Source organism: Cottoperca gobio, unplaced genomic scaffold (genome assembly GCF_900634415.1).
Source record: "Cottoperca gobio unplaced genomic scaffold, fCotGob3.1 fCotGob3_242arrow_ctg1, whole genome shotgun sequence".
Taxonomy (NCBI): Eukaryota; Metazoa; Chordata; class Actinopteri; order Perciformes; family Bovichtidae; genus Cottoperca; species Cottoperca gobio.
In genome coordinates this window covers 98176-170264 of record NW_021166867.1, presented here as the reverse complement: position 1 = coordinate 170264, position 72089 = coordinate 98176, and the positions used below count along the sequence as shown (strand labels likewise).

Below are 72089 nucleotides of genomic sequence, written 5' to 3'. Positions count from 1 at the left end.
CCACTGATAAAGTTTACGTCAGAATCATGAATCGTGGCTGCGCCTGCTGCCCTGGTCCTGCTGGACACCGGGAAGCCTTTTTGACATTTTCCTGGATTCATTCAAACTTTCTCTTTTTTCAACACAACATCATTTCTGTCAAATGTTGTATTTGTACTATGTTGTTTATCCTGTACACACAACATCTATTGCACGTCTGTCCGTCCTGGGAGAGGGATCCCTCCTCTGTCTCTCCCTGAGGTTTCTTACATTTTTCTTTTAGGAAGTTTTTCCTTGTGCGATGCGAGGGTCTAAGGACAGAGGGTGTCGTATCCTGTACAGTCTGTAAAGCACACTGAGACAAATGTATAATTTGTGATATTGGGCTATATAAATACATTTGATTTGATTAGTTATGTGTTTAAGGTGGACTACACCTTTATTGTCTCTCAGGGTGAAGTTGAGTTTCCCAGCAGTCTCAGTGGTCAGAGAGAACAAGAAGTAATGTCCGTCCTCAGGTTCGTCCCGATCCACAGCGCTCAGAGTCTCAATGATCTGAGAGGTCAAAGGTCAAACACAGGAAGCAAAAGGTTTAGGAAGACATTTGAAACCTGCTGCAAAAAAGAAAATCCATCAGTCAGACTTCAGAGAGATTCATTTTTTTTGTTAAATTGCCATCCAGTGGTCATGTCGGTAAATATTATAAATCTATCAACACATCTGTCATCACTGATCATGGTCATGTGACATCAGAGTAAGCTTGTAACAGACGAGCCAGACCATAGATCTGAGAGCATTGCATGATCGGTAATGATTTTGTCCAAATGTTCTCGAGGTTTGACTGTGAGACTTGAAAATCCGGGATGGACAAAGTTTTCACTTTGTGTCCACGAGCAGCAGAAGAAATGCTTGATGGGAAACGATGTGGCAGTCGATGAGCTGAGCGCTCATTGAGAGTTTTTACTTCCTGCTGTTGATGAAACTCTATTATAGATAATATTTTATCTACAAGAATTTAGGTAGTTACACATTTAATGAGTACATTTCGGACATAACAAATTTAACGTATTTGTGATATTTTTTTCTGTAAAAGTAATTCAGACTGACGTGTGACCTCAGACTGACGTGTGACCTCGGACTGACGTGTGACAGACGGATCCTGGTCATGTGACGTCAGACTGGATCAGATTAGTTGTGATGGGACATTTGGATGAAAAAAACTGAATCGGATTAAAACAGATTACAGAGATGATCTGACACCTTCAGTATAAATAACTCCCATTTTATTTTTCTGAAGCTCTTAGGCAGTCCAACATCAACACTAACTGCACTTTACGTTTATAAATGTAAGTATAACAGTACATTACTGATAAAGTACATTGGTGAGAGTTTGTTCACAGCTCTGCTCCTGAGGCTCCAACCTGGACATGTGCAATAAATAAATACATTAATTAAAAAACATCCACAGCAGAGGTTACGAGAGGTTACGAGAGTTGAAACACTGTGTTCGTACAATTAATTATAAAAGATTCACATGATTTCAAAAATCCAATTTTATTTTCAAAATATTTTCATCAGGACTTCTCTAATAAAACTCTGCTTTGTTCCACAAATGTTTCCATCTTTCTCACATTAGTTAGAATAATAATAAAATATCCTTCAGATATGTGTCATCGTAGATTTATTAAAACAATTTTTTTGTGTTTAGAGAAGGAAGAGGTTTCACTTTATTTAGAAAACTAAAATTGAAAAAGCAGCATTTGCTGTTTTGTGTCTTTTTACAAAGTGATGAACTAAAATTTAAAATCGTATGCTGTAAAATTAAACTGTTTTTAAAAAAGCTGTATTTCCTATGTTTTATTTATGGACGTTTTATTTTTTCATGTGTGGGAGAAGTTCGGAGAAGCAATGGAGAAGGACTTTTGGTCGGCACCAAGGTGCTTCTAGAAAAGCGTCCGGCACCTCAGGAGGGGGAAGCGGGGAACCATCCAAGCTGTGTACAGCAAGGGTGGGACCCTGCTGACTTTGACTGAGAAGGTTATCGGGCGGTGGAAGGAGCACTTTGAGGAACTCCTGAATCCGACTAACTATGGTAGACGCAGAGCTGGAAGCTGATGGGGGATCATCGTCAATTTCCCTGATGGAAGTCACTGAGGTAGTCAAACAACTCCACAGTGGCAAAGCCACAGGGGTTGATGAGATCCATCCAGAAATGCTGAAGGCTTTGGGTGTTGAGGGGCTGTCTTGGTTGACACGCCTCGTCAACATTGCGTGGAAGTCTGGGACAGTGCCTAGGAGGTGGCAGACCGGGGTGGTGGTTCCCCTATTCAAAATGGGGGACCAAAGAGTGTGTGCCAACTACAAGGGTATCACACTTCTCAGCCTCCCTAGTAAAGTCTACTTCAAGGTGCTGGAAAGGAGGGTTCGGCCGATAGTCGAACCTCTGATTGAAGAGGAACAATGCAGATTCCGTCCTGGTCGTGGAACAACAGACCAACTCTTCACTCTCGCAAGGATCCTGGAGGGGGCCTGGGACTATGCCCATCCGGTCTATATGTGTTTTTTGGAGCTGGAGAAGGCGTATGACCGGGTCCCCCGGGTGATACTGTGGGAGGTGTTGCAGGAGTATGGGGTGAAGGGGTCACTTCTGAGGGCCATCCAATCCCTGTACGCCCAAAGCGAGAGTTTTGTCCGGATACCTGGCAGTAAGTCAGACTTGTTCCCAGTGGATGTTTGCCTCCGCCAGGGCTGAGTATTATCATCAATCCTGTTTGTGATTTTTATGGACAGGATATCGAGGCGTAGCCGTGGAGGAGAGGGGCAGCAGTTTGGTGACCTGAGGATCTCATCGCTGCTCTTTGCAGATGATGTGGTCCTGATGGCTTCATCGGTCTGTGACCTTCAGCAGTCACTGGATCGGTTCGCAGCCGAGTGTGAAGCGGTTGGGATCAGCACCACAAAATCTGAGGCCATGGCTCTCCGCTGGAAACCGGTGGATTGCCTACTCCGGGTAGGGAATGAGCCCTTACCCCAAGTGAAGGAGTTCAAGTACCTCGGGGTCTTGTTCCCGAGTGAGGGGACGATGGAGCGAGAGATTGGCCGGAGAATCGGAGCAGTGGGGGCAGTATTGCAGTCACTTTACTGCACCGTTGTGACGAAAAGAGAGCTGAGCCAGAACGCAAAGCTCTCGATCTACCGGTCGATCTTCGTTCCTACCCTCACATGATCAGGTCATGAAGGCTGGGTCATGACCGAAAGAACGAGATTGCGGGTACTAGCGGCCAAAATGGGTTTTCTCAGGTAGGTGGCTGGTGTCTCCCTTAGAGATAGGGTGAGAAGCTCAACCATCCGGGAGAGACTCGGAGTAGAGCCGCTTACTCCTTTGCGTTGAAAGGAGCCTGTTGAGGTGGTTCGGGCATCTAGTAAGGATGCCACCTGGGCGCCTCCCTAGGGAGGTGTTCCAGGCACGTCCAGCTGGGAGGAGACCCCAGGGAAACCCAGGACTCAAAGTTTGGGGTTCCTTACGGGAGCTGCTGCCCCTGTGACCCAACCGCGGATTAGCGGTAGACGATGGATGGATGGATATTTTTTCATGAGAAAATCTTTTTTTCCTTTGTTGTTAAGAGTAAATTAATGCTGATTTAAAGTCACATGATTAACTGACAAAGTGAGGAAAAGAGACTTAGATGCAAAACATAAAAAAATAATAAGATAAAGATAGATATTAATTTACTTGAGTTGTAAACATTGTTATATTACATTACATTACAGTTCATTTAGCTGACGCTTTTGTCCAAAGCGACTTACAAAAAGTGCAAACAATCATGAGGATACAACTCCGAACAGCAAGAATCTTGCAAGTACATTATATAGTATATAAACAATAATAATAATTTTACCTGTCCAGGATCGGAGTTCTCACAGACAAATGTTTTGTACTCGATGGCGAAGCTCGGAGCATTGTCGTTAACGTCAGTCAAAGAGACGAGAACCACAGCTTTCCCCACCTGAGACCGCTCCACTGACACACACACACACACGCACAGAGTTTTCGAGCTAATCTGCTGTGATTCCCTTTGCAGGCTTTTATTCTGAAAGTCAGTGCTCCTCCTTTCAACATTTAGATTTCTAAAGCTGTTCATTAAACATACAACAAGTGAATCCGACACAGAGGTCATAGAGCCAGTTACGGTCCTAAAAGAACAGTATAAAAGTCTAATAAGATCAAAGAATAAACACAATAATGGGAGAGTTAGGTAAAACACAAAAGGGAGAAATAATAATAATATCAATAATAATAATATCAACAATAATAATATCAATAATAATAATATAATAATAACAATCATATGAATAATATCAACAATAATATTAATAATAATAATTTACTGATATGAACATCTCAGGTAAGAGGCGGATTCATAAAATAATGAGGGTAGCTGTGAAGAGGGCGTAGTCAACAGAAAGTAGTATATACATTGTATATGTATATATATATATATATATATGTATATATATATACATATACTAAATATCTATATATATATATGTGCCTGGCGGAGAATGGTGCCGGATTTATAATATTTAGCGGTCTATAAGTACCTTAATGTTGCTTTAGCTCAAAGTGAGACTGGATGTGACTTACAGCTCTCTGTGGCGAGGACGGTGAGGTTGTGCAGAGCGACGAGCTCTCTGTCCAGAGGACCGGCTGTTGTGATCACACCTGTTCTGCTGTGAATGTTAAAGTAACGCTCCACATCTGACTTCCTGTCGATAGAGTACCTGCAGACACACAGTTCTAAAAGATTTAACAAACTGCTGTTGACTTATTTTAGGGGATGCAGCAGAGGGCCACTCGCTGAGGTAAGGTCTCAGCCTTGGGTACATAGATCGCCCGCTCGACCAGGTACCAAAGTGTTAATGTTTCATACCTGACAGGGCTGTTCGTGGTGTCGGGGTCATGAGCTGAAACTGATCCCACGTCTGTTCCCACTGCAACTGCCTCGGAGATCACCATCCGAATGACGGAGGACGAGAAGACTGGAGGCTCATCTACGTCCTCCACCAGCAGACGAACCGTCACCACGTCGCTGAACGGACTCAGCGTCAGGAAACGAGTTTCCACATAACGATTGGACGCCTCGACGCGCAGCATGAAGCTCGACTTGGTCTCAAAATCCAGAGTCTGGAGGGAGGAAAGGGGAAAAAATATATCTGGTTGATTTTTATTTCAAGATTCAAGATATGTATGTGCATATCATATATGTATGTTATATGCACAGATAACAGACAGTTATACTGTACAATGAAAAACTTACTTTACTAATCCTCCAACAGCAACATTTTTTAATTAGAACTAAAAGCAAGAGATATACACAATATACAATATAAAAATAAATAAAGGAGGTAAAATGTATTGCACATAGGTTCACAGTACAGTGTTAGTACTGTGAAATATTGCACAAATAAGGCAGATGACAAAGTGCACCATGCATAGTTCAAGTTGTGTTGAGTTCACAGTTCAATCAGTTGGGGTGGGGGTGGGGGGAGCATTTTCACAAGCCTGATGGCCTGCGGGTAGAAACTGTTTGTTAGTCTCGTAGTCCTGGAGTTCAGACTCCTGTAGCGCCTGCCCGATGGAGGAGAGTGAAGAGTCTGTGCTGGGGGTGGGTACTGTCCCTGATAATGTTTTGGGCTCTCCTGGTGACCCTGGTGGTGTAAATGTCCTGTAGTGAGGGGAAGGCTGCTCCTGCGATGTACTGTGCAGTTTTTATCACACGCTGGAATGCCTTCCTGTCCCGGGCAGTGCAGTTTCCATACCAGACCGTGATGGCACTGGTAAGGACGCTCTCTTGCAGGCTCATTATCTCGACATACATCATGTGGAGATAAAACAGTCTCATATTTAGTTCAGGAAGTCTGATTTAAAAGGACACGATTTAGATTTATGTTCTCAAGATTCTTTATCAAACCGAGTATAAAGGATTTGGCTTTGGTATTGTGAATGACATGAATCTAAAACAAACTGCAGATATATTTGTCAGCAGCTGTTCAGCAAAAGAGGACTCTCCACTGGGACCGTCAGAAAAAACTAAAATAATCCAGAGAACTGCTGGAGCACAGTGCAGACTAATTCAATGATCAAACAGGCAAATCAGGCAAACAGAAAAAATGACAAACACCCAAAACAACAATATTAATCCCTAGAAAGAAGTACACATTTATGTAATCTCCAGTAAGACTCTGGTGACCAATAACTTCTGCAATCTGCTCAATACCTGTTACAAGATAACCAGAATCTTCTGCAAAAACCCAAATCCTCTTTAAGATAACCAGAACTTCCTGCAAGAAAACCAGAATCTTCTTCAAGAAAACCAGAATCTTCTGAACCATCACCTTCAGCACGGTTACAAGTCCTTCCTGTGTGTTTGGATCTGTGATAATCTTGAAGGTTCCCAGTCCATCTCCGTCCAGGATCCTGTAGTCCACCTCAGCATTTGGACCAACATCCAGATCCAGAGCTTTAATCTTAGCGACCACTGCTGAAACCAGAACTGACTCCGGCACACTGAACTGGTAGCTCTCTGTGAGGACACACAGACACAAGAGCGAAAAAGTTACGAGTTATAATATATAATTATATGAATTATAATGACTAATTAGTGGGCAGTTCTACAGATGATGCATGTTTACATCACTGTGGTGCTCGCAGGCTTGTGAATGGAGGACACTGCTACTTATTCTGACGTTCTTATGTTTAACCAAAGATTAAGCCGTAAAACAAGACTTCTTAAAAACAATAACTGTGAGCTGTGAATGGAGATGAACCTTGTGTGTGTGTAATGTGTCAACGGTGACTGACCTTCACATATGACATCTTAGAAACAGAGGTCAGACTCACTGCGGGGGAAGCGAGGCGGGTTGTCGTTGACGTCCATCAGCATCACCGTGACAGAGGTGGTTCCTGACAAACCTCCCATCTGACCAATCATGTCTTTGGCCTGGACCACCAGCAGGTAACTGTCCCGCACCTCCCGGTCCATGTCCGGCAGAGCCGTCCGCACCACACCTGCAGGACCGGTGAGTCTCAGCTTCAATGAATAATAGAATAATATATATATATATATATATATAGATCCAGTGATTTTATACATCCGTCCATAAAGGTCCACAGTTCACAGCAAATCTCAGACTGAAGCTCTCTGTGTTCTCTGCTCAGAGTTAATATATATAATATAATATATATATATACTATAACAGGGGTCTTCAACGTTCTTCTGGTCAAGGACCCCCAAACTGGTGTAGTGTGTGAAGGGACCCCTCTCCTTTCCTCCACTTTGTCTCTGACTGGAGGTGTGTGTCGCCGCCCTTCACGAAGTACAGCGGAGGAGGGAATGTGAATGCGCAAAGCAATAAAAAACAATTGTAAGAAAAAAACAACAACTTACATTCATGTTTTATTTTTAATTGCTTTATCTACAAAATAATTTGTGACACCCCTGCAGTACATCCGCGGACCCCCTAGCGAATAAAAGGACAGGTTTAAACATCCAGTTGTTTCTGAGGTCATTTTATAATTACAATTTAATTTGATGTGGTTATATATAGTATTAACCTCTCTGGGAACCATCACCTTATCGTGGTGGAGAGGTTTGTGTGTCCCTATGAACCTGAGAGCTGTGTTGTCTGGAGCCTAGTGCTCCTGGTAATTGGTCTCAGATGAGGGGCCAGACTAAGAATGGTTCAAAAACGACTTCATGAAAAAAAGGGTAAGGAAAGGAGAGACCCTGCCCGGAGGAAGCCCGGGGCCCCCGTCTGGAGCCAGGCCCAGAGGGACGGCCTGACAGCGAGCGCCTGGTGGCCGGGTTTGCCACGGAGCCCGGTCGGGCACAGCCCGAAGAAGCTACATGGTGCCTCCCATCCATCCTGTGGGCCCACCACTCATGGGAAAAACCGCTGGGGTCGGGTGCGCTGTCACACGGGTGGCACGACGGACCAGACCCGGGCAGCAGAGGCTGGCTCTGGGGACGTGGAACGTCACCTCTCTGTGGGGGAAGGAGCCGGAACTAGTGCGGGAGGTGGATCGCTACCAGTTGAATCTGGTGGGGCTTACCTCCACGCACAGTCTTGGCTCTGGAACCGTACTTCTGGATAGGGGTTGGACTCCATTATTCTCCAGAGTTGCCCAAGGTGTGAGGCATCGGGCCGGGGTGGGGATACTCACTAGCCCCCGGCTGAGCGCCGCTACATTGGAGTTTACCTCGGTGGACGAGAGGGTCGCCTCCCTACGCCTTCGGGTTATGGGGGGGAAAACTCTGACTGTTGTTTGTGCCTATGCCCCAAACCGCAGTTCGGAGTATTTGGCTTTCTTGGAGACCCTGAATGGAGCCCTGCAGGGGGCTCCAGTAGGGGACTCCGTAGTCTTGCTGGGAGACTTCAACGCACACGTGGGAAACGATGGAGACACCTGGAGAGGCGTTTGTTGTTGGACTTCTGTGCTAGTCATGGAATGGCCATAACAAACACCATGTTCGAACATAAGGATGCTCATAAGTGCACGTGGTACCAGAGCACCCTAGGCCAAAGGTCAATGATCGATTTTGTAATCGTATCATCTGATCTGACGCCGCATGTTTTGGACACTCGGGTGAAGAGAGGGGCGGAGCTGTCGACTGATCACCATCTGGTGGCGAGTTGGATCAAGGGGTGGAGGAAGACTCTGGACAGACCTGGTAAACCCAAACGGGTAGTGTGGGGGAACTGGGAATGTCTGGAGGAAGCCCCTGTCCTGGGGATCTTCAACTCACACCTCCGGCGGAGCTTTTCAGACATCCCTGTGGAGGTTGGGGGCATTGAACCTGAGTGGGCGATGTTCAAAACCTCTATTGCTGAAGCTGCTGGTGATGAGCTGTGGTCTCAAGGTCTTAGGTGCCTCAAGGGGCGGTAACCCTCGAACACCGTGGTGGACCCCGGTGGTCAGGGAAGCCGTCCGACTGAAGAAGGAGTCCTTCTGGGTTATGTTATCCGGGAAGACTCCGGAAACAGTTGCAGGGTATCGAAGGACTAGAAGGGCGGCAGCTTCTGCCGTGTCAGAGGCAAAGCAGCGGGTGTGGGAGAAGTTCGGAGAAGCTATGGAGAAGGACTTTCGGTCGGCACCAAGGTGCTTCTGGAAAAGCGTCCGGCACCTCAGGAGGGGGAAGCGAGGAACCATCCAAGCTGTGTACAGCAAGGGTGGGACCCTGCTGACTTCGACTGAGAAGGTTATCGGCCGGTGGAAGGAGCACTTTGAGGAACTCCTGAATCCGACTAACACCCCCTCTATGGTAGAAGCAGAGCTGGAAGCTGATGGGGGATCATTGTCAATTTCCCTGATGGAAGTCACTGAGGTAGTCAAACAACTCCACAGTGGCAAAGCCGCAGGGGTTGATGAGATCCGTCCAGAAATGCTGAAGGCTTTGGGTGTTGAGGGGCTGTCTTGGTTGACACGCCTCATCAACATTGCGTGGAAGTCTGGGACAGTGCCTAGGGGTTGGCAGACCGGGGTGGTGGTTCCCCTATTTAAAAAGGGGGACCAGAGAGTGTGTGCCAACTACAGGGGTATCACACTTCTCATCCTCCCTGGTAAAGTCTACTCCAAGGTACTGGAAAGGAGGGTTCGGCCGGTAGTCGAACCTCTGATTGAAGAGGAACAATGCGGATTCCGTCCTGGTCGTGGAACAACGGACCAACTCTTTACTCTCGCAAGGATCCTGGAGGGGGCCTGGGAGTACGCCCATCCGGTCTACATGTGTTTTGTGGATCTGGAGAAGGCGTATGACCGGGTCCCCCGGGTGATACTGTGGGAAGTGCTGCGAGAATATGGGGTGAGGGGGTCACTTTTGAGGGCTATCCAATCCCTGTACGCCCAAAGCGAGAGTTGTGTCCGGATACTCGGCAGTAAGTCGGACTTGTTTCTAGTGAATGTTGGCCTCCGCCAGGGCTGCGCTTTATCACCAATCCTGTTCGTGATTTTCATGGATAGGATATCGAGGCGTAGTCGTGGAGGAGAGGGGTTGCAGTTCGGTGGCCTGAGGATCTCATCGCTGCTCTTTGCAGATGATGTGGTCCTTATGGCATCATCGGTCTGTGACCTTGAACAGTCACTGGATCGGTTCGCAGCCGAGTGTGAAGCGGTTGGGATGAGGATCAGCACCTCAAAATCTGAGGCCATGGCTCTCAGCAGGAAACCGGTGGATTGCCTACTCCGGGTAGGGAATGAGCCATTACCCCAAGTGAAGGAGTTCAAGTACCTCAGGGTCTTGTTCACGAGTGAGGGGACGATGGAGCGAGAGATTGGCCGGAGAATCGGAGCAGCGGGGGCGGTATTACAGTCACTTTACTGCACCGTTGTGACGAAAAGAGAGCTGAGCCGGAAGGCAAAGCTCTCAATATACCGGTCGATCTTCGTTCCTACCCTCACCTATGGTCATGAAGGCTGGGTCATGACCAAAAGAACGAGATCACGGGTACAAGCAGCCGAAATGGGTTTTCTCAGACGGGTGGCTGGTGTCTCCCTTAGAGATAGGGTGAGAAGCTCAGCCATCCGTGAGAGACTCGGAGTAGAGCCGCTGCTCCTTTACGTTGAAAGGAGCCAGTTGAGGTGGTTCGGGCGCCTCCCTAGGGAGGTGTTCCAGGCACGTCCAGCTGGGAGGAGACCCCGGGGAAGACCCAGGACTCGGTGGAGAGATTATATCTCCTCACTGGCCTGGGAACGCCTCAGGATCCCCCAGTTGGAGCTGGAGGATGTGGCCGGAGAAGGGAAGATTGGGGTTCCTTACTGGAGCTGCTGCCCCCGCGACCCGATCCTGGATAAGCGGTGGACGATGGATGGATGGATGGATATATAGTATTATAAATACCCTCTTCTTTTGTAGGGTTTCATTTACACAACACACACGTTTCAGTTTATATCTCAAGCCTCTCAGTGGGAAGAAAAGGTTCCCAGCTTTACTTTCAAGTCATTTCCTTCAATGATTCATATTCACACGTCTCTGTGCTCACCTGTCTTTGGCTCCACAGAGAAGTACGGCTGACCCTGCAGGATGCTGTAAACCAGCCGGGCAGAGTTTCCATAAGTGGGATCATCAGCGTCTGTGGCCACAACCGTCACCACCGACGTCCCTGCACAGAAACACTGAAGAGCTCAGACTGACCTAAGATAGTTTTACACAAAACATTATTTAACTCCATGACTTTCACAATAAGAGTCCATTTCCATTTCAGTCCAAACTGTGATTTTCACAATAAGAGAGTTTGAACTCTGATTTTCACAATAAGAGAGAGTTTGAACTCTGATTTTCACAATAAGAGCCAGAACTCCAGCTTTCCTACTGTCCCTCTTTGTTAGGAATTAAACTCATTAAACTGTAAAAATCAAAAAAATTTAAGGAAACAACATTTTGTCTAATTTTGAGTTAGAAGAAATTTTGGATTTGAGTTCACAGAATATTTACTTTGTTAATTTACTCACATCTGTTTGTTTTCATTCGGACGAAAATAAGCTTTTCTGGAGAATCTTAACCTTAATGCAAATAAACTGACATTGTTTCTAAATAGCATAATTAAAGCTAAAGTGGTTAATGTATTTTAGAAACATATTTTGTAATATTTGTTGAAATACTCTTTACATCCCGACAGCAATCAATAAATCAAATGCTCTGACAACAAAAAAGAAAAACATCTGTGGCTGTTTATAAGTATGATTGGCAAAATGTAAGATTAGATAAGATAGAACATTATTTATCCATTGGGAAGTTGTTGTGCAGCAGTTGCAGTACAAAGTAGGAAATATTGCAAATATAAAATATCAATAACAGTGCAAACACAGTCTGCAGGTGTTCAGACACACCTACAGGACACCTCTCCGCCACCCTGGCCATGTATGGCCCATCCAGGAACTTGGGCTCATTGTCATTGATGTCCTGGACTTTGATGACGAACTGGGACTCGGGTTCGACCAGCAGGTTGGTGTTTTGGTCTCGAGCCTGCGCCCTCAGGGTGTAGTACGCCTGCTGTTCCCGGTTCAGCCTCTTAGTGGCGTGAATATCTCCTGTGTTCTCATCGATGCTAAAGATGGACGTCGCTCCTTCTCCATTAAGGACGTACCTCACCTGTCCATCACCTTTATCCATGTTAGAGTGGAGCTGCAAGGAGACAACCAGGTAAACCATGGGCTCCAAACATACGGCCCGAGGGCCAGAAACGGCCCGCCAAGGGGTCCAATACTGGATGACTTTGCAAAAGAAATTGCAGAGAAGTCTTTTTTTTTTTAGATTAGATTCAACTTTATTGTTATTGTGCAGAGTATAGGTACAAACCAATTAAATGCAGTTAGTATCCAACCAGGTATGCAAATTATGTGCTATATTAAATACAGAAAGTGCATTGAATGGTGCTATAAACTACTCTAAATATATAACATAGTGCAAATGCAGGTTGTATGTGCAAACAGTAATGGTATGACCATGTATGTACAGTAACAACATTGAACAGTATAAAAGGTATAGTATGTGCAGATAAGAATAGTACAAATAACAAATCCGTAAATACGATAACAGTGCAGGTGAGTGCAATGATGCTAATGAAGTGATGGAGAAGAGTTCAGCTTCAGTCACTGCCTCAGAGAAGAAGCTCTTCCTGGTGGTGCGAGAGCAGAGGCTTCTGTGATGCCTACCGGATGGGAGGAGGGTGAACAGTCTGTTGTTGGGGTGGTAGGCATCCGTGATGATGTTCCTGGATTTGTCCAGACAGCGTTTGAGAAATATGTTCTTAATGGTGAGTAACTGAGTGCCGGTGATCCGTTGGGCGGTTTTCACCACCCATTGGATTGATTTCCGGTCTGAAGCGGAGCAGTTGCCGTACCACACTGTGATGCAGTTCAAGAGTATGCGCTCGATGGTACAGCAGTAGAAGTCCACCAGGATCCTGGGACCAAGGTGAGCTTTGTTAAGGCCCCGTAGGAAGTAGAGACGCTGTTGCACTCTTTTGACCAGGGTGGCGGAGTTCAGAGATCAGGGGAGGTCATCAGAGATGTGAATGCCAAGGAACTTGAAGCTGGACACACGCTCCACTGCAGCTTCGTTGATGCAGATGGGGGAGTGTTCATGGCTCAAGTTGTTATAGTCAAGTTGTTATCAGCACACCACGTGGCTAGGTGCTTTACCTCATCCCTGTAAGCCAGTCTTTCTCAAAGAGTGGTCCGCGAGTATATTGGTAAAATGTAATGTTTTAAATTAATTTATAATAATAATTAATTTTATTTATAGAGCGCTTTTAAAAAGGTACTCAAAGATGCTTATAAGTTCAAACTGTTTCTCAAACTGTTTAATAATGACTAGTATAGAGTGTAGCATAGATGTAGCCTAGTTACGCAGCTATGTGTAGATCTTAGATCGTAAAACGAACCTACGCAGCTGCGTAGCTAAGTAGGTTTGTTTTATGTTCTTACGTCATAAATGATCTGCGCGGTCAATTTGAGCGGTCAACTAACAAGATGGATCGATGGCTAAAGACAGGGTCAGTTAAAAGAAAATTAAATTAACAATCTGAAGCGACAGGCAAGGGGCATCGTCCTGATGCAGCTGCTTCAGCAGCTTCAAGTGCTTCAGCCGCAGCAACAAGTCATTTTGTGTGCGTTACTGAGTCCCAGGAGAGTCCCTGGTTCGCCGTGTAACCACCACCCAGCTGAAAGCTGTGAAACTCGGCTTGAACGTGGAAAGTCCAGCGCTAAAGTGAAAAGAAAATAGCACAGCGACTACATTGGATTTTTTTGGACTGGAGATGAAGAGGATCCTAATCCACGCTATGAAACCTGCCAAGCTCAAGCGACATTTTGAGAGCGAACACAAAGATTACTTTGGGAAACCTTTAAGTGTTTTTGAGAGAAAACGTGATGAACTCAAGAAACAAATGACGAAGTGGCATCACAGTGTTTTCACCGGGAGAAAATGCGAAGGCTACAGAGGCATCATACAGGGTATCCCTTCTCATCGCAAAAACAGATAACCCTATCGAACCTCATTCGATAGGTGAGAATTTAGTCAAACCAGCTGCCAAGATCATGACATATTTATTGTTTGGGGAGAAAGCAAGCGACGAAATTAACAGGGTCCCCCTCTCCAATGACACTGTCCAGCAGCGAATAACAGCCATGGCTGAAAATGTAAAAGCTCAGCTGATCACACGTTTACGCCAAAGCCAGTTTTTCACAATGCAACTTGACGAGTCGACTGATATCGGGAATGAGGCAAATCTGCTGTGTTTTGTAAGGTACATTTATGCTACATTTAATAATTAACTTGTGTTTATTGTTAAATGCTTGTTAAACTTGGACCTGCAACCATAGTGTTACTGTATTTTATTTTTGAAAATCCACAGCGGAAGTTTGTGTCGTACCAAATGTGGTGCATTTTGTGTATTTTGCTGAGGGTAAGTTCACTCTGACACTCAGTAATAAACTCAGTAATAAATGTAGTCTACGTTTCATTTGATGTGTACAATCTATCAGCATTTACCACTGTTGGAAAAATATACTTAAATAAGCCCACAAAGTCAGGATCAAAATCAAAATAAGAATTTTAATCAATATTTTTGCAAGAAAGAGCAGAGTTATACATAAAAAAAGATGTACAAACTCACACACGTAAGCTTGTAAGACTGCCGTGTGCTGCTCAGAGGAGTGAATCCTCTGCTGCAGTATTTACACTACATTCAAAAGTCAGCAGGTAGTTCCGGTCAGTCCCTCTTTTGTTTACACAACATGATGGTTTGCAGGAGAGACAGATGGTCTTCTTATCTGGAGTTAAATCGCATATGAACGAAATGCTTGTAGAATCCGTAGTTGTATTTGTATTGTTGATCTAATGTGTGAACGAGCGACATAGAGAAGGTCACATAAAGCTCATTATTAGGCTGTCATTTGTAATATATTGTTGGAGTGGTAAGCAGGCATATTGTTTTTGGATATTTGGGGAGTTAGGTGGTCCGTGAGTGTTTTTTTATTGGTTAAGTGGTCCTTGGTCTGAAAAAGTTTGAGAAACACTGCTGTAGGTTGTCTCGTCATCACCTCTGATCAGACCCACCATCGTGGTCAGCACGCAGCCTTGTGGCACACCGGTGTTCTCGGGTAATAGTGGAAGAGAAGAGGTCGTCTAACTTCATAGACTGGGGTCTGTTAGACAAAAAGTCCAGAGTTCAGTTGCAGAGCGATGTGGTGATACCAAGCTGATGAAGTATGGAGATCAGTTTGGAGGGTATCACAGTGTTGAATGCTGAACTGAAGTCTATGAACAGCATTCTGACGTAAGAGTTGGGATTGTCCAGGTGGGTCAGGGCAGAGTGGAGTACCGTGGAGATGGCGTCCTCTGTTGACCTGTAGCAGCGGTTGGCAAACTGGTGAGGGTCCAGTGTAAAAGGTAGACAGGATTTTATATTTGAGAGAACCAGTCTCTCAAAGCACTTGGTGATGATGGGGGTGAGTGCGACAGGACGGAAGTCATTAAGAGCTGTAGCGGTGGAGTGCTTCGGGACTGGCACGATGGTGGTGGTCTAAAAAGTGGTGGGAACAACTGCCTGGGCCAGGAACAGGTTGAAAATGTCCACAATGACCCCGGCCAGCTGCTCTGCACAGGTTCTGAGCACGCATCCAGGCATTCCATCAGGGCCAGCTGAAGTGCTCTTCGATCCTCTTTTTGTAGCAGTATTTTCACCAGGTTGGACCTGGCTGAGCTGTAGGCCTCCCGGTCTCTTGCTTTGAGCAGAAGGCGAACCTCTCTGTTTATGGTTTATGGGCTTCTGGTTGGGGAATGTTTTTATTTTTTTGTGTGATGTCACAATGTCCACACACCTGTTAATGTGATCCAGGACATAGTTGGTGAAAATGTCAACGTTTGTCAGAAAGTCCGTAGTGGCCTGAACAGAAAACACCGACTAATCTGTTTGTTGGAATTGGTGCTGTAGAGATGAGTCAGCACCCTCAGACCAGATCTTGATGATCCTCGTTGTGGGTTTCACATGTAAGGTGACCTGTCCTGTCAGCTGGACTGACTCTCCATTAGAGAGATATTTTGGTGTCAGAAGTTAATTCAGTTCATCTGCTCTGAATCATGATTCAAAGAGTCAACATGGGGACGAGTGTCAGAGAGAGAGAAAGTAATATTAAAGATATACAATAAAATCAGGAGAGACGCAATAACATGCCTTGTTGTCACTGATTACAGCTGTTTAGTTTTTTGGAAGTGAAGTCTTTATGTGTAACATTACCTGAGTTCCATTGATTACTACGATCATTGATCCTTTCTGTTCCATATAAACTGTTTTAGGAAACATATCTGAACAAAAAGTGACTGAAGAAAAGTTCTCAAAGTCCAGGACTCTGAAATGTGATTAATCTGTCGGTAGAATTAACAAAGATTTTCATACCTTCCCGACATACAGGGGCTCGTTTCCAATGTACTCCTCCAGGACGAAGAACTGGTTCCACACCCAGCTCCTCCTCCACCTCTGATGGAAGTGGACACCTCCTCTTTGTCCTCCATCACCTCCTCCTCCTCGTCCTCCATCACCTCCTCCTCCTCGTTCTCCATCACTTACTCCTTGTCCTCCATCACCTCGTCCTCCTGACACCTGACGAAGGAGGATGGAGTTCAGGGTCATCGCCTCACAGGCGGGCCCCTCCAGCAGTAGCAGGATGAACACACTGAGCATGCTCAGAAACCAGAGACAATTCATCTCCGATTAGACAGATGCCGACAAGGAGACCGAAAAATAGTTCCACTTAACAGATAGGAGAGTCCAGATGAATGAAAGATGATGACAGGAGGAGTTGAACCTTTAGGAGAAATAGAAAAAAAATTGAAACACGAAAGAATTTGGGTTCAGATGTATTTTCTCACATCACCTTCCTACAGCGCTAACTACAACATATTATATAATTTGATAATAAGTATAATGATCTCTAATTAACATTAAATCTGGTGCTCAAGAATACATTTTAGGGATCCTGAATCTTTGATTAACCTAATTTTATTTAGGTTGAGAAACTTAAATAACATTTAAATAGTAAATCATAATTCTAAATGACTTACGCTAAAGCTTTACCCGGGTGAAGAAAACTTATTGTCAGGATCTTGGTTTTCTGTTTCCTGTTTTATTTTGAAATGTTCACTCCCCCTTGTGTCATGTCATGTTTTTCCCTCCCCCTGTGATTGTTGATTTGATCCTCCTGTGTCCATTCACCCTGCCCTTGTGTTTTTGCCCTTCTTCCCCAGCTGTGTCTCGTTCCCTGCGTCTGTGTGTATATATCCTGGTCTGTCTGATTGGCCCTTGTCGTTTGTTATCCATGTTACACTCTTGTTAGTCGATGCTGCCTGGTGTGTTTTGGTCTGCAGCTCCTCGTGTTCCCTCGTGTCCTCTCGGTTTGTGTTTTTTCACTTTACTTGTTACCTTGTTTTGTATTTGATTAGCTTTTAAGAAATAAAGCTCTCTTTTTGTTAAAAACCTTGTCTTCCGCTCTGCATTTGGGTCCTCACCTTTTCCACCGTGTGATACTTATTTTATACTCACAATAATGCACTGAAGTGGAATGTTTCGGTTTGTTATCAGTTTTATCAGAGTGCCGATCCCCCTCAGGTCTATACACTGTGTGTACGTCACAGCCACACAGTGACAATGGATGGTAACAGGTTCACTTTCATTCATAAAACAGTGTTTACAGACGTAAAAATTCGCTTTATTCATTTTAGTGAAGCTGAAGCAAAATGACCACAATATACCAAATCGGGGAGAGTTGGCAGGTCAAAAGACGCACAGGAGGATTCTATCAACTTGTAGTAAAACGGCACCCAGTTAGTAGCTCCAGCCTCTTATCAGCAGCTGAAGGGTTAATGGCAAGAAAAGTCCACGTTGCTCAAAGGTAATGTAATAAAAGAGGTAAACCCGAGAACAGATGAGGGGAAAGCAGATGAAGCCAGGTCCAACCACTAAAATCTGGTGCTGGTTGACGAGGATGTCCAGCGAGCCGCATTGCACAACCTCTGAGGGTTCGCCCCGAAACCGCATGAAGTGGCTATTCTCCTCGTAGATTGGGGATCTGCTCCCACATGCACATCAGCGAGGGGAAATCAGATTCACTATCCAACGGGCTGCTTTGAAAAAGGTTATTGGTTCTGTCTGAGATGCGGGAGGAATTGGTCAGTCTAAAAAGTTCGCTCAGCTCGCAGACTAAGAGCTCTGACAACCACCTGGAGGTCGCATTAGGAAGGCTGACTCTGCCTCAGCGAGAGGATGAGCTCATGGGGTCAAAAAACATTTGTCATGAACAGTAAAGACTTGCCAGGTGTCCCCTGATAGTATATTGTGCCTGGCACAAAGAAAGAGGTGCTAGAGGAAGGACAGGGTCACAGATTTGAGGGTGCAAGTGTTGCTCGCCAGGCTGTGAACTCCCTGTCACAGCAGCTCTGAGCACTCAGCGACAGCAGGACAGAAATAAGGAGAGTGTGTGACATACACATATAGCTTGCACATATACCGTGCATGTGGCACCCACAGGTGTGGTCTACTTGGTATAGCTGCGGTTACTGGTTTACTGAAATGAAATAAAACTACTTTCTCTGAAAGGTTGAGTGCTGGCTAAAAGAAAACAGAGCTGTACCATTTTAAAAAGTTACTGTTAACGAAAGTGTGTTGTGGTTTGTGTATTATGTGATGTGCATCTTATTGTATTTCTGTATTTGTAGTGTCTTGTGGCTTTTATTCAATTAAAAACAAAAAAAAACCAATTTTAATACAAAGAACACTGAGCGGGTCTGTGGATGAAGAACAGGATTACTTCTGTTACTTTTTCTGTTTTGCTTTAATATTATAATTATCTTCAGTGTCACATTTCATTAGTTTCTAACAGTGTTTATGTTAATCTGATTACGAATCTCTTGTTAAAGCTGCTTCAATGAACGAGAGAAACACACATCAGTTATATTTTCAGTCTGTATGGAGAGTTAAATTCAGTTTGGTTCAGAATTCAAATATAAAACAATCTTACCCTCCAGCAGCAGCAGCTGTTTGTTGATCTGCAGGTTCAGTAATCAGCTCACTCGGAGTATTAATTATTAATGATTGTTAAAGGAAGATGAACTCCAGCAGCAGCTCCGAGTGAAGGAAACACAGCAAACCTGTCTCTCTGTGACAAAGACTGTATTTAGTCAGAGGGGGGGAGAGAGAGAGAGGGAGAGAGAGAGTGGGGGGGTATATTATTCATGCTTCTGTGGTCTCTTCAGGTTGGCGTGTTTTCTACATCGCTGCTCCCTAAAATTTCCCTGAGGAGATAATAATCTTCTAAGGGTTTAAATTAAAACACGCTTTTAATTCATACTAACTACAGTTTATACAACGTTCTGGAATAAGGTTAGTTATATGATAGATTGGGAGATTAGTGTTGAACAGACACTAAATACCTCAGAGAAATATATTTATGGGTGGTGATGGTCTAGTGGTACGCCTTCCAAACAGATCACTGGAAGGTTGTAAGTTCAATACCAGAGCTGCACCATTGAGCCCCTGAGCAACATAACCCTGATCTGCTCAGAGACAGTCCCTGTAGTGAGTTCACTGTAAGCTCTGGATAAGAGCGTCTGCTGAATAACCTGTAATATGTAATAATATTTAGCCCTGGGTTGTTTGGAAATTAGCCGGACAGCTTTCACACATTTTAAATGAAACTGAGCGGTGAATTATTTTCCATCTCCACTCAGCTTTCCGACCACCGATGGGAGCTTGGGATGTTAGTATTGGAGGGGGGGAGGGCTCCAGAGTCTAGACAAGCTGAGCAGGAGGAATAGTATCGGGAATTAATTTATCGTAGCAGAAGAAACTGTTTCAAAGATTCAAATGCTTTGTCATATGCACAACAGCTAAAGCGTAGTTGTTGAATGAAAATCTGAAGTCCCAGCTCCTCCAACATTGCAACAGAAAAACATGCATCCTGCACATTAATGTTATCAATAAAACCCAGAAGACCTAATGAGGTAAGTACGAGTACCTGGATGGTCTTACTTCTATGCTGAAGAAGGCCAAAATAATCTTGGTTCACCAATATACGTGAATATTAAACTCACACAAAGTCAGCAGACTATCATGAAACCATACGGGACAGGAAATAACTCTGTTATAAAGTGTTTGAGACTTGGTTTGGACACAGACCAGAGGGTTAGTCGCACATCTAACTTTCACAGTCTGAGATTCAAATGTAGAATAGCTCCCAGAAGAAAGTGTCTGTCTCTGCCAGGACAGCAGATGCTGATGAAATGGCAGTTTGCTGGATACAGTTCACTGAAAATGTCTCAGCAAAATAATATTTTTAATGAATGTCTTGGTGGAGGTGTTTGGGGCAGGTAAGGCGGGGGGGTGAGGTGGCGAAGGAGAGGACACTGGGGGAGAAGGGTTGAGGCTAGTGGGAGGAGCTAATGAGAGGGGGGGTGTAAACAGTCGGTCACAGCGACAATGGACGCTCTGCTCTGATTGGTTGTTACGTCCTCAGTTGTCTCACAGCTGAACCATCACAAAGCGTGTCAGCTCTGCAGCTATGATGCTAACCGGCGCTGTCTGCTGGCTGGAGCTCTTTTAAGAAGCAGGAGTCCTAAACAGGAGGCTTTTATTTATATGGTTTGTTTTAAATTAATGTGTGGAATATTTAATACACCGGGCTGGATTGGTGCTGAAGGGAGAGGACCCGATCATCTGGAGTGCTTTCTGTTATCAGACTGTCTGATGGCAGCATTTTCATAGGAATACCTGCATTATTAAATGATCTAAGTCTCACTGTTACAAAAACTTCATGTGTGCGGCACCTAAAGTCTGCTGATGGCGCCATGAGGTGAGAGATACAGCTAACGTCATGACCAATAATGCAATAACATTCCAGGACTTTTTGAGTTTTGACCTTTGTACAAAGCGGAACAGTTGCGAAATTTAAACAATGTATCATCCTCTCATTGGTCCAATTCAGGAAACAGACTTTTAGGTGTATGTGTGTGAGTGTACATGTGTGTGTACGTACGTACGTACGTACGTGTGTGTGTGTGTGCGAGTGTGCCTACATGTGTGAGTGTATGTTCGTACGTGTGTATGTGTGTGCATGTGTGTGTCTGTGTGTTGGTCAACTTGCTCTCAGCAGGACTCAGCGTGACCTTTACATCAGACAGCAGGACGGACAAGCTGCAGGAGGTCAGAGAGGAAACCCTCTCAGGAGTTATTTGCTACACTAAGCTTTTAATCTGAAAGAACAGAGAGAAAAAAATATTTAACTTTCAGTCAATCAGTAAATCATATATTGGAACCAAACTGCTTCTGCTTAAGAATTAGATCCATCCATCATGTTCACGCTTATAAACAAGCAGTCAAACTGAAAAACATAATTCTCATTCCCAGGTTGCCAAACACAAACGTACAAGGACCCTTAAGTGTCGGTATGAGACGCACTGAGCGTTCAACTAACTCCAATGTAAACCCATCGGTGGAAATATTACCCCTGTAGGCTGGATGGATGGTACAACGAACACAGCTGTTCACCCAGCGGACCGCTGCTCATGTCCCACCTGAAACTAAAAGTCAACGTTGACTTATTTTTATTGGAATCTAATCAACTTTTTAACGTCACATGTTCACAGCACACACGGTGAAATGTAGACTCTGAATTTAACCCATCCAAGTATTAGGAGCAGTGGGCAGCTACTATACAGCGCCCAGGGAGCAGTGTGGGGGTCCGGTGCCCAAGGACACCTCGAAAGTACCCAGCAGGCCGACTGGCACCTCTCCAGATACCAATCCACACTCGTACTTGATAGCCTAACCAAGTAGACCAACCTAAGTGAAGCCAATGGGTTAGGGTTCGGATCTGGACTTTAAACAATAATACATACAACAGGGATAAGTCACTAATATAAAAACAACAGTATGAACAATATGAATAACATGGCTGACACTGTCTTCATAAACAGACTGTTAGCCAGCATTGTGTGTGTTGGAGGGCGGAGCTCGGAGTTCAGACCCCCCTCCACATGATGAGTCTCAGGTGGGCTGAGCTCGGATAGCCTGAAGCTGAACTGATCTCAGGTGCTCAAAGGATGTGAATCAAATACAGCTGCAGGCACACACACACACACACACACACACACACACACACACACACACACACACACACACACACACACACACACAAAACCATAAGAAAAAAAATATATAATATATATATATATATATATATATATATATAAAACACAGAAACATACAAAAATAAAAAATATAAAAACAAAAACATAAAAATTATACAACACAGACCCCATGGGAAAACTCTCTATAACTGGAGAAAAGTGAACATATTATACTCTATAACGAGAGAGAAATATAGAAACAGAAACTATAACAAAAGAACATCCAGCTGACAATGAATTAAGTTATACATCTGGCTAATTTTTTACTGAGATGATTCCTCTCGTGTTTAGATTAAGCCTGTGGACCAGCATGCACCTGGGCAGAGAGCATGCCTCAGTGGAGCAGACTACAAGGGTTAGGGTTTAGGGTTAACACATTATCGAACCAAAAACCTGCCTTTGTATTTCTGTAACACTGTGACATCACAGCCTCGTCACTCAGTGATTGGTCAGCTGTGTGGAAGTTAGAAGGTCATGACTGTCATGACTATGACAAGGTATCTTAATATTCAAATTATATAACATCATATTTAATGTATATAACATTTGACAAATTATCTGTTTAATTTATATAACATCATATTAAAATTAGATAACATGTGACAATGTATCTTCCCACTTCAAAACCCACCTGTTTAAACTGGCCTACTCACTCTAACACACAACCAACTTGTTATCACAGATCCTCTGTCACTCCGTCTTGCCTGTTTTATCTGTCGGTTTGACTAATTACTTTTCCGTCTTTTTTGTTGTTGCCGTTTTAACTTTTAAATGCACTGTAAGGCGACCTTGGGTGTCCTGAAAGGCGCCTCTAAATCAAACCGACCCCCTCTGTCCTTAGACCCTCGCATCGCACAAGGAAAAACTTCCTAAAAGAAACCCCAAAATTAAAGGGGAAAAATGGAAGAAACCTCAGGGAGAGCAACTGAGGAGGGATCCCTCTCCCAGGACGGACAGACGTGCAATAGATGTCGTGTGTACAGGATAAACAACATAGTACAAATACAACATTTGACAGAAATTATGTTGTGTTGAAAAAAGAGAAAGTTTGGATGAATCCAGGAAAATGTCAAAAAGGCTTCCCGGTGTCCAGCAGGACCAGGGCAGCAGGCGCAGACACGATTCATGATCCTGATGTAAACATTATCTTCCAAACACAAACTTTCGAGAAGGATTTTGAATTCTATTCTGTATTTTACCGGGAGCCAGTGCAGAGCAGCTAATACAGGAGTAATATGATCCCGTTTCCTTGTACTTGTCAATACACGTGCCGCTGCATTTTGGATCAACTGAAGAGTCTTAAGGGACATATTATATATATATATATATATATATATATATATATATAATTAATGTTATATATATGTATAATATATCTTATATATAATATATATTACATAAGATATATTATATATTTATATTATACAGTATATATATATCTTATATATAATATATTATATAAAATATATATTATATCTTATATATTATAGATATTTATATTATACAGTATATATATATATATATATATATATATATATCTTATATATATATTATATATTTATATTATACATTATATATATCTTATATATAATATAAATATATATCTTATATATATTGACATTATATATATATATAAGATATATCGATTCCCAGCCCCTGCAGTCAGCATGTCGAAGTGTCCTTGGACAAGATACTGAACCCCAAATTGCTCCCGATGGCCAACGATGTGTGTGTGAATGCTTATCCCTACTGACGAGGATATTGATATTATATATAATATATGTAATGTAATAATGTAATAATCAATAGTATTATATAATATATCTTATATATATTGATATTATATATATATATATATATATATATGAATATCTAAGTTTAAGATGCGAAAAGGTTAATTAAGGGTTAATTGGAAACAGTTTATTGAATAATCATCAGGTGGCAAGCACTTCCTCTTGCTTTCAAAATAAAACATGAAAGATTGTTTAACTGGCAAAAAAACATTTTGTTAAAATCATTTTGTAAAAAACATTTTGTTGAAAACATCGTCGTTGGTTCATCGAGATGTTTGATCCCAGAGAGACTGCTGGTGACTGAGCGTGGTCAGAAGGTTGTTGTTGTTTATGGCTGATGAGTCTGTTGTTGTTTACGGCTGATGAGTCTGTTGTTTACTGTTGATGAGTCTGTTGTTTACTGCTGATGGATCTGTTGTTTACTGTTGATGAGTCTGTTGTTTACTGCTGATGAGTCTGTTGTTGTTTACTGCGGATGAGTCTGTTGTTGTTTACTGCGGATGAGTCTGTTGTTGTTTACTGCGGATGAGTCTGTTGTTGTTTACTGCTGATGATTCTGTTGTTTACTGCTGATGGATCTGTTGTTTACTGTTGATGAGTCTGTTGTTGTTTACTGCTGATGGATCTGTTGTTTACTGTTGATGAGTCTGTTGTTGTTTACTGTTGATGAGTCTGTTGTTTACTGCTGATGTATCTGTTGTTTACTGCGGATGAGTCTGTTGTTGTTTACTGCGGATGAGTCTGTTGTTTACTGTTGATGAGTCTGTTGTTTACTGCTGATGGATCTGTTGTTTACTGCGGATGAGTCTGTTGTTGTTTACTGCTGATGATTCTGTTGTTTACTGCTGATGGATCTGTTGTTTACTGCGGATGAGTCTGTTGTTGTTTACTGCTGATGGATCTGTTGTTGTTTACTGCGGATGAGTCTGTTGTTGTTTACTGTTGATGAGTCTGTTGTTGTTTACTGCTGATGGATCTGTTGTTGTTTACTGCGGGTGAGTCTGTTGTTCTTTACGGCTGATGAGTCTGTTGTTGTTTATCATTGTTTGTTTGTTGTTCCCCGTCAGGATATCTGTCTGGCTGCATGAGTGCCTGCGACGGGCTGCAGAGCTGCCCAGGGATCCTGCAGCATCGACGGGCTAAAATATTTCTCCACCCCACACTGAGAACACATAAACACATTAATTGTTATTATTATAGCTGTTGTTGTTATTTTATTATTATTAATGTTGTTGTAATAATAATAATAATAATAACAACTTGTAGCTGTGTGACTCTCACAGACACAAACCAGGTTTCCATCTCAATGTCCGAACAAATTAAATATTTGGCTCAACTTTGTGACCAGAACTAATTTTACTGATTAATATTGATATGAAGGTCAAAAAGAACAAAAAGGACAGAAGGAGTCTGGGCCATTAAGCCATTCCATGAGAATTGATTAAGATTGAAATATAAAGACTTTTTGCAGCAGGTCCACCAACATTAAGATTTAAATATGTGCTAAATAAAGAAACGGTATTGACCGGATAATGGAAACCCAGAAACAAATATGACGGTTTGGTTTGTTGAATAAACAACCTGCTGCAGGAAATATGAGAAAAACATAAATAAAATGATTTATATTCAAACTGTAGATCAGATGAAGATGTTTATCAAAGAAATGGTGATGTAATACTGAATCATTCAGAGTTTCAGTTTACTGTGAAGAAAATCTGAACAAAACGATTATTCAATTAATTATTAATCAGTAGTTGCTGATTTTTTCTCTGTGGATGGATAAAAGTTTGAGCTCCAGATCAATGATAACAGTTTAAAAATAGTTTATTTAGTTTAAATAGTGTAATATTCGTACATGGTTTTTTTCAGCCTAAATAATAAATAATAAAGCTGTAATGCAGATATGTGGGATATGTTATGAAAATGTTGAACATGAATCTTGCGGAAACATATGACCTATTAAAGTGCAGGGGTTTATAAATTAATTTAAATGAATAATGTTTGATTGAAGTTTTATTCCCCAAACATAAGACACAAAGAGTGAATCATGACTCAGCAGGATAACATTAAATAAGAAAAGTTAACTGCATTATGTATAATTTTACATTTGTTGAGTTTTTATCAACACGAATATAAACATCTCTACCCATTTCGTTATTTTCTAAAGTTTACCTGGAAGTTTTGAGCTGAGGCGGGACTGAAGGACTGAGGCCGCCGGAAACCACATCCTCTGTGCCGCATGTGCCCTCCGAACCCGCCGCCGAACCCGGATGGAGAGTCACCGAATCCCCGGGAACCGCCGCCGTCTCTGTATCCCTGGTTAGAATCCGGAGAGTAGACTGGAGAAACCGGAGAGTAAGCAGGGCAGCCCCGGGGAGATCCTCCGCGGTGTCCGGAGCCTCCGTAGGGGGAGCGATCCCCAGGGAAACCCCAGGAGGAGGCCGGGGAGGGAAACCTTCCAGCAGGCCGGGGGGCTCCGGGACTCCGCTGAGGTCTGACCGGTGCTCGATACATCTGAGCGGCTAGAAAATAACAATGAGACGGTAGACCGGAAGGAGGACTCTGGAGACCACAAACACAACAAAACACTGTGAACGAACCGGAACCGGAAAGGCGAACGTATCTGCTTCCGGTCATACAGGCTGCAGCGCCGCCCAGCGGCCAAGGTTCTTCTTCTTCTCTCTCCGCAGACTGAGCCCAGTTCAATGCATTGCTCCCTCTGGTGTAAAACAACAGATGTGCATCTGGCTGGATCTGGTTCTGACTTCCGTCGTCCTGTCGGGTTATACAGGAACATTTTACTCCCAGTTTGCTTTGTTCTCTCAATAAAATCCTCCTTCCCCTGCATAGAGCGGGCCGTCAATTAATTTTATGTTTAATGTTATTAAAATACAGCTAATATATATATATATATATATATATATATATATATATATATATACATATATACATATATATATATATATATATATATATATATATATATATATATATATATATATATATATATATACATATATATATATATATATATATATATATATATATATATATATATATACATATATATATATATATATATATATATATATATATATATATATATATATATATATATATATATATATATATATATAAATAAGGAACATACAGGTAAAAATAAATAAATGGCATTAAGACAATACAGTAAATGTGTCACATTTGAACTGTGATGAATTTGTTTTTCCTGAGGGAGGAGCTGCTGCTGTTCTAAAAAAGCTTCAAGAAAATGCAAATCAACATTTACACTGCACATACAGTGAAATTCAACCTATTTAACCCTAACCCTATTAAAGAGAATAAACTCAGTGTTAATGTCATTAAAATTTAAAGTTAAAATATTAAAACATGAACTAACATTGACAGAGTGTGAAGAGGGAACAGTGTTGACGTTAAAGATGCTAACAGCTAGCTGCGCTGCGTCCAGGCTGTAATACCACGTGTTCCTCTAGAGGTGATAGTGAGTCGCTGCAGTCTGCTCAGTACAGAGAGAAGAAGAACAGCTGCTGACTGTAGCTATTACAGCCGTGATCTCTGCACGTTTTGTTTTGATTAAATCCAAAATTGCAGAAACGAGAACACGACTCGCACCTTCGCCTCCATCTCACCGCCGCCAGGATGCTGCTCTGTCAGGAGAAAGGCACCTGGGAGACGGACAGATCCTTCGTCAGCAGTTAGTAGATAGAACTGATTTAAAATATAATAATAATAATGTTTTTAAGGAGCATTCTGCTAAATTTAAAAACGCTTCCTGTATTAATGTGCTCCTCTCCTCCTGATGAACATGAGTCATCTGTCGCTGCGTGGGCGTCTGAACCAACTGACTCGCTGCTGAAGCCAAAATAAAGTGAGAAAACACTGTGATCTGAGCCGAGAGTCATCAGATCATCAGGTGTCTACTCTGCAAATATATAATAATACAAGAAAGATATATATTAATAATAATATTAATAACATAATTTAATAATGATAAATGTTAACATTATCAATACCACCACTACTATTAATATTCATATTATTATTATCAATATTAATATTGACAACATTATTATAATAGTGGTGATGGCGTAGTGGTCTAGTGGTATGACTTCCAAACAGGCTGAGAAAGCTGAGAGTTCAATACCAGGGCTGTCACCAGTGTACCCCTGAGCAAGGTACTTAACCCTGAGTTGCTCCAGGGAGACTTTCCCTGTAGTTAGTTCACTGTAAGTTGCTCTGGATAAGAGTGTCTGTTAAATGACCTGTAATGTAATACAAAAATAAATATATTATGTGTATGTAAAACATCATTGGACAATATACTATACTATATATATACTCATCAGTGTCTTTAAATACACACACACACATATATATATATATATATATATATATATATATATATATATATATATATATATATATATATATATATATATATATATATATATATATGTGTGTGTGTATTTAAAGACACTGATGAGTCCACTGTAGTCGGCAGCAGTGTGCGTGAAGCTGTGGGTGTGAATGTGATGGAGTAGCAGTTTGTAGTGGAGGTGGTGTCGAGGTTATCAGGCCTGACGTGTCCTGCAGCCTGCCCACACACAAAAAATAGATCCTTCAGTTTGACTCACATGACTATCCTCCAGCTCTTATCACGTTCCTCTGGACGTCCTCGCAGTGCGTCTGCATGTTCACGCCATCACATCCTCTGTCACACTTTCAATGTCTTACCGGCTCACCTGTAAAAATAAACTTCTCCCAGAGATGTCATAAGAGACGTCAGCTTCTGATTGGCTCTTTGTTTGAGACACTTTACAAAGTAAGTCTGTGACCCTAACCCTCACAGGATAATTTATTTTGTTTGGCTTTTTCAAAGGAGAACATAATGTAAAATAACAACTCATAAAGAAGTACAGGACACCAAATGTAACGAGAGGGAAAGAAGAAATGAAGACATAAAACAAGACTGAAATAAAAATAAACATTGAGATGACAGCCACAGCTATTGGTGGGGGATCTGAGCCATTATAAAGAATGACAAAGCAAAAGTTATAATAAAATTATATTTAGATGGAGGAATGTCTTTCGTATGATTAATAAAATGATGGGTTAGGGTTAGCAGTGTATTGACTCTCTCTCCTCCAGTTACACCAGTGTATTGACTCTCTCTCCTCCAGTTACACCAGTGTATGGAGTCTCTCTCTCCTCCAGTTACAGCAGCGTATTGACTCTCTCTCCTCCAAGTTACAGCAGCGTATTGACTCTCTCCTCCAGTTACACCAGTGTATTGACTCTCTCTCCTCCAGTTACACCAGTGTATGGACTCTCTCTCCTCCAGTTACACCAGTGTATGGAGTCTCTCTCTCCTTCAGTTACACCAGTGTATGGACTCTCTCTCCTCCGGTTACAACAGAGTATAGCCTCTCCTCCAGCTACACCAGTGTATGGACTCTCTGTCCTCCACTGTTTCAGTCCCTGATGTGTTGTACAAACATTGCTTCAGTGTTTGGCAGTCTTTGAGTGTTTCTGGCGGCATCAGGTGAATGAACTCTGGCTGTTTGTTCACTTTCTTCTGCTTCGCTCACTCTCTCCGTCCTCTCTGAACACACTGATCTGGCTTTAACTTTTACCTTCAATAAACTCTGTTTCTGTGCAGCTGAATTGTGCTCGGGTTCACTTCCATTCACAGAAACACTGCCATTTACAAATTAATTTTCCTCTTTTTTAAAAGTTAGAGGTGGTCATGATGATGCATATTTAAAGCCTCCGCAGTGTTTGAACTTTCCCCAGTGTTAGGGTTAGTAAACATTAATAAAGAGGATATGTATCAGTTGACAGCTAATCATTCATCAATAAAACACCAAATACTATAATATTATTGAAATGTGTTAAGGCTCTAAAGCAGGGGTCTTCAATCTTTTCCTTCCAAGGACCCCCAAACTGATGGAGAGATGGAGCAGGGACCCACTAACCCTAACCCTATATAAATTGTAGAACATTGTGTTTTATATTAAACTCGGCCTAGTGCTGTGTATACACATAGCTACCCAGTTGTTGTGCATTCAATACTAAGCTATTCAACTAATACTGAATGTGTGCGTTGCTGATTGAAAGATAACGTCTTCTGCCTCCATTCATCCGTTCGCTACAAAATGTCAGATTCATGTTAATGTTTATTTAAAGACATTTAAATTTGTGGAAAACAAATTGGTAAAAAAAAAAAATTGGAAATATAAAAATGTAATGATCCCCTTGCAGTACCTCTGCGGACCTCCTAGGGGTTGCGGACCCCCTGTTGAAGACCTCTGCTCTAAGGTTTAGGCTTCAACAGACATTTGGTTTTAAAATGCAGAAACCAGAAACAAACCTTTGAACCTAGAGTGTTCCCACAATAGGGATGTCGGGATATACGGTATTGACAAAATCCATGGTATTTAAAAAATAAAATATTGATATACTTTTAATTTTACATAATATAATATATACATATATTTAACCTTAAAGATGTCAGCCTTTTTATCAGCCGAGAGAATTCATCATTGTTCTTGTTGCCGCTGTTTACGTTTCTCCTGATACAGGAACGCACAACAGTGTTTCTGTTGGGTTTCTTTGTCATGATTAGCATTATGCACTAAGCTAAAACTGCATTTGTTTGTGCATAATGGCATATATTATCCTTGAATTCTTGAATAATATTGATATTAGCCTTGTTGTTTCAATGGCTTTTTCGTGTTTGTTGTGAGGCTGAAGGTGGAAGTTAATCCTTTACATTAATTAATTAATCCTTCATCACAATAACTCACTGGTTTACAGTTCTATGTGGGTTATACTTTTTGTAAAGGTGATACTCTGTTTATCTGTGTCCTTCTATTATTATTTGTGTCTTTTGTTGATGGAGTTGGGGATGACAAAGGAGTTTGAACATTTTATTTGAGTTATGTTGAGTTGTATTTTAGGCTGTTTTCAGGACGTGTTGATGCGATGTGGTCCAGTCCAGAGTGCTTTGTGTTTGCCTCAGCAGCCGTCTTTGTGTTTCTTAAATCAACTCGTCGACTCAGCGATGAGTTTGTAGGTCAGCAAACAAACAGAGCATTGCTATGCCAAAAGGCCCTGCTTCCCTTCGACCTGCAAGATTGAACTTGACCAACATCCAATGGCAGAGCGGAGGAGGAGGAAATGGAGGAGCCAGTTTGAACCAGCAAATAAAGAGTCAAGTGTCAGGTTTCTACATCGCTCTCTCTGTGAAAGTGTGAAAGCAGAGCGGAGAACATTCACCTGAAGAGGAGGCAGAGAGGCCGACAGTCTGGATCATCAAATATCTAAGGACCTAAAACACTGAATCTGAACCTGGTTTCACATTCAGAAACAGCATCAAGTGATGACTTAATGTAATAAAGGAGATACACTTAAAGTCGTTCTGAATGTACAGTTTGTATTGATGTCTCTCGTCCTCTGAGAAGAGGAATGTTAAAGTTAGTTTAATGTGATCCGCTCTGTTTCTACTAAATAATGAGATGATTGTTAAAGGTTGACAAACACCATTGTTTAATGATGAAGCTAAAAAATTGGCAAAAATTCAAATAAATTATTAAAAGTTGACAACAACATTTCTTCTTTACACAATAAAGCAATGAAAATGTTTTGTGTTTTTGTTTCACCAGTTAAATAATTTATACAAAAAATATTCACAGCTCGTTAACTGACAAATCGTCTTGTTAATTTATTGACAGCTTGTTAGTCTCGTTAATTAACTCACAGCTTGTTAACTGACACATTGTCTCATTCATTTATTGACAGCTTATTAACTGACACATCATCTAGTTAATTTATTAACAGCTCGTCAACTGACACATCGTTTAGTTAATTAACTAATCAATTCATTAATTGCTTGTTTGTACTTTGAACCAAACTTTCATCTTCTGTGTCGACTGTCTTTGGCTTTCTTCCCAATCTAAAGGAGAACAGTTAGCATGGAATATAAAACATTTTTTTTTTATAATAATAATAATAATTATTATTATATTAATAATAATAATAATATTGTTTGGCTCCAGCAGCCGGTTGAACATTATTCTTTCAAGTATGTCAAAAACATTTTTAAACAGTTTGAACTTTGACAATAGAAAACAATAGACAAACAATAAACCACACATATAAATGTAGACAGATAAACTTTGCAGGAGCTGTTGCATAGTATTTTCAGGTCGTTCCAATGTGGAAAAGAGTCTTTCCCAATAAGAAATATGATGCTTCGTCACTAAACACAAATACTGATATTTGTTGCAGTATTTCCATCAGTTTATGAGCAGCCGCACTCCTCCACGATCATGTTCTGGATGTCTTTCTTGATGATCTTCTGCTCTTCATTGTAGTACAGCATGGACATAGCGCGCAGCCTCGTGGGAACACAGCACGACTTGATGTTTTGAAACGGGCTATAGCCCCTCATACGATAATGATTGATAACGGTAGAGTGGAAGGACAGGGACGAGCCGCTAAAGCTCGCCATGTGGTTTGGACAGTCGCCCTGGCAGTAGTTGGCATGGTAACCGGATGGAGCGATAATCCAGTCGTTCCAACCGATATCTTTGAAGTTCACGTAAAACTGTCGTTTGCAGCAGACGCGTATTTTCCCGTCGCATTCCAGACCTCGTTTGACTCGTCGCTGAGTTGCCTCTTCTCCAGCTCGCAACACCACCATGAGGAATGGTCGGTGAGACTGATCTCGCCCGCCCGCTTGCTCGCCGACCGCAGGCATCAGAATGGGCGAGGCTCCAGCCTCGGTGCACAGCGGGCAGGAAACCCGCAGCCCGAGTAAGCTGCTGCCGCCATCCAGCAGAGTCTGTACACTGCGGGAGACGGCGAGGGTGTGCCAGCCGCTGCGACGAGTGTCCACCATTTTCTCTGAAACACAGTCCTCTTTCTCATCATCCGCGTGATGAAGCCGCAGCGCCACTTTGCCTTTCACTCGGATTCCCTTTGACATCTTCAGGAAGATCCAGACATTCGCCTGTTCCACCACCAACGATCCGCCGCCCTCCTTTGAGATGTCAAAGGTCACCGTGTTCAGAGAGGCTCCTGCCAAAGAAGGCACAGTTAGCATGTTAGCAAGAATTACCCAAATCCATCAGTATGAACAGATCAGCAAAAACATTAATGTTCAGTCGATAAAAACAAAGACATTGTGTAACACCACGCTGTAAAATAAAGTTAACAAAATGTAACCTTTTGATTTTCAACAGAGAAAATAAAGATATTCAGGTTTTCTTTGTCACTCACTGAGAAGCTATTTTATTCTAACTCTACAGAGAAACATTTCACTGAAATGAAAAGATAATTTGAAGAGAACATCGTAAGAAAAACAGTTTTGGACCTGCTGGTTTTTGTCTGAAGAAACCGTGACCCTGCTGTCTGAACAGCCCCCCCGCTTTTTGTCTTCCTGTCATTTGAATGAATGAACAAAGAAAATGTCATTAACAGTAAAAGCATGAATGGAGCCGCTGCCTCTAAATATACCCAATATGAGTGGAGACACTAAAAAAAGAAAAGCCTGGTTTCAGGGAATGTTGGTAACAAGGACACACACAGACACACACACACACGCTCTTTGTTTCCTGCTGCATAATTACTGAGGCCCAGATTTGTTTGAATGGAGAGATTATTTACGGCCTGAGACCACTCGGTATGCCCCCCCCCCCTCGTTACTGTCCTCTTATTTCGGTGAGCCTTTGAGGGACATTTTTAATTAAAGACTATTTATAGCACAAAGACATTCTGTACATTTATGGAAGCAAACAAGTCAGTTAACGTCATAAACACAACTCTTAAAAAAACAACTGTAACATAACCAACAGACTCTTATGTTGAAATCTCTTCCTGTGACCAAACCCGGCTTATAAATTAATGGAAAAGCATTGTGATAAAAACCAACCAATATTAGAGGAGGACTTTTTCAAAATATGTTTTATAAATGTCTTTGTATATTTTTTAACATTTTTATTCTCTCTTTTTAAACACGGCTCAGATGAGGAGTCGCTTTGAGGTCTGACTCTGTTAAACTGGATTTATTCTCCTAATGAACCACTGAGGAGTCTGAGAAGTAAATGTGTCAAAAGTCTAATTCAGTTTGTCTTGTTACAGAACAAGAGACTGATCTCCAGTCACAATGACGTTCAGTTTGAAAAATAATCAATAATAATAATAATAATCAATCAACACGACGTCAAACGGATGATTTGATTTCTGACAGCTCAGAAGTTGTTGCTGCGGTACAGTTGTTATTTTAATATTCCTGAAGTAGTATTTTAATATATAATAACGGTTCTAAGTAAGTCGTGCCTTGAAGTGAAAATGCGATTGCAGACTGTTTACATTAAAAATAAATGTTCTGTATTAAATCATGTCAGGTGTTACTGAGTGCTTCCTCTTCCTCCTCCATGTTGTCTTCACTATCAGAAATCTGCTGAATAATAATGAGAAATCAGTAGGAAACCTGCTGTTACAAGCTTCCGGGCAGTCACCCACTCAAATCCGCATAGTGACTGTGTCTGCCCCACGACCACTGAAATTAATATAATCAATGGTAAACAGAAGAGGAGTTATACATGAAAACCTAATTAAAATAAACACCACCGCTGCAAAATTAAATGTGGGCTCTTAAACATCAGATCTTTCTCATCTAAAGCTGGATTTAAATGATCTCATATCAGATAATAAGATTGATTTATTTTGTCTCACTGAAAGCTGAGACATGAAGAATATGTCTAAATGAATCCACTCCACCTGGTCATATTAATACTCATGTTCCTCGAGACTCAAACCTCTTGATCAATCCTAAACCTAAACTAAACTATAACTCTTTTGAAAGCTTTGTTCTTACGCTCTCAAACCCAACATGGAAAACAATAAAGCCAGTTTTATTTGTTACTGTGTACCGCCATCCTGGTCCGTATTCTGAAGTTCTATCTGAATTCTCAGAACTTTTATCAAATTTAGTCCTTAAAGCAGATAAAGTAATTATTGTAGGTGTAATATTCATGTGGATGTTGATAGTGACAGCCTTAATAATGCATTTATCTCAATATTAGATTCAATTGGGTTCAGTCAAAATGTACATGAACAACTCACTGTTTAAACCACACTCTGGACCTTGTTCTGGGATATGGTGTTGAAACTGAAAGTGTATCAGTGTGTCCACATAATCCTCTTTTATCAGAACATTTTAATAACTTTTGAAGTCCTATTACTGGACTACAAGCCAGCAGGCAGAACATCCTACGCTCGATGTTTATCTGAAAGTGCTGTGACTAAATTTAAGGAAGTGATTCCATCAGCACTTAATTCAACACCAGGACTCAATATCAATATAATGGAGGACTCCAATGCTAACTTTAGTCCCTCCCAAATTAGTCCTCTTGTTGATAGCGCTGCAGCCTCACTGCGAATAACACTCGACTCTGTCGCTCCTCTAAAGAAGAAGATCATAAAACAGAAAAAGAAAGCTCCATGGCTTAATTTACAAATCCGCAAACTAAAACAAAAGTCGAGAAATCTTGAAAGTAAATGGCGTTCCACTAAATTGGAAGAATCTCGTTTAGTCTGGTTAGATCATCTTAAAACGTATAAGAAGGCTCTCCGTAATGCAGAGCAGCTTATTACTCTTCCTTAATAGAAGAACATAAGAACAACCCCAGGTTTCTGTTCAGCACTGAGGCTGACAGAGAGCCGCAGCTCTACAGAGTCTTCTATTCCTATATCTCTCAGTAGTGACGACTTCATGAGCTTCTTTAACCATAACATTATAATTATTAGAGACTAAATTAATCTCCTCCTGCCCTCAATCAGTAATGACTTCACTTCAACCGCCGGAACCTTAAAATCATTTGTAACTCCTGAAATATATCTAGACTGTTTTACTCCAATCAACCTTAACCAACTAACTTCAACAATCTTATCGTCTAAGCATCAACCTGTCTTTTAGACCCGATTCCAACTAAAGTGTTTAAAGAAGTTTTACCCTTAATTAACACCTCGTTATTAAATATGATCAACCTGTCTCTATTATCTGGCTACGTACCACAATCCTTTAAAGAAGCTGTAATAAACCACTTCTTAAAAAGCCTAGTCTTGATCCAGAGGTTTTAGCCAACTATAGGCCGATATCTAACCTTCCCTTTCTCGCTAAGATCCTTGAGAAAGCAGTTGCAAAACAGTTGTGTGATTTTTTACATAATAATAGTTTATTTGAGGTTTTTCAATCTGGATTTAGAGTTCATCATAGCACAGAGACGGCAGTGGTGAAAGTTACCAATTACCTTCTAATGGCATCAGACAAAGGACTTGTCTCTGTTCTTGTCTTGTTAGACCTCAGTGCTGCTTTCGACACTGTTGATCATGATATTCTACTACAGAGACTGGAACATTGTTTTGGCATAAAAGGAACCGCACTAAGCTGGTTCAAGTCCTATTTATCTGAGCGATCTCAATTTGTATCTGTTAACGATGAATCCTCCATGACAGCCAAAGTCAGTCTTGGAGTTCCGCAGGGTTCTGTACTTGGACCTATTCTATTCACCTCATATATGCTTCCTTTGGGCAATATTATAAGGAACCACTCTATAAACTTTCATTGTTATGCGGATGATACCCAATTATATCTATCAATTAAACCAGATGAAACCAATCAATTGGCTAAACTTCAAGCCTTAAGGACATAAAAACTTGGATGTCCTGCAACTTCTTGATGTTAAACACAGACAAAACTGAAGTTATTATACTTGGCCCTAAACGCCTCCGAAACGCATTTTCTAATGACATAGAAGCTCTGGATGGCATTAATTTGGCCTCCAACACTACCTTAAGGAATCTTAGCGTTATCTTTGATCAGGATCTGTCTTTTAACTCCCACATAAAACAAATCTCAAGGACTGCCTTCTTTCATTTACGTAACATTGCAAAAATAACATCCTCAAAATGATGCAGAAAAACTAGTCCATGCATTTGTTACTTCAAGGCTGGATTACCGCAACTCATTATTATCAGGTTGTCCCAAAATGTCCACTAATATTCTTCAGTTGATCCAAAATGCTGCGGTACTTGTATTGACAAGAACTAGGAAACAGGCTCATGTTACTCCTGTGTAATGTTAAATAATTATATAATGTATAATGTCTTTTAAGCTACTAGATGCATACATTTCCCATGGGATGAATAAAGTACCTACCTACCTTACAAAGCAATTAATGGTCAGGCTGCAGCTTATTTTAAAGATCTCATAGTACCTTATAACCCAACTAGAGCATTGCGCTCGCAGAAAGCATTGTTACTTGTAGTTCCTCGAGCAGGGGTCGGGAACTTTTTTGGCTGGGAGAGCCATAAAAGCCAAATATTTTTTTATGCATTTCCTTGACAGCCATATATTTAATACATTTGAATGCAACTTTATGCGTGCATTTTTTAAGAATAACACGTCTCTGAGTACTAATAGCGGTATCAGTGTTTCATTGAACAGGTGCTCTTTTATTAAATAAACTAAACGCTTACGTTATTTATCTCATTTATGTGCACGTTTCAGTGTTTACTGCACGGGTGTCAAACTCAAGGCAATTATATCCGGCCCGCGAGAAAATATCATATGTCTGTCATAACTGGCCCGCCGGTTTTGGTAATTAAATCAATGCATGGCACAACCACGGGAAAACACATTTGAAGAAGTAACTAAATATGTGAATGGAATGAAAGTTTATGGAAAGCAAAGGGAAACACACCACATATCTCTGGGACGAAAGTGGCGATGTGAGCTGACCTGTTTGTGCGACATAACGAAGCATCTCACTGTTAAACCTGCAGCTTCAGGGCCGTGTGATCACGGACATGTATGATGCAGTGAGAGCTTTCTAAGCCGAGATGCCTGTGGGAGACACGGATGCAGCAAGGAAACTTTGGTCACTACATGTTTCCAAACACTGACAAACCATCTCCACTGCTGTGTTCCCAACAGCATTCTGCTGATAAACTGAGTGCATTTGCCGACTTTGCAGCTCAGAAATTTAAATTGAACTTGAAAATTTGAACTGCTCAGCAATCCGTCCCCTACGCACGCACGTGTGAACACACCTTAACCTACAGCCAGAGACAGAGTGGTGGAAAGGAGAGGGGAGAACTAAAAACAAATCTGCTGTTGAATGTTTTACTTTAAAATGACACAATATAATTATTTATTACTTGTTAATCATGTTAAATGTCAGCTCAAAATTGTCTGCGAGCCATATTGCGTTATCGGAAGAGCCATATATGGCTCGCGAGCCATAGGTTCCCGACCCCTGTACTAGAGTCTCTAAGAGTACAATGGGAGCCAGAGCTTTCAGCTATCAAGCTCCTCTCCAGTGGAACCAGCTCCCAGTTTGTGTTCGGGAGGCAGACACCCTCTCCACATTTAAGAGCAGGCTAAAGAATTTCCTTTTTGATGAAGCTTATAGTTAAGGCTGGCTCAGGCTTGCCTTGGACCAGTCCCTAGTTATGCTGCTATAGGCTTAGACTGCCGGGGGACTTACACCTCTCTCCTTCTCTTCCTCTCTCCTCATCTTCCCTCCTCTCCCTCTCCCCTCCTCTCCCTCTCTATCTGTATGCATTTATGTAAATGTTTGTTATTAACTCAGCATCTGTGTCTCTCATGTGGCAGGTTGCCACTGTTAAAGTTTATGTCTGGATCATGAATCATGGCTGCGCCTGCTGCCCTGGTCCTGTTAATATATTTTTGTTTTCTTATTTATTTGAGACACCGGGAAGCCTTTTTGACATCATGCTGGATTCATCTTTTTTTATCACACCATCATTTCTGTCACATGGATGGTGTATTTGTACTATGTTGTTTATCCTATACACACGTCATCTATTGCACGTCTGTCCATCTTGCGAGGGGGATCCCTCCTCAGTCTCTCTCTGAGGTTTTTTAAATTTTTCCCCCTTTAATTGTGAGTCTCTTTTTAGGGAGTTTTTCCTTGTGCGGTGCGAGATCAGAGGGTCTAAGTACAGAGGGTGTCATATGCTGTACAGTCTGTAAAGCCCACTGAGACAAATGTGTCATTTGTGATATTGGGCTATACAAATAAATTTGATTTGATTTGATTTAACCTCCTCAAATGACTCCATTGAAAATGAAGGAGCAGCAGCTCTACTCTGGACTAACTTTGGATGTCTGCGCTCCTCATCCAATCTCTAAGGCTGAAACCAGCCACCCTGCGAAGGAAAGTAATTTTGTCCACTTGTATCTTCTCCTCATTACAACAGTCCGATCGAATCGGACTGTTGTAATGAGGATCATAAAGTAGGATGCATCACTACTTGTACCAAACTACTTATTCATCTCACGCTCCATTTTACCCTCACTAGTGAACAATACCCCGACACACTTGAACTCCCTAACAGTAACTCAATCCCAAACCGGAGGAGTAATCCTCTGTTTTCAGCCAGAGAGCATCTCTCATCCCAACTCCTTCCCACTTGGCTGCAAACAACCTCATTGCATGCTGCAGGTCTCCCTCTGATGAAACCACCATAACACATCATCTTCAAAAAGCAGAGACGCAATTCTGAGGTCCCAAAACCAGACCCCCTCCTCCCCCCCGACGACACCCTGAGATCCTGTCCACAAAGGGACGACCATGGGGGCCGACACCCGCTGGAGACGTGTTTAACTTTGTGCCAAGTACATGGACACAGCTTTTACTTTGTTATACAAGGACCGGGTGGCCCTCCATCCACCTGCAATACCCCCCACAGGACTCCCCGGGGGACACGGTTGTAAGCTTTGTCCATGTCCACAAAACACATGTAGACTGGATGGGCAAACTCCCATGACCCCCCAAACAGACACACACTGCTCGTCCTGAAGTTAAGCCTCCTTTCAGCACCCTGGAATAAACTTTCCTGGTGACGCTAAGCAGTGTGTTACCACCCTCCGGTCCCCTTTAAAAAAAATGAGAACCACCACCCGGTCCCCGACCTCCAAACCTCACTGACAACAAAGTCCAGAGCCTTCAGCCTCTCCAGGATAATCTTATCCAGCCCTGGCACCTTGTCGCTGACCAGCTTTATGTCTACCTCAGCATCCTCTGCCAGGGATATGGTTAGTCTTCCCCCGAGTCTTCTAACTCTGCCTCCTCCACAGAGGACGTGTTGGTCGGGTTCAGGAGTTCCTCAAATTGCTCTTTTCACAGCTCGATAATATCCCCAGTCTGGGTCAGCAGTTCTGCTCCCTGCAGAACTCAGTCTGAGCCAAACCCTGCTTTCCCTTCCTGAGTCGTCTGACGGTTTGCCAGAACTTCTTTGAAGCCAATCGAAAGTCCTTCTCCAAAGTCTCCCCGAAATCCTCCCACCCCCGGGTTTTTTGCTTTGACCACCGCAGCCCTTTTGGCTTCAGAACCCCCCAAGGCCAACCAAGCCCGAATGGCATCCCTTTGCAGCTTGACCGCCTCTTTCACCGCTGGTGGACACCAGCAGGTTCTAAGGTTACAGCAATGAATGAATGAATGAATTAAGGGCTGAAAGAATAAATGAATGGATTAATGAATGGAGATTAACTCTCACTCAGAAGACAGAACAATAAACTCGACTTGATCTTTGGATCATTTCTAATAACCTTTTTCTGTCAGTGCAGCTCATCATTTCATCCAAACATAAATATAGACAGACAGTCTGAGTAAAATCAATATAATCAGTCTGTCTGAGTGTGGAAATCAGTAAACAAACTCTTCGTATTTTTGTGAATGAGCTGATAACAGAGCACATAGACAGACAGACTTCTCTAATGCAGCTGATGGTCAGAAAACCACAGTCGGGTCTGAGTGTACTGCCTTTATTGAACTCTGAAACTCTGTAACTTTTTTTACTTTTAACTGTAACTCTTTCACTCTGTAACTTTGTACCTTTTTAAACAGTAACTCTGTAACTGTATAACTTTTTAATTGTAACTGTTTTACTTTTTTAACTATGTAACTCTACAACTTTTTTACTGTAATCTTTTTACTTTTTAACTGTAACTATGTAAGTTTTCAACTTTAACTCTGTAACTGTAACTCTGTAACTTTTTAAATCTTTAACTCCTTAACTTTGTAACTCTGTAATCTGTTAATTTATACTCTGTGCTGAACTCCTCGTTAGTGAAACTTTAACTAAATCTAACATTTAACTTTCTAACTTTCTAACTTTTTAACTCCTTAACTTTCTAACTCTAATCTGTTAACTGATACTCTATGCTGAACTCCTAGTTAGTGAAACTTTAACTAACGCTAACATTTCTGATTGGTTGTCAGACTCACCTGGCTCTGCAAAAGTAATGATTTCAGATGGTGGTTCAATTAGTGATGGGGCCCCAAAGCCCCGGCCCTCCTCTAGGATGTCCACACTGCCGTCTCCAGCCACGCGGCCGACGTGGAGCTTCTTGATGGCGTTGAGCAATGCGGCGCGAGGGACAGGCTGAGTCAAGTTGGGCCGAGTGCTCAGGTGCAGCATATTGAGAATGTGAAGTTTCACCGCCTCCACCATGTCGCTCTGTCCTCCCAACGAAGACGAGTTTCTCCTCATCTGAGGCAGAGCGCAGGACGGACAGTCCGGGGATGGCGCCCCCTCATGGAGCCGATTCGCCATGTTGACCTCTGGAGCTGGAGAGACCGTCGGAGAGGCGTCGATGAGAAGACCGATGGCCACGAAGAAGAACAAAGAAAACAGAGAGGACATGATGGGCTCTCTGACTGACACTGAAGCTTCAATACTGACAGGAGAATCTCACAGTAGAGACAATATCAGTAGGGTCAATGGAGTTTCTCTGATGTTTGAACAGAAATTAAAAAAAGAATTCAGCAGCTGACAGGGAAGTTAAAAATCTGTCAAAGTTCAAAGAGCAGCAGGTCTTTGAATCTCCTTGGTTTGCAGGCCCAGTGCTAATGTATCCGGTCTTGATGTATTTGACCCTGATGGCTCTGATATTCCTGATTGCTCTGGCGGTCCTGATGGTTTGGTGGTCTGAGCTGAATGAACACCGTGTGCAGGGTCACTCTACTCTCCCTCTCTGCTCTGTTACTGTAATTATACCTCTCTGTCTGTTTAATCCCTCCCTCCATACACAGAGGTATTCCCTGTGATTCACACACACACACACACACACACACACACACTGTGAGTAAAGTCTCTCAGAATATCTCAGGACTGTTTGTGGTGTTTCCTCCTGAATGAACGTCACGACAGAAGAGGAGGAGGAAGGAGGGAAGAGGAGGAAGAGTGTCCCTGATTCATTTATACCACACACACACACACACACACACACACACACACACAAACACACCAACACACACACACACTGGTGACTCATGACAGCGTCATCATCGCCTCACGTGGAGGAGAAACTCTGTTGGTGTGAATTTAATTTACTGAAGACTTTGTTGTTATAATCAGAGTCCTGCACACAGCAGATGGAGCTCGCTCAGAACACACACACACACACACACACACACACACACACACACACACACACACACACACAGTGACATCAGCACACCCTCTACTGGTGAGAGTCGGTGTTACAGCGTCCACCTTATCTGAGCCTGTCTGTCTGAGCAAAAGAAAGACACTTAGTGGTTACTATTATGGCAAACTGTTTCTCCTGGTGAAGTCAGACTGCGGGGCCCAATATCTGCGGGTATTTGATTTGGTGATTAAATACATAAATTATATACAGTATATCCTCAGAACTTTGTGTTCTCCATAACAGACATTTTGAAAACTATTTTGAACAGTCTATTGACCAAATATTAGTAAAGGTTGTCCATTAAAAACTTTACTTAAGTATAAAAAATATCAGCAGTAAAACGTGGTAAAGTCCCTATAGTTAGAATAATGATGTATTCAGGATGGTTTCTTTAACCGTTCCAGATCTGAATTATGGAGATCTTTACATCAAAATGATGTATGAACATGTCTGTATTGCAATGTTTTTATGTCCTTACTGCAGTGTTTTTAAGTCTGTACTGTCGTGTTTGCCTCTCTATATTACTTATATCCACATGGTTGATTGCACTTACTGGATCTAGTTTTGAAGCAATTTCCACATTTTTAATAAAAGTAAAAAATTGCTTAATGTCAAAACCTTAATTGGATATGTATGTTTGCTGGATTGAAAGTCAGAAAAAGTGTTGCGTGGCAACACATTTGTTTTTGTTTCATTTGTTTCATCTTGCTTCTCATTTTTATCTATTGTTCTTTTATTGAACTAAAACAAGTTTAATAATGAACAGATTTCTGCTGTTTGTTATCATTCAGTAGTTTTTTTTAACACTTTTTAAAAATGTTTTAGCATATATAGACACTACATAAGACAGTACACAAACTTACACATCCAAGACATAACAAAATGAAGTACATTAACAGTCGCACAAATAACATAATTAAATTAAATTAACTACACAAACATGTGGGTAGGCTATGTAAGGAAATATACAAACATGTAGGCAGATATGAAAGGCTTCAATCCTTCTCCCAGCATGCCAGGGACCCAGAGTGCCCTCTAGATCCACATGTTCCAGATAGTTAAGGAACAGGCCCCATACTTTTTTAAATAGTTCTTGTGTTCCTTTAATTGAATAGGTGATTTTCTCTAATGAGACACATGCAGACAGTTCTTTTAGCCATTTACCAATACTTGGACTGTTTACATTTCTCCATGAAAGTGCTATCATACGTGTTGCCTGTAGCAGACAGAGATTTAAAAAGATTTGTTCTTTCTTCCTTATGTTGTGTTCTTGTGGGTAACACCCTAACACAAGACGCCTGGGCTCCATGCTTAACTGCAATGATAGAATCTCTTCTGTCATACATTTAACCTCCTCCCAAAACGTTCTTATCTTGGTACACTCCCAAACACAATGGAAGAACGTTCCCTTGGATTGTCCACATTTAAAACATAAGTCTGGGATATTACCATTAAATTTGTTTAGCTTTTCTGGAGTAATATATGTACACATTAGCCAGTTATATTGTAAGAGCTTAAGACGGGTATTCACTGTTTGTGATTGCGCTTTCTTGCAGGCACCTTCCCATTCATCAACTGAAAGGTCTTCTTGAAAATCCTCCAATTTCTAAGTTTCCCTTCGGAGGACTCAGGGGACGCAGATATAAGCAAGTTATAAAGTGCAGAAATTAAGTGTTTCCCCCTACAGTCCTTTAATATTATGTTCTCTAGTGGTGAGTATGGAGGTATAGATCATAACTGTTTTTGGTTTGCTCCAATAAAGCTTCTAATTTGTAAAGATTTGTAAAAATGTTTCTGTGGAATGTTGTGTTGACTTGCAAGCTCCTCAAACGCCATCAGTTCATCATCATTGAGCCGAAGATCCTGAACTCTCTGTACACCCTTATCTGGCCAAACCTTAAACCCTCTATCAGCTCTGCCTGGAGTGAAGTCATCATTTCCCCAAATTGGACTAAAACGTGAGAGAGAAAGGGGCTCGCCCAAGTACTTCCTCACTTCATGCCAGACTCTAATCATGTTCCTAGTAATAGGGTTAGTGGTTTCTTTCTTAAGTTTCTTAAGACTAGTTGAGTACAAATACATGGGAAGAGGTAGCTCTAAAAATTGGGACTCCATCTCTCTCCAGGCAGGGAGGTTGTCGTTTGCAAAATAAAACATAGTAGTCCTTAACTGAGTTGCCCAGTAGTACCAGAGAGGATTAGGACACGCAAGGTGCCCCCCTCTATCATAGGGCATATACAGGAGGGTTAAGCGCAAGCGGGCTCGTTTGTTCATACAGCAGTTTTTACATTATTTACTGTTGTTTACTAGACCTCACAGTCAAAAAGAGAACCCAAAAATAGCAAGTGTATAATTTGCTCCACCTGCACACAAACACCTTCAGCCTCCTGCCACCACAGATTACCTGGTTAGTTCATCTGAGACACAGCAAGACTTTTACTCACGGTATTTAAAGTTCACTCAATATACTTATTTTTTTTCACACTGCACATGTTGATACACAGTTTAATTAAAATAAAAGAAATCAGGAGGTTGACTGAAACAATCCAATCAGCTGACTGAGTGTCGTCGCTCTAAGCCCCGCCCCCGCCACACACACACGCACACACACACACACACGCCTCCCCCTTCTGCCAGCACGTCTCTCTATTTCTCGTTAATCTGCCCCTCTCTCTCTCTCTCTCTCTCTCTGCAGTCATCATGGCGGAAATCAAAACGGGAATCTTCGCTAAAAACGTGCAGAAAAGGCTTGAACCGCGCGCAGGAAAAGGTAAGAGCTGCTGGCGATGGAGGGTTGATGGAGGGGTGACGCTGGGCGACAGATGGAGGAGGACGGGGGAATTTGGATGTATAGCTGCTGCAGGCTGCGGGCCTGTGCAGCCTTCTCATATTATCAAAGTCTGTTCCGATATATACGTAATATTTGTATTATTAAATATTGATCCGCACAGAGAGGGTGACGTCACGATGTTTGCATTAAAATCAGCACATAAAAACGGTAAAATCATCAGAAACTGAGGGAGAGCGTTTTGATTGGCTGAAGCAGATCGACCATATTAATTTAGACGGTAACACCTCGTGATGACGTCACATGCGCGGTGACACATGTCACCCGTGTGTCTGATGTTTTTAAATAAATGACGGTGAAGAGTTCTTCTGCTCCAAGGTCGGCAGAAGGGGGGGTGCCCTGTGTGCGGCGTGATGACGTAATTTCTAACGCAGGATCAGCTACCTGCACGTTGTTTATAGGAGAGTGTAAACATAATACTGTGTACTGTAAGTCTATTTATACTTTTACAGTTACTTTCGTTAGTTTTTAAAATGTATATAGGCTATAAATATTTTCAGATAACAAGTGTCAACACTGTCCATGGTACTGAAACATTACCTGTTTCTGATTGGACATGAGAACTGTCAGTGGTCAGTTGATCTTTATCTGACGTTACTGCTGTCCAGCTCCTTATATGGGCAGACAACCAACCAATGAGATCCCAGCGAGCTGATATTTGAGTCTCTCCAGGAAAGAAGGGTCGTCTGTCGCCCTGAGTGTTGATAAAACCTGTTTCTTCTTGGACATAAAATCCTGTGCTGCAGGTGTCACTGCTTCCATCCAGAAATACAACCAGACACTGGGCTTATTAAATATTAAACCCACTGTGAGCTGAGCTGCTTCACAGCTCAGACTTTATTAGTATTAAAGGTAGCTCTGTTTCTCTGCTTGTGTCTAATGTGGAGGCATGATTCGTGTTTCACTCAAATAAATCAACTTGAATACACACAGAGACGTAATGTTGTGTTCTTCATGCTGAACAATTATTAACAACTTCCTGTCCGTACAAATAATAAAAAGCACAGCATTTTTGCTTAATTTTCAGGTGCTGCAGAAACTGGGAAAAGCAGACGAGACCAAAGATGAGCAATTTGAACAAGTGGTCGTCAACTTCAGGAGACAGGAGGTGAGAGAAGCTTACAGAGCAGCATATATATATATATATATATATATATATATTATATATATATATATATATATATATATATATATTATGTGTTCCCAGACCCTCGTTTGACTCGTCGCTGAGTGGTGCCATTCTCCAGCTCGCAACCAACCATGAGAAATGGCCGGGTGAGGGGACTGACTCGCCCGCCGCTTGCTCGCCGACCGCAGGCATCAGAATGGGGCGAGGCTCCAGCCTCGGTGCCCACAGCGGGAGGAAACACGCAGACACGAGTAAGCTTGATGGCAGCCATAAGAAGAGTATGTACATCTGCGGGGAGAGACGGCGAGGGGTATGTGCCAGCCGTGGACGAGTGTCCACCATTTTCTCTGAAAACACAGTCCTCTTTATCACATCCGCCGTGATGTTGAAAGCCGCCAGCGCCACACTTTGCCTTGGCATCGGATTCCCTTTGACATCTCAGAAGATCCAGACATTCGCCTGTTCCACCACCACGATCCGCCGCCATCCCCTTTGAGATGTCAAGGTCACCGTGTTCAGAGAGGCTCTGCCAAAGAAGGCACAGTTAGCATGTTAGCAAGAATTACCCAATCCATCAGTATGAACAGATCAGCAAAAAACATTATGTTCCCACGTCGATTAAAAACAAAGACATTGTGTAACCACAACGCTGTAAAATTTTTTTAAAGTAACAAAATGTAACTTTTGATTTTCAAACAGAGAAAAATAAAGATATGCAGGTTTTCTTTGTCACTCACTGAAGAAGCTATTTTATTCTAACTCTACAGAGAACATTTCACTGAAATAAAAGATAATTTGAAGAGGAAATCGTAGGAAAAACAGTTTTGGACCTGCTGGTTTTTGTCTGAAGAACCGTGACCCTGCTGTCTGAACAGCCCCCCCCGCTTTTTGTCTTCCTGTCATTTGAATGCATGAGGGGGGGGGGGGGGGGGGTTTTTTGGGGGTTTTTTTTTTTTTTTTTTTTGGGGGGTTTTGACAAAGAAATGTCATTAACAGTAAAAGCAGAATGGAGCCGCTGCGCCCTCTAATATACCCAAGATGAGGGAACAGACACTAAAAAAAGAAAAGCTGGTTTCAGGGAATGTGGTAACAAGGACACACACAGACACACACACACACGCTCTTTTTTGTTTCCTGCTGCATAATTACTGAGGCCAGATTTGTTTGAATGGAGAGATTATTTTACGGCCTGAGACACTCGGTATGCCCCCCCCCTCGTTACTGTCTCTTATTTCGGTGAGCCTTTGATGGGACTTTTAATTAAAGAGATTTATAGACACCAGACATTCTGTACTATGGAAGCAAAACAAGTCCGTTAACTCATAAAAACACAACTCTTAAAAAACAACTGTAACAAACCAACAGACTCTTATGTTGAAATCTCTTCCTGGACCCCAAACCCGGCTTATAATTAATGGAAAGCCTTTGGGATAAAAACAACCCAATATTAGAGGAGGACTTTTTCAAAATATGATTTTATAAATGTCTTTGTATTATTTTTTAACAATTTTATTCTCTCTTTTTTTTAAACACGGCTCAGATTGAGGAGTCGCTTTGAGGTTCTTCTTGACTCTGTAACTGGATTTATTCTCCTAATGAACCACTGAGGAGTCTGAGAAGTAAATGTGTCAAAAGTCTAAATTCAGTTTGTCTTGTTACAGAAAAGAGACGGATTCTCCAGTCCACAATGACGTTCAGTTTGAAAAAATAACAATATATAATAATAATCAATCAACACGCGTCAACGGATGATTGATTTCTGACAGCTAGAAAAAGTTTTTTTGGGGGGTTGCTGCGGTACATTGTTATTTAAATATTCCTGAAGTAGTATTTTTAATATAGAATAACGTTCTAAGTAAGTCGTGCCTTGAAGTGAAAAATGCGATTTGCAGAATGTTTACATTAAAATAAATGTCTGTATTACATAATGTTAGGTGTACTGAGTGCTTCTCTTCTCTCCATGTTGTCTTCACTATCAGAAAATCTGCTGAATAATATAATGAGAAATCAGTAGGAAACCTGGTTACAAGCTTCCGGGCAGTCACCACTCAAATCCGCCATAGGACTGTGTCTGCCCCACGACCACTGGAAATTAATATAATCAATGGTAAACAGAAGAGGAGTTATACATGAAAACCTAATTAAAATAAAACACCACCGCCTGCAAAATTAAATGTGGGCTCTTAAACATCAGACCTTTCTCATCTAAAGCTGATATTTAAATGATCTTCATATCAGATAATAAGGTGATTTATTTGTCTCACTGAAAGCTGAGACATTGAAGAATAGTCTAAATGAATCCACTCCAACTGGTCTATTAATACTCAGGTTCCTCGAGACTCAAAAACCTCTTGATCAATCCTAAACCTAAACTAAACTATAACTCTTTTGAAAGCTTTGTTCTAGCTCTCAAACCCAACATTGGAAAAACAATAAAGCCAGTTATTTGTTACTGGGCTACCGCATCCTGGTCCGTGTAGTCTGAAGTTCTATCTGAATTCTCAGAACTTTTATATAATTTAGTCCTTAAAGCAGATAAAGTAATTATTGTAGGTGTAATATTCCATGTGGATGTTGATAGTGACAGCTTAATAATGCCATTATCTCAATATTAATTTCAATTGGGTTCAGTCAAAATGTACATGAACAACCACTGTTTTAAAACCACACTCTGGACCTGTTCTGGGTATGGGTTGAACTGAAAGTGTATCAGTGTGTCCACAAATCCTCTTTATCAGAACATTTTAATAACTTTTTGAAGTCCTATTACTGGACTACAAAGCCGCAGGCAGGAACTCCGACGCTCGATGTTTATCTGAAAGTGCTGTGATAAAATTTAAGGAAAGTGATCCATCAGCACTTACTTCAACACCAGGACTCATATCAATATAATGGGGCAGGACTCCAATGCGAACGTTGTCCCTCCCCAAATGGTCCTCTTGTTGAAAGCGCTGCAGCCTCACTGCGAATAACACTCGACTCTGTCGCTCCTCTAAAGAAGAAACGATCATAAAACAGAAAAAGAAGCTCCATGGCTTAATTTACAAATCCGCAAATAAACAAAAGCGAGAAATCTTGAAAGTTAAAGGCGTTCACTAAATTGGAAGAATCTCGTTTAGTTGGTTAGATTTCATCTTAAAACGTATAAGAAGGCTCTCCGATTGCAGAGAGCTATTTACTCTGCCTTAATAGAAGGAACTAAGACAACCCAGGTTCTGTTCAGCATGGGCTGACAGAGAGCCGCAGCTTACAGAGTTCTCTATTCCTATATCTCTCAGTAGTGACGACTTAATGAAGCTTCTTTTTTAACATAACATTATAATTATTAGAGACTAAGATGATCTCCTACCTGCCCTCAATCGTAATGACTTCACTATCAAACCGGCCGGAACCTTAAAATCTTTGTAAATCCTGAAAATATATAGACTGTGTACTCCAATTCAACCTTAACCAACTAAAACTTCAACATCTTATGTCTAAGCATCAACCTGTCTTTTCGACCGATTCAACTAAAGTGTTTTAAAGAAGTTTTACCCTTAATTAACACCTCGTATTAAAATGATCAACCTGTCTTATTATCTGGGCTACGTACCACAATCCTTTAAAGAAGCTGTAATAAACCACTTCTTAAAAAGCCTAGTTGATCAGAGGTTTTAGCCAACTATAGGGCCGTATCTAACCTTCCCTTTCCGCTAAGATCCTTGAGGAAAGCAGAGTAGTTGCAAAACAGTTGTGTGATTTTTTACTAAGAATAGTTTATTTGCAGGTTTTTCAATCTGGATTTAGAGTTCATCATAGCACAGAGACGGGCAGTGGTGAAAGTTACCAATTACCTGCTAATGCGCATCGACAAAGGATGTCTCTGTTCTTGTAGTGTTAGACCTCAGTGCTGCTTTCGACACTGTTGTCATGATATTCTACTACAGAGACGGAACATTGGTTTGGCATAAAGGAAACGCAATAAGCTGGTTCAAGTTCCTATTTATCTGAGCGATCTCAATTTGTATTGTTAACGATGAATCCTCAATGACAGCCAAAGGTCAGTTCTTGGAGTTACGCAGGGTTCTGTACTGGACCATTCTATTCACCTCCATAATATGCTTCTTTGGGCAATATTATAAGGAACCACTCTATAAACTTTCATTGTATGCGGATGATACCCCAATTATATCTATCAATTAAACCAGATATTGAAACCAAGCAATGGGCTAAACTTCAAGCCTAATGGACATAAAAAACGTGGATGTCCTGCTGCAACTTCTTGATGTTAAACACAGGACAAAACTGAAGTTATTATTTCTTGGCCCTAAACGCCTCCGAAAACGCATTTTGCTAATGACATAGAAGCTCTGGAGATGGCATTAATTTGGCCTCCACCACTACCATTAAGGAATCTTAGCGTTTTTATCTTTGATCAGGATCTGTCTTAACTCCCACATAAAACAAATCTCAAGGACTGCGTTCTTCATTACGTAACATTGCAAAAATAACATCCTCAAAATGTGCAGAAAAACTAGTCATGCCATTTGTTACTTCAGGCTGGATTACCGCAACTCATTATTATCAGGTTTTGTCCCAAATGTCCACTAATATTCTTCAGTTGATCCAAAAAATGCGGCGGGTACTTGTATTGACAGAACTAGGAAAACAGGGCTCAGGTACGCCTGTTGAATGTTAAATAATTATAGAATGTAAATGTCTTTTAAGCTACGGAGAGGCATACATTTCCCATGGGATGAATAAAGTACCTACCTACCTTACAAAGCAATTAATGGTCAGGCTGCAGGCTTATTTTAAAAGATCTCATAGCAAATACCTTATAACCCAACTAGAGCAGTGCGCTCGCAGAAAGCATTGTTACTTGTGTTCCTCGAGCAGGGGGGTCGGGGGAAATTTTTGGCTGGGAGAGCCATAAAAGCCAAATTGTTTTTTGCATTTTCCTTGACAGCCATATATTTATAACATTTGAATGCAACTTTATGCGTGATTTTTAAGAATAACAAGTCTCTGAGTACTAATAGCTGGTATCAGGTTTCATTGAACAGGTGCTCTTTTATTAAATAAAAAACTAACGCTTACGTTATTTATCTCATTTATGTTGACGTTTCAGTGTTTACTGCACGGGTGTCAATCAAGGCAAATTATATCCGGCCAGCGAGAAAAGATCATATGTCTGTCATAACTGGCCCGCCGGTTTTGGTAATTAAATCCAATGCAGGCACCAACCACGGGGAAAACACATTTGAAGAAGTAACTAAATATGTTGAATGGAATGAAAAGTTATGGAAAGCAAAGGGAAACACACCACATATCTCTGGGACGAACGTTGGCGATGTGAGCCTGACATGTTGTGCGACATACCGAAGCATCTCCCCCCCCACTTGTTTAAACCTGCAAGTTCAGGGCCGTGCGATCACGGACATGTAATGAGCAAGTGAGAGCTTTTCTAAGCCGAGATGCCTGGGGAGGACACGGATGCAGCAAGGAAACTTTGGTCACTACATGTTTCCAAACAGACAAAACATCTCCACCGCTGTGTTCCAAACAGCATCGGCTGATTAAAAATGAGTGCATTTGCCGACTTTGAGCTTCAGAAATTTAAATTGAAACTTGAAATTTGAACTGCTCAAAAGCAATCCGTCCCCTACGCCGCACGTGTGAACACACCTTAACCTACAGCCAGAGACAGGAGTGGTGGAAAGGAGAGGGAGGGAGAGAACTAAAAACAAATTGTGTTGAATGTTTTACTTTAAAATGAACACAATATAATTATTATTACTTGTTAATATGGTAAATGTCAGCTCAAAATTGTCTTGCGAGCCATATTGCGTTATCGGAAGAGCCCATATATGGCCTCGCGAGCCATAGGTTCCGACCCCTGTACATAGCAGTCTCTCAGAGTACAATGGGAGCAGAGCTTTCAGCTATCAACTCCTCTCCAGTGGACACCAGCTCCCAGTTTTGTGTTCGGGAGGGCAGACACCCGCTCCACATTAAGAGCAGGGGCTAAAGAATTTCCTTTTTGATGAAGCCTTATAGTTAAGGCTGATCAGGTTTGCATTGGACCAGTCCCTAGTTTATGATGCATAGGCTTAGACTGCCGGGGGACTACACCTCTTCTCTTTTTCTCCTCTCTCCTCATTTCCCTCCTCTCCCTCTCCCCTCCTCGCCCTCTCTATCTGTATGCATTTATGAAATGTTTGTATTACTCAGCATCTGTGTCTCTATGTGGCAGGTTGCCACTGTTAACGTTTATGTCTGGAATCATGAATCATGGCTGCGCCATGCCTGCCCTGGTCCTGTAATATATTTTGTTTCTTATTTATTTGAGAACGGGAAGCCTTTTTGACATATGCTGGATTCATCTTTTTTATCACACCATCATTTCTGTCAAGGATGGTGTATTTGTACTATGTGTTTTCCTATACAACGTCATCTATTGCACGTCTGTCCATCTTGAGAGGGGATCCCTCCTCAGTCTCTTCTGAGGTTTTTTAAATTTTTTCCCCCTTAATTTTTTTTTTTTGTTTTGAGCTCTGTTTAGGGAGTTGTTCCCTTGTGCGGTGCGATGATCAGAGGGTCTAAGTACAGAGGGTGTCATATGCTGTACAGTCGTTAAAGCCCACTGAGAACAAATGTGTCATTTGTGATATTGGGCTAACAAAATTTGTGATTTGATTGATTTAACCCTCCTCAAATGACTCCATGAAAATGAAGGAAGCAGCACTCTACTCTTGACTAACTTTGGATGTCTGCGCTCTAATCCAATCTCTAAGGCTGAAACCAGCCACCCTGCGAAGGAAGGAAGGTAATTTTGTTCCACTTGTATATTTCCTCATTACAAACAGTCCGATCGAATCGGACCTGTTGTAATGAGGATATAAAGTAGGATGCATCACTACTTGGGCTACCAAATCCTTATTCATCTCACGCTCCATTTTACCCTCACTAGTGAACATACCACACACACTGAACTCCCTAACAGTAACTCAATCCCAAACCGGAGGGAGTAATCCTTGTTTTTCGCCAGAGAGCATCTCTCATCCCAACTCCTTCCACTTGGCTGCAAACAACCTCATTTGCATGCTGAGGTCTCCCTCTGATGAAACCACCAGAAAACATCATCTAAAAAAGCCGAGACGCCATTTCTGAGGTCCCAAAACCAGACCCCCTCCTCCCCCCCGACGACACCCGAGGCTGTCCACAAAGGGACGACCATGGGGGGCCGACGAACACCCGTGGAGACGTGTTTAACTTTGGTGCCAAGGTTACATGGCCACAGCTTTCTTTGTTATACAAGGACGGGTGGCCCTACATCCACCTGCAATACCCCCCACAGACTCCCCGGGGGGCACGGTGGTAAGCTTTGTCCATGTCCACAAAACACATGTAGAACTGGATGGGCAAACTCCCATGACCCCCCAAACAGACACAACTGCTCGTCCTGAAGTTTTAAGCCTCCTTCAGCACCCTGGAATAACTTTCCGGTGAGCTAAGCAGGGTGTTACCACCCTCGGGCCCATTTAAAAAAATGAGAAACCACCACCCGGTCCCCCGACCTACAAAACCTCCTGACAACAAGTCTCCAGAGCCTTCAGCCTCTCCAGGATAATCTATCCAGCCCTGGCACATTGTCGCTGACAAGCTTATGTCACCTCAGCTCCTCTGCCAGGGATTATGGTTAGGTCTCCCCCGAGTCTCTTAACTCTGCCTCCTCCACAGAGGACGTGTGGTCGGGTTCAGGAGTTCCTCAAATTGCTCTTGTCACGCTCGCTCGATAATCTCCCCGTCTGGGTCGCAGTTCTGCTCCATGCAGAACTCAGTCTGAGCCAAAACCCTGCTTTCCCTTCCTGAGTCGTCTGACGGTTGCCAGAACTTCTTTGAAGCCAATCGAAAGTCCTTCTCCAAAGTTCCCCGAAATCCTCCCCACCCCCGGGTTTTTGCTTTGACCACCGCAGCCCTTTTGGCTTCAGAACCCCCAAGGCACCAAGCCCGATGGCATCCCTTGCAGCTTGACCGACTTTTCACCGTGGTGGGACACCAGCAGGTTCTAAGGTTACAGCAATGAATGATGAATGAATGAATTAAGGGCTGAAAGAAAAATGAAGGATTAATGAATGGAGATTAACCTCACTCAGAAGACAGAACAATAAACCGACTTGATCTTTGGTCATTCTAATAACCTTTTTCTGTCAGTGCAGCTATCATTTTCTCCAAACATAAATATAGGACAGACAGTCTGAGTTAAAAATCAATATAATCAGTCTGTCTGAGTGTTGGGAAAGCGTAAACAAACTCTTCGTATTTTTGTGAATGAGCTGATTAACAGAGCACATAGACAGACAGACTTCTCTAATGCAGCTGATGGTCAGAAAACCACAGTCGGGTTGAGTGTACTGCCTTTATGGAACATCTGAAACTCTGTAATTTTTTACTTTGAACTGTAACTCTTTCCATCTGTAACTTTTTACCCTTTTAACAGTAACTCTGTAAATGTATAACTTTTTAATTGTATGGTTTTACTTTTTTAACTATGTACTTCTACAACTTTTTTTGTACTGTAATTCCTTTTGACTTTTTAAATGTAACTATGTAAAGTTTTCAACATTTAACTCTGAACTGTAACTCTGTAACTTTTTAAATCTTAACTCCTAAACTTTGTAACTCTGTACTGTTTAATTTATACTCTGTGCTGAACTCCTCGGTTAGGTGAAACTTTAACTAAATCTAACATTTAACTTTCTAACTTTCTAAACTTTTTAACTCCTTAACTTTATAACTCTAATCTGTTACTGATGACTCTTGTGAACTCCTAGTTAGTGGAAACTTTAACTAACGCAACATTTCTGATTGGTTGTCCAGACTCACCTGGCTCTGCCAAAAGTAATGATTTCAGATGGGGGTTCAACAATTAGTGATGGGCCCCAAAGCCCGGCCCCTCCTCTAGGATGTCCACACTGCCGTCTCCAGCCACGCGGCAGAGTGGAGCTTCTTGATGGTCGTTTGAGCATGGCGGCGCGAGGGACCAGGCTGAGTCAAGTTGGCGACGTGCTCAGGTGCAGGCTATTGAGAATGTGATGAAGTTTCACCGCCTCCACCTGCGCTCGTCCTCCCAAAGAAGACGAGTTTCTTCCTCATCTGAGGGCAGAGGCAGGACGGGACAGTCCGGGGATGGCGCCCCCCTCATTGAGCGATTAGCCCATGTGACCTCTGGAGCTGGAGAGACCGTCGGAGAGCGTCGATGAGAAGGACCGATGGCCACGAGAAGAAAACAAAAGAAAACAGAGGAGGACATGAGGAGGGGCGCTCTGACTGACACTGAAGGGGCTTCAATACTGACAGGAGAATCTCACAGTAGAGACAATTATCAGTTAGGGTTCAATGGAAGTTTCTCTGATGTTTGACAGAAATAAAAAAAAGAATCAGCAGCTGACAGGAAGTTAAAAATCTGTCAAAGTTCAAAGAGCAGCAGGTTCTTGAATCTCCTTGGTTTGCAGGACCAGTGCTAATGTATCCGTCCGGTTTGATTTGTATTTGACCCTGATGGCTCTTGATATTCATGATTGCTCTGGCGGGGGCCTGATGGTTTTGGTGGTCTGAGCTGAATGAACACCAGCTGTGCAGGGTCACTATACTCTCCCTCTCTGCTTGTTACTGTAAGTATACTCATGTCTGTTTAATCCCTCCCTCATTACACAGAGGTATTCCCTGTGATTCACACACACACACACACACACACACACCACACTGTGAGAGAAAGTCTCTCAGAATATCTCAGGACTGTTTTGGTGTTTCCTCCTGAATGAACGTCACGACAGAACAGAGAGGAGGAGGCAGGAGGGAAGAGGAGGGGAGGAAGAGTGTCCTGATTCATTTATACCACACACACACACACACACACACACACACACACACAAACACACCAAACACACACACAATGGTGACTCATGACAGCGTCATCACGCTCACGTGGAGAGAAAACTCTGTTGTTGTGAATGTAATTTACTGAAAGACTTTGGTGTTATATCAGAGTCCTGCACACAGCAGATGGAGCTCGCTCAGAACACACACACAACACCACACACACACCCACACACACACACACACACCACACACACACAGTGGACATCAGCACACCCCTTCTATGGTGAGAGTCGGTGTTACAGCGCCACCTATCTGAGACCTGTCTGTCTGAGCAAGAAAGACACTTAGTGTTACTATTATGGGCAAACGTTTCTCCTGGTTGAAGTCAGACTGCGGGGGCCAATATCGGCGGGTATTTGATTGGTGATAAATACAGAAATTATATACAGTATATCCTCAGAACTTTGTGGTTCTCCATAACAGACATTTGAAAAACTATTTTGAACAGGTCTATGCCAAAGATTATTACAGTTGTCCATTAAAAAATTTAACTTAAGTATAAAAATATCAGCAGTAAAGTGGTAAAGTCCTATAGTTAGAATCATGAGTATTCAGGAATGGTTCTTTAACCGTTCAGAACTGAATTAGGGAGAATCTTACATCAAAATGATTGTATGAACATGTCTGTATTGGCCCACTGGTTTTATGTCCTTACTGCAGGGTTTTTAAGTCGTACTGTCGGTTTGCCCTCTCTATATACTTAATCCACATGGTTGATTGCACTTACTGGATCTAGTTTGAAGCAATTTCCACATTTTAATAAAAGTAAAAAATGCTTAATGTCAAAACCTTAAATTGGATATGATGTTTGCTGGATTTGAAAGTCAGAAAAATGTGCGTGGCAACCCATTTGTTTTTGTTTCAGTTGTTTTCATCTTGCTTCTCATTTTTATCTATGTCTTTATGAACTAAAAACAAGTTTAATAATGAACAGATTTCTGGCTGTTGTGATCTTCAGTAGTTTTTGTAACACTTTTTAAAAAAGGTTTTTTAGCATAATAGACACTACATAAGACAGTACACAAACTTACACATCCAAGACTAACAAAATGAAGTACATTAACAGTCGCACAAATAACATTAATAAAATAATTAAATTAATACACAAAATGTGGGTAGAGGCTAGGTAAGGAATATACAAACATGTAGGCAGATATGAAAGGCTTCAACCTTCTCCCAGCAGCAGGGACCAGGAGTGCCTATAAGATGCCACATGTTCCGATAGTTAAGGAAAACAGGCCCCATACTTTTTTAAATAGTTCTGTGTTCCTTTAATTGAATAGGTGATTTTCTCTAAGAGACACAGGCAGACAGTTCTTTTAGCCATTTACCAATACTTGGAATGTTACATTTCTCCATGAAGTGCTATCAGACGTGTTGCCTGTGCAGACAAGATTTTAAAAAGATTTGTTCTTTATTCCTGATGTTGTGTTATTGTGGGGTAACACCCTAACACAAGACGCCTGGGGGCTCCATGCTAACTGCATGGATAGAATCTCTTGTCAACATTTAACCTCTCCCAAAAACGTTTCTTATCTGGTACACTCCCAAAACACAATGGAAGAACGTTCCCTTGGACATGATCCCACATTAAAAACATTAATTCTGGGATATTACCATTTTAAAATTGTTTAGCTTTCTGGAGTATATATGTACACATTAGCCAGTTATATGTAAGAGCTTTAAGACGGGTATTTCACGTTTGGATTGCCGCTTTCTTGCAGTTCGCTACAAAATGTCAGATTCATGTTAATGTTTATTTAAAGACATTTAAATTTGTGGAAAACAAATTGGTAAAAAAAAAAAAATTGGAAATATAAAAATGTAATGATCCCCTTGCAGTACCTCTGCGGACCTCCTAGGGGTTGCGGACCCCCTGTTGAAGACCTCTGCTCTAAGGTTTAGGCTTCAACAGACATTTGGTTTTAAAATGCAGAAACCAGAAACAAACCTTTGAACCTAGAGTGTTCCCACAATAGGGATGTCGGGATATACGGTATTGACAAAATCCATGGTATTTAAAAAATAAAATATTGATATACTTTTAATTTTACATATAAATATATACATATATTTAACCTTAAAGATGTCAGCCTTTTTATCAGCCGAGAGAATTCATCATTGTTCTTGTTGCCGCTGTTTACGTTTCTCCTGATACAGGAACGCACAACAGTGTTTCTGTTGGGTTTCTTTGTCATGATTAGCATTATGCACTAAGCTAAAACTGCATTTGTTGTGCATAATGGCATATATTATCCTTGAATTCTGAATAATATTGATATTAGCCTTGTTGTTTCAATGGCTTTTTCGTGTTTGTTGTGAGGCTGAAGGTGGAAGTTAATCCTTTACATTAATTAATTAATCCTTCATCACAATAACTCACTGGTTTACAGTTCTATGTGGGTTATACTTTTTGTAAAGGTGATACTCTGTTTATCTGTGTCCTTCTATTATTATTGTGTCTTTTGTTGATGGAGTTGGGGATGACAAAGGAGTTTGAAACATTTTATTTGAGTTATGTTGAGTTGTATTTTAGGCTGTTTTCAGGACGTGTTGATGCGATGTGGTCCAGTCCAGAGTGCTTTGTGTTTGCCTCAGCAGCCGTCTTTGTGTTTCTTAAATCAACTCGTCGACTCAGCGATGAGTTTGTAGGTCAGCAAACAACAGAGCATTGCTATGCCAAAAGGCCCTGCTTCCCTTCGACCTGCAAGATTGAACTTGACCAACATCCAATGGCAGAGCGGAGGAGGAGGAAATGGAGGAGCCAGTTTGAACCAGCAAATAAAGAGTCAAGTGTCAGGTTTCTACATCGCTCTCTCTGTGAAAGTGTGAAAGCAGAGCGGAGAACATTCACCTGAAGAGGAGGCAGAGAGGCCGACAGTCTGGATCATCAAATATCTAAGGACCTAAAACACTGAATCTGAACCTGGTTTCACATTCAGAAACAGCATCAAGTGATGACTTAATGTAATAAAGGAGATACACTTAAAGTCGTTCTGAATGTACAGTTTGTATTGATGTCTCTCGTCCTCTGAGAAGAGGAATGTTAAAGTTAGTTTAATGTGATCCGCTCTGTTTCTACTAAATAATGAGATGATTGTTAAAGGTTGACAAACACCATTGTTTAATGATGAAGCTAAAAAATTGGCAAAAATTCAAATAAATTATTAAAAGTTGACAACAACATTTCTTCTTTACACAATAAAGCAATGAAAATGTTTTGTGTTTTTGTTTCACCAGTTAAATAATTTATACAAAAAATATTCACAGCTCGTTAACTGACAAATCGTCTTGTTAATTTATTGACAGCTTGTTAGTCTCGTTAATTAACTCACAGCTTGTTAACTGACACATTGTCTCATTCATTTATTGACAGCTTATTAACTGACACATCATCTAGTTAATTTATTAACAGCTCGTCAACTGACACATCGTTTAGTTAATTAACTAATCAATTCATTAATTGCTTGTTTGTACTTTGAACCAAACTTTCATCTTCTGTGTCGACTGTCTTTGGCTTTCTTCCCAATCTAAAGGAGAACAGTTAGCATGGAATATAAAACATTTTTTTTTTATAATAATAATAATAATTATTATTATATTAATAATAATAATAATATTGTTTGGCTCCAGCAGCCGGTTGAACATTATTCTTTCAAGTATGTCAAAAACATTTTTAAACAGTTTGAACTTTGACAATAGAAAACAATAGACAAACAATAAACCACACATATAAATGTAGACAGATAAACTTTGCAGGAGCTGTTGCATAGTATTTTCAGGTCGTTCCAATGTGGAAAAGAGTCTTTCCCAATAAGAAATATGATGCTTCGTCACTAAACACAAATACTGATATTTGTTGCAGTATTTCCATCAGTTTATGAGCAGCCGCACTCCTCCACGATCATGTTCTGGATGTCTTTCTTGATGATCTTCTGCTCTTCATTGTAGTACAGCATGGACATAGCGCGCAGCCTCGTGGGAACACAGCACGACTTGATGTTTTGAAACGGGCTATAGCCCCTCATACGATAATGATTGATAACGGTAGAGTGGAAGGACAGGGACGAGCCGCTAAAGCTCGCCATGTGGTTTGGACAGTCGCCCTGGCAGTAGTTGGCATGGTAACCGGATGGAGCGATAATCCAGTCGTTCCAACCGATATCTTTGAAGTTCACGTAAAACTGTCGTTTGCAGCAGACGCGTATTTTCCCGTCGCATTCCAGACCTCGTTTGACTCGTCGCTGAGTTGCCTCTTCTCCAGCTCGCAACACCACCATGAGGAATGGTCGGTGAGACTGATCTCGCCCGCCCGCTTGCTCGCCGACCGCAGGCATCAGAATGGGCGAGGCTCCAGCCTCGGTGCACAGCGGGCAGGAAACCCGCAGCCCGAGTAAGCTGCTGCCGCCATCCAGCAGAGTCTGTACACTGCGGGAGACGGCGAGGGTGTGCCAGCCGCTGCGACGAGTGTCCACCATTTTCTCTGAAACACAGTCCTCTTTCTCATCATCCGCGTGATGAAGCCGCAGCGCCACTTTGCCTTTCACTCGGATTCCCTTTGACATCTTCAGGAAGATCCAGACATTCGCCTGTTCCACCACCAACGATCCGCCGCCCTCCTTTGAGATGTCAAAGGTCACCGTGTTCAGAGAGGCTCCTGCCAAAGAAGGCACAGTTAGCATGTTAGCAAGAATTACCCAAATCCATCAGTATGAACAGATCAGCAAAAACATTAATGTTCAGTCGATAAAAACAAAGACATTGTGTAACACCACGCTGTAAAATAAAGTTAACAAAATGTAACCTTTTGATTTTCAACAGAGAAAATAAAGATATTCAGGTTTTCTTTGTCACTCACTGAGAAGCTATTTTATTCTAACTCTACAGAGAAACATTTCACTGAAATGAAAAGATAATTTGAAGAGAACATCGTAAGAAAAACAGTTTTGGACCTGCTGGTTTTTGTCTGAAGAAACCGTGACCCTGCTGTCTGAACAGCCCCCCCGCTTTTTGTCTTCCTGTCATTTGAATGAATGAACAAAGAAAATGTCATTAACAGTAAAAGCATGAATGGAGCCGCTGCCTCTAAATATACCCAATATGAGTGGAGACACTAAAAAAAGAAAAGCCTGGTTTCAGGGAATGTTGGTAACAAGGACACACACAGACACACACACACACGCTCTTTGTTTCCTGCTGCATAATTACTGAGGCCCAGATTTGTTTGAATGGAGAGATTATTTACGGCCTGAGACCACTCGGTATGCCCCCCCCCCCTCGTTACTGTCCTCTTATTTCGGTGAGCCTTTGAGGGACATTTTTAATTAAAGACTATTTATAGCACAAAGACATTCTGTACATTTATGGAAGCAAACAAGTCAGTTAACGTCATAAACACAACTCTTAAAAAAACAACTGTAACATAACCAACAGACTCTTATGTTGAAATCTCTTCCTGTGACCAACCCGGCTTATAAATTAATGGAAAAGCATTGTGATAAAAACCAACCAATATTAGAGGAGGACTTTTTCAAAATATGTTTTATAAATGTCTTTGTATATTTTTTAACATTTTTATTCTCTCTTTTTAAACACGGCTCAGATGAGGAGTCGCTTTGAGGTCTGACTCTGTTAAACTGGATTTATTCTCCTAATGAACCACTGAGGAGTCTGAGAAGTAAATGTGTCAAAAGTCTAATTCAGTTTGTCTTGTTACAGAACAAGAGACTGATCTCCAGTCACAATGACGTTCAGTTTGAAAAATAATCAATAATAATAATAATAATCAATCAACACGACGTCAAACGGATGATTTGATTTCTGACAGCTCAGAAGTTGTTGCTGCGGTACAGTTGTTATTTTAATATTCCTGAAGTAGTATTTTAATATATAATAACGGTTCTAAGTAAGTCGTGCCTTGAAGTGAAAATGCGATTGCAGACTGTTTACATTAAAAATAAATGTTCTGTATTAAATCATGTCAGGTGTTACTGAGTGCTTCCTCTTCCTCCTCCATGTTGTCTTCACTATCAGAAATCTGCTGAATAATAATGAGAAATCAGTAGGAAACCTGCTGTTACAAGCTTCCGGGCAGTCACCCACTCAAATCCGCATAGTGACTGTGTCTGCCCCACGACCACTGAAATTAATATAATCAATGGTAAACAGAAGAGGAGTTATACATGAAAACCTAATTAAAATAAACACCACCGCTGCAAAATTAAATGTGGGCTCTTAAACATCAGATCTTTCTCATCTAAAGCTGGATTTAAATGATCTCATATCAGATAATAAGATTGATTTATTTTGTCTCACTGAAAGCTGAGACATGAAGAATATGTCTAAATGAATCCACTCCACCTGGTCATATTAATACTCATGTTCCTCGAGACTCAAACCTCTTGATCAATCCTAAACCTAAACTAAACTATAACTCTTTTGAAAGCTTTGTTCTTACGCTCTCAAACCCAACATGGAAAACAATAAAGCCAGTTTTATTTGTTACTGTGTACCGCCATCCTGGTCCGTATTCTGAAGTTCTATCTGAATTCTCAGAACTTTTATCAAATTTAGTCCTTAAAGCAGATAAAGTAATTATTGTAGGTGTAATATTCATGTGGATGTTGATAGTGACAGCCTTAATAATGCATTTATCTCAATATTAGATTCAATTGGGTTCAGTCAAAATGTACATGAACAACTCACTGTTTAAACCACACTCTGGACCTTGTTCTGGGATATGGTGTTGAAACTGAAAGTGTATCAGTGTGTCCACATAATCCTCTTTTATCAGAACATTTTAATAACTTTTGAAGTCCTATTACTGGACTACAAGCCAGCAGGCAGAACATCCTACGCTCGATGTTTATCTGAAAGTGCTGTGACTAAATTTAAGGAAGTGATTCCATCAGCACTTAATTCAACACCAGGACTCAATATCAATATAATGGAGGACTCCAATGCTAACTTTAGTCCCTCCCAAATTAGTCCTCTTGTTGATAGCGCTGCAGCCTCACTGCGAATAACACTCGACTCTGTCGCTCCTCTAAAGAAGAAGATCATAAAACAGAAAAAGAAAGCTCCATGGCTTAATTTACAAATCCGCAAACTAAAACAAAAGTCGAGAAATCTTGAAAGTAAATGGCGTTCCACTAAATTGGAAGAATCTCGTTTAGTCTGGTTAGATCATCTTAAAACGTATAAGAAGGCTCTCCGTAATGCAGAGCAGCTTATTACTCTTCCTTAATAGAAGAACATAAGAACAACCCCAGGTTTCTGTTCAGCACTGAGGCTGACAGAGAGCCGCAGCTCTACAGAGTCTTCTATTCCTATATCTCTCAGTAGTGACGACTTCATGAGCTTCTTTAACCATAACATTATAATTATTAGAGACTAAATTAATCTCCTCCTGCCCTCAATCAGTAATGACTTCACTTCAACCGCCGGAACCTTAAAATCATTTGTAACTCCTGAAATATATCTAGACTGTTTTACTCCAATCAACCTTAACCAACTAACTTCAACAATCTTATCGTCTAAGCATCAACCTGTCTTTTAGACCCGATTCCAACTAAAGTGTTTAAAGAAGTTTTACCCTTAATTAACACCTCGTTATTAAATATGATCAACCTGTCTCTATTATCTGGCTACGTACCACAATCCTTTAAAGAAGCTGTAATAAACCACTTCTTAAAAAGCCTAGTCTTGATCCAGAGGTTTTAGCCAACTATAGGCCGATATCTAACCTTCCCTTTCTCGCTAAGATCCTTGAGAAAGCAGTTGCAAAACAGTTGTGTGATTTTTTACATAATAATAGTTTATTTGAGGTTTTTCAATCTGGATTTAGAGTTCATCATAGCACAGAGACGGCAGTGGTGAAAGTTACCAATTACCTTCTAATGGCATCAGACAAAGGACTTGTCTCTGTTCTTGTCTTGTTAGACCTCAGTGCTGCTTTCGACACTGTTGATCATGATATTCTACTACAGAGACTGGAACATTGTTTTGGCATAAAAGGAACCGCACTAAGCTGGTTCAAGTCCTATTTATCTGAGCGATCTCAATTTGTATCTGTTAACGATGAATCCTCCATGACAGCCAAAGTCAGTCTTGGAGTTCCGCAGGGTTCTGTACTTGGACCTATTCTATTCACCTCATATATGCTTCCTTTGGGCAATATTATAAGGAACCACTCTATAAACTTTCATTGTTATGCGGATGATACCCAATTATATCTATCAATTAAACCAGATGAAACCAATCAATTGGCTAAACTTCAAGCCTTAAGGACATAAAAACTTGGATGTCCTGCAACTTCTTGATGTTAAACACAGACAAAACTGAAGTTATTATACTTGGCCCTAAACGCCTCCGAAACGCATTTTCTAATGACATAGAAGCTCTGGATGGCATTAATTTGGCCTCCAACACTACCTTAAGGAATCTTAGCGTTATCTTTGATCAGGATCTGTCTTTTAACTCCCACATAAAACAAATCTCAAGGACTGCCTTCTTTCATTTACGTAACATTGCAAAAATAACATCCTCAAAATGATGCAGAAAAACTAGTCCATGCATTTGTTACTTCAAGGCTGGATTACCGCAACTCATTATTATCAGGTTGTCCCAAAATGTCCACTAATATTCTTCAGTTGATCCAAAATGCTGCGGTACGTGTATTGACAAGAACTAGGAAACAGGCTCATGTTACTCCTGTGTAATGTTAAATAATTATATAATGTATAATGTCTTTTAAGCTACTAGATGCATACATTTCCCATGGGATGAATAAAGTACCTACCTACCTTACAAAGCAATTAATGGTCAGGCTGCAGCTTATTTTAAAGATCTCATAGTACCTTATAACCCAACTAGAGCATTGCGCTCGCAGAAAGCATTGTTACTTGTAGTTCCTCGAGCAGGGGTCGGGAACTTTTTTGGCTGGGAGAGCCATAAAAGCCAAATATTTTTTTATGCATTTCCTTGACAGCCATATATTTAATACATTTGAATGCAACTTTATGCGTGCATTTTTTAAGAATAACACGTCTCTGAGTACTAATAGCGGTATCAGTGTTTCATTGAACAGGTGCTCTTTTATTAAATAAACTAAACGCTTACGTTATTTATCTCATTTATGTGCACGTTTCAGTGTTTACTGCACGGGTGTCAAACTCAAGGCAATTATATCCGGCCCGCGAGAAAATATCATATGTCTGTCATAACTGGCCCGCCGGTTTTGGTAATTAAATCAATGCATGGCACAACCACGGGAAAACACATTTGAAGAAGTAACTAAATATGTGAATGGAATGAAAGTTTATGGAAAGCAAAGGGAAACACACCACATATCTCTGGGACGAAAGTGGCGATGTGAGCTGACCTGTTTGTGCGACATAACGAAGCATCTCACTGTTAAACCTGCAGCTTCAGGGCCGTGTGATCACGGACATGTATGATGCAGTGAGAGCTTTCTAAGCCGAGATGCCTGTGGGAGACACGGATGCAGCAAGGAAACTTTGGTCACTACATGTTTCCAAACACTGACAAACCATCTCCACTGCTGTGTTCCCAACAGCATTCTGCTGATAAACTGAGTGCATTTGCCGACTTTGCAGCTCAGAAATTTAAATTGAACTTGAAAATTTGAACTGCTCAGCAATCCGTCCCCTACGCACGCACGTGTGAACACACCTTAACCTACAGCCAGAGACAGAGTGGTGGAAAGGAGAGGGGAGAACTAAAAACAAATCTGCTGTTGAATGTTTTACTTTAAAATGACACAATATAATTATTTATTACTTGTTAATCATGTTAAATGTCAGCTCAAAATTGTCTGCGAGCCATATTGCGTTATCGGAAGAGCCATATATGGCTCGCGAGCCATAGGTTCCCGACCCCTGTACTAGAGTCTCTAAGAGTACAATGGGAGCCAGAGCTTTCAGCTATCAAGCTCCTCTCCAGTGGAACCAGCTCCCAGTTTGTGTTCGGGAGGCAGACACCCTCTCCACATTTAAGAGCAGGCTAAAGAATTTCCTTTTTGATGAAGCTTATAGTTAAGGCTGGCTCAGGCTTGCCTTGGACCAGTCCCTAGTTATGCTGCTATAGGCTTAGACTGCCGGGGGACTTACACCTCTCTCCTTCTCTTCCTCTCTCCTCATCTTCCCTCCTCTCCCTCTCCCCTCCTCTCCCTCTCTATCTGTATGCATTTATGTAAATGTTTGTTATTAACTCAGCATCTGTGTCTCTCATGTGGCAGGTTGCCACTGTTAAAGTTTATGTCTGGATCATGAATCATGGCTGCGCCTGCTGCCCTGGTCCTGTTAATATATTTTTGTTTTCTTATTTATTTGAGACACCGGGAAGCCTTTTTGACATCATGCTGGATTCATCTTTTTTTATCACACCATCATTTCTGTCACATGGATGGTGTATTTGTACTATGTTGTTTATCCTATACACACGTCATCTATTGCACGTCTGTCCATCTTGCGAGGGGGATCCCTCCTCAGTCTCTCTCTGAGGTTTTTTAAATTTTTCCCCCTTTAATTGTGAGTCTCTTTTTAGGGAGTTTTTCCTTGTGCGGTGCGAGATCAGAGGGTCTAAGTACAGAGGGTGTCATATGCTGTACAGTCTGTAAAGCCCACTGAGACAAATGTGTCATTTGTGATATTGGGCTATACAAATAAATTTGATTTGATTTGATTTAACCTCCTCAAATGACTCCATTGAAAATGAAGGAGCAGCAGCTCTACTCTGGACTAACTTTGGATGTCTGCGCTCCTCATCCAATCTCTAAGGCTGAAACCAGCCACCCTGCGAAGGAAAGTAATTTTGTCCACTTGTATCTTCTCCTCATTACAACAGTCCGATCGAATCGGACTGTTGTAATGAGGATCATAAAGTAGGATGCATCACTACTTGTACCAAACTACTTATTCATCTCACGCTCCATTTTACCCTCACTAGTGAACAATACCCCGACACACTTGAACTCCCTAACAGTAACTCAATCCCAAACCGGAGGAGTAATCCTCTGTTTTCAGCCAGAGAGCATCTCTCATCCCAACTCCTTCCCACTTGGCTGCAAACAACCTCATTGCATGCTGCAGGTCTCCCTCTGATGAAACCACCATAACACATCATCTTCAAAAAGCAGAGACGCAATTCTGAGGTCCCAAAACCAGACCCCCTCCTCCCCCCCGACGACACCCTGAGATCCTGTCCACAAAGGGACGACCATGGGGGCCGACACCCGCTGGAGACGTGTTTAACTTTGTGCCAAGTACATGGACACAGCTTTTACTTTGTTATACAAGGACCGGGTGGCCCTCCATCCACCTGCAATACCCCCCACAGGACTCCCCGGGGGACACGGTTGTAAGCTTTGTCCATGTCCACAAAACACATGTAGACTGGATGGGCAAACTCCCATGACCCCCCAAACAGACACACACTGCTCGTCCTGAAGTTAAGCCTCCTTTCAGCACCCTGGAATAAACTTTCCTGGTGACGCTAAGCAGTGTGTTACCACCCTCCGGTCCCCTTTAAAAAAAATGAGAACCACCACCCGGTCCCCGACCTCCAAACCTCACTGACAACAAAGTCCAGAGCCTTCAGCCTCTCCAGGATAATCTTATCCAGCCCTGGCACCTTGTCGCTGACCAGCTTTATGTCTACCTCAGCATCCTCTGCCAGGGATATGGTTAGTCTTCCCCCGAGTCTTCTAACTCTGCCTCCTCCACAGAGGACGTGTTGGTCGGGTTCAGGAGTTCCTCAAATTGCTCTTTTCACAGCTCGATAATATCCCCAGTCTGGGTCAGCAGTTCTGCTCCCTGCAGAACTCAGTCTGAGCCAAACCCTGCTTTCCCTTCCTGAGTCGTCTGACGGTTTGCCAGAACTTCTTTGAAGCCAATCGAAAGTCCTTCTCCAAAGTCTCCCCGAAATCCTCCCACCCCCGGGTTTTTTGCTTTGACCACCGCAGCCCTTTTGGCTTCAGAACCCCCCAAGGCCAACCAAGCCCGAATGGCATCCCTTTGCAGCTTGACCGCCTCTTTCACCGCTGGTGGACACCAGCAGGTTCTAAGGTTACAGCAATGAATGAATGAATGAATTAAGGGCTGAAAGAATAAATGAATGGATTAATGAATGGAGATTAACTCTCACTCAGAAGACAGAACAATAAACTCGACTTGATCTTTGGATCATTTCTAATAACCTTTTTCTGTCAGTGCAGCTCATCATTTCATCCAAACATAAATATAGACAGACAGTCTGAGTAAAATCAATATAATCAGTCTGTCTGAGTGTGGAAATCAGTAAACAAACTCTTCGTATTTTTGTGAATGAGCTGATAACAGAGCACATAGACAGACAGACTTCTCTAATGCAGCTGATGGTCAGAAAACCACAGTCGGGTCTGAGTGTACTGCCTTTATTGAACTCTGAAACTCTGTAACTTTTTTTACTTTTAACTGTAACTCTTTCACTCTGTAACTTTGTACCTTTTTAAACAGTAACTCTGTAACTGTATAACTTTTTAATTGTAACTGTTTTACTTTTTTAACTATGTAACTCTACAACTTTTTTACTGTAATCTTTTTACTTTTTAACTGTAACTATGTAAGTTTTCAACTTTAACTCTGTAACTGTAACTCTGTAACTTTTTAAATCTTTAACTCCTTAACTTTGTAACTCTGTAATCTGTTAATTTATACTCTGTGCTGAACTCCTCGTTAGTGAAACTTTAACTAAATCTAACATTTAACTTTCTAACTTTCTAACTTTTTAACTTCTTAACTTTCTAACTCTAATCTGTTAACTGATACTCTATGCTGAACTCCTAGTTAGTGAAACTTTAACTAACGCTAACATTTCTGATTGGTTGTCAGACTCACCTGGCTCTGCAAAAGTAATGATTTCAGATGGTGGTTCAATTAGTGATGGGGCCCCAAAGCCCCGGCCCTCCTCTAGGATGTCCACACTGCCGTCTCCAGCCACGCGGCCGACGTGGAGCTTCTTGATGGCGTTGAGCAATGCGGCGCGAGGGACAGGCTGAGTCAAGTTGGGCCGAGTGCTCAGGTGCAGCATATTGAGAATGTGAAGTTTCACCGCCTCCACCATGTCGCTCTGTCCTCCCAACGAAGACGAGTTTCTCCTCATCTGAGGCAGAGCGCAGGACGGACAGTCCGGGGATGGCGCCCCCTCATGGAGCCGATTCGCCATGTTGACCTCTGGAGCTGGAGAGACCGTCGAAGAGGCGTCGATGAGAAGACCGATGGCCACGAAGAAGAACAAAGAAAACAGAGAGGACATGATGGGCTCTCTGACTGACACTGAAGCTTCAATACTGACAGGAGAATCTCACAGTAGAGACAATATCAGTAGGGTCAATGGAGTTTCTCTGATGTTTGAACAGAAATTAAAAAAAGAATTCAGCAGCTGACAGGGAAGTTAAAAATCTGTCAAAGTTCAAAGAGCAGCAGGTCTTTGAATCTCCTTGGTTTGCAGGCCCAGTGCTAATGTATCCGGTCTTGATGTATTTGACCCTGATGGCTCTGATATTCCTGATTGCTCTGGTGGTCCTGATGGTTTGGTGGTCTGAGCTGAATGAACACCGTGTGCAGGGTCACTCTACTCTCCCTCTCTGCTCTGTTACTGTAATTATACCTCTCTGTCTGTTTAATCCCTCCCTCCATACACAGAGGTATTCCCTGTGATTCACACACACACACCACACAAACACACACACACACACACACACACACACACACACACACTGTGAGTAAAGTCTCTCAGAATATCTCAGGACTGTTTGTGGTGTTTCCTCCTGAATGAACGTCACGACAGAAGAGGAGGAGGAAGGAGGGAAGAGGAGGAAGAGTGTCCCTGATTCATTTATACCACACACACACACACACACACACACACACACACACACAAACACACCAACACACACACACACTGGTGACTCATGACAGCGTCATCATCGCCTCACGTGGAGGAGAAACTCTGTTGGTGTGAATTTAATTTACTGAAGACTTTGTTGTTATAATCAGAGTCCTGCACACAGCAGATGGAGCTCGCTCAGAACACACACACACACACACACACACACACACACACACACACACACACACACACACACAGTGACATCAGCACACCCTCTACTGGTGAGAGTCGGTGTTACAGCGTCCACCTTATCTGAGCCTGTCTGTCTGAGCAAAAGAAAGACACTTAGTGGTTACTATTATGGCAAACTGTTTCTCCTGGTGAAGTCAGACTGCGGGGCCCAATATCTGCGGGTATTTGATTTGGTGATTAAATACATAAATTATATACAGTATATCCTCAGAACTTTGTGTTCTCCATAACAGACATTTTGAAAACTATTTTGAACAGTCTATTGACCAAATATTAGTAAAGGTTGTCCATTAAAAACTTTACTTAAGTATAAAAAATATCAGCAGTAAAACGTGGTAAAGTCCCTATAGTTAGAATAATGATGTATTCAGGATGGTTTCTTTAACCGTTCCAGATCTGAATTATGGAGATCTTTACATCAAAATGATGTATGAACATGTCTGTATTGCAATGTTTTTATGTCCTTACTGCAGTGTTTTTAAGTCTGTACTGTCGTGTTTGCCTCTCTATATTACTTATATCCACATGGTTGATTGCACTTACTGGATCTAGTTTTGAAGCAATTTCCACATTTTTAATAAAAGTAAAAAATTGCTTAATGTCAAAACCTTAATTGGATATGTATGTTTGCTGGATTGAAAGTCAGAAAAAGTGTTGCGTGGCAACACATTTGTTTTTGTTTCATTTGTTTCATCTTGCTTCTCATTTTTATCTATTGTTCTTTTATTGAACTAAAACAAGTTTAATAATGAACAGATTTCTGCTGTTTGTTATCATTCAGTAGTTTTTTTTAACACTTTTTAAAAAATGTTTTAGCATATATAGACACTACATAAGACAGTACACAAACTTACACATCCAAGACATAACAAAATGAAGTACATTAACAGTCGCACAAATAACATAATTAAATTAAATTAACTACACAAACATGTGGGTAGGCTATGTAAGGAAATATACAAACATGTAGGCAGATATGAAAGGCTTCAATCCTTCTCCCAGCATGCCAGGGACCCAGAGTGCCCTCTAGATCCACATGTTCCAGATAGTTAAGGAACAGGCCCCATACTTTTTTAAATAGTTCTTGTGTTCCTTTAATTGAATAGGTGATTTTCTCTAATGAGACACATGCAGACAGTTCTTTTAGCCATTTACCAATACTTGGACTGTTTACATTTCTCCATGAAAGTGCTATCATACGTGTTGCCTGTAGCAGACAGAGATTTAAAAAGATTTGTTCTTTCTTCCTTATGTTGTGTTCTTGTGGGTAACACCCTAACACAAGACGCCTGGGCTCCATGCTTAACTGCAATGATAGAATCTCTTCTGTCATACATTTAACCTCCTCCCAAAACGTTCTTATCTTGGTACACTCCCAAACACAATGGAAGAACGTTCCCTTGGATTGTCCACATTTAAAACATAAGTCTGGGATATTACCATTAAATTTGTTTAGCTTTTCTGGAGTAATATATGTACACATTAGCCA

The 72089-nt window shown here is 41.6% G+C and overlaps 4 protein-coding genes across 4 annotated transcripts in view; all 4 read right to left on the bottom strand.

Moving 5' to 3' along the window:
- The window catches only part of LOC115005035 (cadherin-7-like), a 22390-nt gene extending 5277 nt beyond the window's left edge, over nt 1-17113 (bottom strand). The window contains exons 1-11 of the mRNA XM_029426820.1: nt 17103-17113; nt 16605-16846; nt 16438-16538; nt 11867-12161; nt 11020-11139; nt 6881-7048; nt 6376-6563; nt 4911-5164; nt 4625-4761; nt 3879-4000; nt 417-534 (exon numbers count right to left, since the gene is read on the bottom strand). Of these exons, the coding sequence (XP_029282680.1) occupies nt 417-534; nt 3879-4000; nt 4625-4761; nt 4911-5164; nt 6376-6563; nt 6881-7048; nt 11020-11139; nt 11867-12161; nt 16438-16538; nt 16605-16746 (1645 nt within the window). The 5' untranslated portion in view covers nt 16747-16846; nt 17103-17113. The remainder of the gene's footprint in view (nt 1-416; nt 535-3878; nt 4001-4624; nt 4762-4910; nt 5165-6375; nt 6564-6880; nt 7049-11019; nt 11140-11866; nt 12162-16437; nt 16539-16604; nt 16847-17102) is intronic.
- A 7005-nt stretch (nt 17114-24118) lies between these two features.
- Nucleotides 24119-27670, bottom strand: mplkip (M-phase specific PLK1 interacting protein). The gene is made up of 3 exons (XM_029426813.1): nt 27644-27670; nt 26186-26788; nt 24119-25175 (listed from the first exon to the last, which is right to left on the bottom strand). The coding sequence occupies exons 1-3, from the start codon at nt 27653-27655 to the stop codon at nt 25077-25079; spliced, it is 714 nt and encodes a 237-aa protein (XP_029282673.1). The 5' UTR covers nt 27656-27670; the 3' UTR covers nt 24119-25076.
- Nucleotides 27671-31633: 3963 nt separating this feature from the next.
- Nucleotides 31634-41770, bottom strand: LOC115005037 (inhibin beta A chain-like). The gene is made up of 2 exons (XM_029426823.1): nt 41353-41770; nt 31634-33112 (listed from the first exon to the last, which is right to left on the bottom strand). The coding sequence occupies exons 1-2, from the start codon at nt 41768-41770 to the stop codon at nt 32334-32336; spliced, it is 1197 nt and encodes a 398-aa protein (XP_029282683.1). The 3' UTR covers nt 31634-32333.
- Nucleotides 41771-59636: 17866 nt separating this feature from the next.
- Nucleotides 59637-69772, bottom strand: inhbab (inhibin subunit beta Ab). Its single transcript, XM_029426824.1, has 2 exons — nt 69355-69772; nt 59637-61115 (listed from the first exon to the last, which is right to left on the bottom strand). The coding sequence occupies exons 1-2, from the start codon at nt 69770-69772 to the stop codon at nt 60337-60339; spliced, it is 1197 nt and encodes a 398-aa protein (XP_029282684.1). The 3' UTR covers nt 59637-60336.
- Between the last annotated feature and the right edge of the window lie 2317 nt (nt 69773-72089).

What these genes read in the sequence shown, in the direction of transcription:
- mplkip (XM_029426813.1), bottom strand. An exon ending in CCTCAGCTCAAAACTTCCAG is followed by an intron (nt 25,176 to 26,185) that starts GTAAACTTTAGA and finishes ATGTGTTCTCAG; the next exon opens with TGTGGGGTGGAGAAATATTT.
- LOC115005037 (XM_029426823.1), bottom strand. Translation starts at nt 41,770, where the DNA reads ATGTCCTCTCTGTTTTCTTTGTTCTTCTTCGTGGCCATCGGTCTTCTC. An exon ending in CATTACTTTTGCAGAGCCAG is followed by an intron (nt 33,113 to 41,352) that starts GTGAGTCTGACA and finishes CTTCTTTGGCAG; the next exon opens with GAGCCTCTCTGAACACGGTG.
- inhbab (XM_029426824.1), bottom strand. Translation starts at nt 69,772, where the DNA reads ATGTCCTCTCTGTTTTCTTTGTTCTTCTTCGTGGCCATCGGTCTTCTC. An exon ending in CATTACTTTTGCAGAGCCAG is followed by an intron (nt 61,116 to 69,354) that starts GTGAGTCTGACA and finishes CTTCTTTGGCAG; the next exon opens with GAGCCTCTCTGAACACGGTG.